Here is a 56,539-nt window from a genome sequence, read left to right on the forward strand (position 1 = left end):
TTGTTTTCAAGGGGTAAGGGCAGGCATTTGGATGGGAGCGATATTTCATGTGCAAAGATACTCTGCATCAGCTTTTAAAGAATTTTGCTTAGGAAAAACGTTTGACTGTTTTGCTTCTAATCTCTTTTTCCCAAACAGAGTAAATCACTTTAAAAAATTCATATTTCATTTCTTTTTAAATCAGGAAAGTGTTCATGTACGGACTGAGGAGGAAATCAACCTATTGATTTGAAAACTACGACCAAATTTTCATGGTCGGTAGGTGATGGCAAAGAGAGAGAGAGAAACCATGGTGCCCAGCAGAAGTCAGGGCAGTCCTGTTCACTGAAATGCTGCTGACTCCGAGCTGACAATCTCTTACACAAATTATACCACCTGCACCTGAATGATTAAAAAAAAATTGTTAAGTAGGTGTACATTCTACAAAGACTTGTTTTAGGTCAGTTTCACCTCCAGCTGCCAAACATGATACATAGGTTATATCAACCAGAAAAGCCGACTTCTAAAAATAAAACAATGTTGTCAGTCTCAAGATATTCAAAGACCAAGAAATGAACTTAAAACCAAAATTACGTCTGTGTGATTACACACGAGAGAAGGAGAAATGGTGGCATTGGCGGAGCGTGACAACGGCTCATACATTTGACACAGAAGTGAACAAATTCATGGAAACTTTCGTGAGGAAAGGCTTGGGTGGTCAAGGGCAGAGTTCACTTTAAAGTAGAAACTTCCTAGCATCCTCTGGGGGGGGGGGGGGGACGTTATCTTCCAACCCCAAACAGACCTGTGAGATAATTTTTGGACTGAAAAATTCACCGGGAATGTTTTTAATTCTCTCTATTCTCACTTTCCTTTCTTCATACAAATGGAGGGTGCAGCTTTCTGTCTAAAGGTGCTTTTTATTTTAATGAGAAACATTTTTAAAAGGAACAAATCTGGGGAGGTTTTGGTTTTCAGAATTAAGGTCACGGATTCCTCCCATTGGTACCAGAAATAAAAAACCCACCACTGAACCAGAACACAACTCACACCAGCGACTTGGCCATAAAAGACCCAGAAAATAAATTTTGAGGCTGGTGCATCAAGGAACCAAATGAATCCCTTAATCACGCCTGCCTGGGCCAGGTGCCAGGAGACAAAGCGACCAGAGTAAGCATCTGATTTTTAGAGGATCATGTTGGGGGGAAAAAAAAAGCCTGGCAGTGATTTTTTTTCTTTTTCTTTTTTTTAAATAAAGCTATAGACTCCATGGAAACAACAGGAATTCCTGGGCTTCAGTAATTTATTACTTGCTACTGTAGCTCAGTGTTCGAATTATTCAGGATCCAAATGGCTTAGTTTAAATTAGCACTGATGATTAAAGAAATACTAACTGAGTCAACGTCCTATCACTGATTCTGATACTTCGCTTTACAAAAGGACAATCTGCTTTGACATCTGAACTGGTCGCTCTCTAAGGCTGTTCAAACTCCACTGGCGGTTTTGGCACCCTACCCCCCCCCAAATGCAAACTCTCTAACTGGCGGGTGTGGTCCACTGCACACTGGGGCTCTGGAAGCCGGGGTGCTGGCAGGAGGGCACACCGTGTTACTGGTGAAGCAGTTGTGAGTTAAGAGTGAAAGCAACTGAGAAACCACAATATAGGCCAGAAGCTCAAAGGAAGCCTTTTGCCAAAAAGGATTCTAGAACAAGTCTTTGCTCACTCGTCACAAAAGAGGGCTCAAAGTTACAGGACTTTTGGGGGTAACAGTGTTCAAAATACATTGTTGAGAAATCTTTAAGTTCCTTGATACAAAGACATGTCTGGTATTTTACTAAAGAGACACCCCAGAGGGAAGAGGTTCCTGGAGCCTGACGCCTGTCAGGCGGGCATAAGGTAGGTGTCTTGAATTTAACATCTACTGGCTTATAGCAGCTTATCTCTATGTCCAGAGAACGAGACTACAAATTATGGCTCCTAAGATTCATACCCTAAAACTGACAGAGGCAGAAAGGCTTGTGAGACAGACACGGAAATGGCTCAAAGTCATTACAGTACTTCTTGCCGTGCGGATCCCTCCCTGGCTACACTGAGCACCGGGGAGGCGGCCGATGGGGACACCCCAAGGGGTCACTTCTGTCACTGCTCAGCCCTCCCTTCTCCTGTCTCGGGAAGAAAACCAAACTCACATGCAGGACCCCCAATTGCCCCTAGCCTTGTAAAACCATGGCTGACAAGCTGCTGCAGGGGGATACCCCCCAAATACACTTTTAGCCACTGACTACCGGAAAAAGGACCAAATGTGAGATTGCTTGGAAACAGGCCTCTTTCAGGATGCAGGGCCTAGAAGCTGCTGTGTGGGCTGTCCGTCCCACCGATACCAGCATGCGCCGGGGCGGAAGCACAGCGGGGGTGGGGGAGTAGGGGACCCGACCAGCGCTGCAGGCTCGAGGGGTTCCATCAGGCCCTGCTGCTGCCTGGAGCCCTGTGCTTCTCCCCCAGCACAGAGACAGGACTGGGAGGGCAGTGTGAGCACAGGGCAGGGATGACAAAGGAAGAGGGGACGAGCAGTCTACTTTAAATAGTGCGGCATTCGAACGACGGGGAAAAACCCAAAGCAAAATATTTTGATCTAGGGGATTCAACTTGAGGTGTTTTTCACTCCTAGGTTAGAACAGGACAAAGGAAAGATTCTTCTAGCCATTGTTCCGGAAGAATAATCTAGAATCTATTCTCTGTCCATGGTGGTAGGTGGAGTCCTGAAAAGACCTGTTCCCAAGGGCCTATTAAAAAGCCCGAAGAGTTAAAGTCTCTCTTGAGCTCCCTCAGTCTAGCTCAGGCCATGATGGGATATAAAACCTCTGTAAGGAGCCTTCAAGCAGGCGCTCCATCCATAAGGACAACTTGCTCAATTTCCCTTTGATGGGCCTGGGTCCAAGGCCACAGGAAGATTTCCCTCGAGATTCGCCCAGGTGGAGGGAAGAGTCAAAGTCGCTGCAGGACCCCATGGCCTCCTCCTCTTCCACTGCTTTCTGGGGCTTGAAGAGGCAGAAGTACTTCTTGTGGCCGTTCAGAGCCAGCACGTAGCCCGTGTAGTCGCGCTCCATGAAATGCTTGTCGTACTGGTTGGGGATCGGGGCTGCGTCCTGTGCAAACTCAAGCAAGTACTCCAGCCACTCTCTGTGTTTATCCAGACTCAGGAAGGAGAAGTGCAGGCAGCTGCTCCTGGTGGAAGGACACAGCACGTTGAGTGCACAGCCCGGCACCCCGAACCGCGGGGAACACGAACATCTTTTCAGATCTCAAATACTAGGAGGGACGCTGTGTGTCGGACGGAGCCCCAATCTGGGAAGAATGGAGGACTCCTGTGGGACGTGAGGGGGTCTGCGACGGCTGTCAGAGTCCGCTCCGGGCCCCGTGCTGGGTGCCACCGCATGACTCTCAGTGCCTGGCTTCAGGAAAACACACGAGAGCTAGAGGACAGAGTTCCCTGAAATGCTCAGGGAAGAAGGCAACCTCCTTTGTTCGGAAGCACCAGGACAGAAGTCGAGGGGAGAAGACCCCTCGCGATGGCTTAGGTTTCTGGGCTCAAAAGGTCACGGCTGACATCTCATTGCATGCATGAAGCCCCTCATGGTCAAAGAGGAAAGGACGACCGTGTCCTCGGTCCCCTCCTTCCCACAAGCGCTTACCCAGTGAACGTGTAGACCTCCAAAGCGAATTTCTGCAGGAGGCTGGTCTTGGTGGAATTGGACAGGATGAGGACCACGTTCATGTGGCCTGGCCTCAGGCGGACCAGGTTACTGGTGTAGGTTACATCCGTGAGCTCAGTTACCTCCACGAAGCCTTTTTTAGGAATCTTGCTGTGGAGAAATAGCAAGGAATTAAGACGGTCTCAGGACAGGGGAATGCCATTACTTTGAAAAGAAACAACAAGAAGAAAATGCTACGTTCCAACCAGACTAGGGATGCCATTTAATGTTCTGGAGCCTGACACGTCGGCAGGATGGGGACGGTCCCCGCTTGGTGGGGCTGGGCCTACAGAGGGCCGTTCAGATGCTGCGGTGCGGCTGGCGGAGAAGTGGCTTTAGGACAGGGCGAAGGGGAGCTGCATGGTTACGGTGACACAGGCTTCCCTGCTTCTGGGTCATCCAGCAACTCGGACCTGCTTTGCTTCCTGTCCCCATTATCATGTTTGAGACTGAGGGCCTGGAGGCACGGAGTAGCATCGAAGTAGGTCCTGTGTCTAAAGGCCTCGGGGGTTTCAGTAAACACTACCCAGCAGCTGACTCTTCCCTAAATTCCCATCTCACACACGAGGGGGGGACCCAGAGAGCCGACAGACACTAGGTACTCGAACACCGCGCTCTCGGACTGCGGCCTGTGGCTCTCCTGCCTGGCAGGGGTGGGTTTGGTGTCCTGTTCAGAGAAACCTGCTGTTTTCTTTGGTGAAGCTTGGCTCGGTCTTCCCGGCCTTCTCGTGGGCCTCCTCTTTGTCTGGAGGGTTGGATTCTCGTTCATCGTTTGAGTCACTAAAGTAAGAAAAAAGGAGTTTTAGGAAAGAAACAGTACACACACCCCCGAGGTTTGGGGCTCAGCCTTGAGAAATCGGGCTGGGAAGCCACGGAGCCATTTACCTGAAAGCCTGAACGATGACGGTGCCGAAGAGGATGAAGAGGGCAGAGAAGACCAGGGACAGGAGAGGCATCATTTCCCGCCTGAAACGGAGTTAACAAACTCTGGTCAGCCCCAGATGGGCTGCGGAGCTCTGCCCAGGAATGATACTGGGTTTCTTTTCCGTGGCTCAGGCAAAACCAAAAAAAAACCCCAAACCAAAAGGCTTTCATATCAATAAACACGTTATGGTTTCATACAAGTAAGGTTTTTTTTGGGGGGGGGGGGAGGGTGAGCATGGGGGTGGGGAAAACGAGATTTTCCCTCACCGTTTTAATTCAGATTGCTTATTCTAAGAGTCTGATTATCTTGTTTCAATAGAATAAGGTGTGTGCTTGGTAAGTTCCGCAGAAGGAAGTGACAGGATTTATGCTGTGAACGTGGAAGAACATTCTGATGTCAAGGGTGTTGACTAGAAAGTCTGTGGAAATGTTTCCCTTACTTTGATTATTATTATTTTCCCCGGCTGGAATAATTCAGCCGTGGCCCAGAGGGGTGGAGGAGGAAGAAAATGTTGACCTTTCACGACGTTCCCTAGGACGTGCTCTAAAATTTTATTCACTCACAAACACTCCTCAAAGGCCCGCCATTTTTCAGGAGCTGTGCCAGGTGCCAGGAATCACAAACATGAATGAGATGCGGTTCTGCCCTTCAGGAGCTCACGGTGTTATTGGGGATGGGAGTGGGAGAGCCCTTCCTTCTCTGGTTAACTCACTGACTGGCTTGTACAACTCTACACAGGCCTCCACGTGTGTTGGGCCCTGGGCTGGGCACCAGGGGTGCACCGATGTAGAGGACAGGCCCAGTGGTTAAGGGGCAATCAGCAAACACACACAAAAAACAAGAGGGGGCAATCAGCAAATACGTATCCCTCTGCTTGCTGCTCTCTGTCAAATGAATAAATGAAATCTTTATTTATCTTTTTTTTTTTTAAGATTTTATTTATTTAACAGACAGAGATCACAAGTAGGCAGAGGGAGACAGAGAGAGAGGGGGAAGCAGGCTCCCTGCTGAGCAGAGAGCCCGATGCGGGGCTTGATCCCAGGACTCTGGGATCATGACCTGAGCCAAAGGCAGAGGCTTTAGCCCACTGAGCCACCCAGGAGCCCCAAAATCTTTATTTATCTTTAAAAAGACTTTATTTTAGTTTGACAGAGAGAGAGCACACTATCAAGGGGAGTGGGAGCCAGATATGGGACTCAATCCCAGGACTCTGGGATCATGATGAGAGCCGAAGGCAGAGGCTTAATAACTGAGCCCCCCAGGTGCCCCGATAAATAAAATCTTAAAAAAAAAAAAAGATAAAGGGAACAGTCGTTGAAAACATGTAAAGATTCTTCCACTTGCCTGTATTGAGTATACACTGGAATCAAAGAAAGACAGATTCAAGAGAAAAACAGTGGTTCTGCTATCGATGGAGAAAAAGAACTTTCATCTAGCAATACTCCTACCAGTTGTTGTGAAATATGCTGTCCCAGCAGTCTGAGATGTAGTCAGAAGCAGAGTAGACCCACCGGAGGAGAAAGATCTAAGGACAGAGAAAATGTGGGATGGTAAGGACTGAGCCCCCGAGCCTGGGGCAGAGAGGTCCTCACCCAACACAGCATGCGGCCTGCCTCTGCTCTGGCTCTGGGAGCCCTGCCCGGTGCCCCCCCTCCTGGGCTACATGCTTACAGGCGCAAGCTCGTCCGTCAGGTCCGGGAGTACAGCTTCGGAGGACAGCAGAGCCGGGTCTCTGCGCAGCTGGTCGAGGTAGCCCAAGAGTGTGAACTTATCGCTCTCACTCCCTGTCCAGGGAGCCTCCAGCGTTTTATACACCACCCTTCCTCCCGTGGTGCGCCTCTCCAAGATAGACACCTAGGGGAAAAGGCCGGAAACCATTACAAGTCTTGAAGTTTGTTGGCTTTTTTTTTTTCTCAAGGAGGACAGTAGAAAGGATCCAGTGAAGGCAGCGATAAGCTTGAACAGGAATATGGCTGGGTATAAAGTACGTGCACGAGATTCATGTTCTTTCTGACAACGGACACCATGTTTATGGTGACCTTCCAAAGTTTCTGCTGAAAGTTAAAGCTCTTTCTTGTGAGTAGACTTTTTCCTGTAACTTCTGACTTAAAAGTGTAATAAGGAACTTTGAGTGTTTTAGAACGATTTTCCATTATTACCAAAACGATGACAAAGACAGGGAAGAATTTCCTGCTTCTGTAGAGTGATGACAAAGGAGGGAAGGGAAGACAGATCAATTAAAATGAAGTGAGAGAGGCACGAGGAGGGAGACTTTACTGCCTAAGGAAGCCTAAGGAAGATTTTACAAACTAGGTATTCTATTTTTTTTTTTTTTTCCCAAGTAGTGGACGTGGACCCCAACACAGGGCTTGAACTCAAGACCCCGAGATCAAGAGCTGGACACTTAACCAACTGAGATACCCAGGTGTCCCTTACAAACTAGGTATTCTAAGACTACACCTGTCATGGGGAAAAAAAAATTATTGAAAAGAACTGATTGCTCTTGAACCTTTACTCATAAGAAAGACGTTTTCTGGGAAGATCTAATGCTGAAAATCTAAGAGGTGAAATCACTAGGGTAAAAAAGACTGTTTCAAGAGTAGGCTTTCGAAACAGGTTCAGAGGTTTCTGGATTTCTTGCAATCTGTATTCAAAACTGTCAAAGAAGGGAGAAACAGAGGTCAGGTGCCACAAGTGTGTCAAGAGCTCGGACTACGAAGAGAATCCATGACTCACCGCTGATTTTCCTTGAAACATATCACTGTCTGGTAGTAAGGTGTTGGCAAACTCCTGCTGCCGATTGCTGTAGACGTGCACGAATCTCACTGTGTCTTGTGTGTTTGCCAAGGCAAAGGACAGGAAAGCCTCAAAGGGTTTACTCAGCTTGGTAGCCTCGGGGGTCAGTAAAACCACACAGTACCTGCACAACGACAGAAGAGAAGACTTTATAATCCATCTCCAAGGCTGAGGCTAGAACAAGAGAAGGTGAAGAAGAGGCTCGCTCGTTTTACAGAAGCGAATACATTTTACTAATGGAAGCTGTACGTCAGAAGTCTCTAATGAGAGACGGTTTCCAAGTCATCAGTGACCTGCTTCTCTTCTAGACTGGTGACAGCTTCCCCAAACCAAACGTTATCACACTTGGGAATTTCTTTTGTGGCAAAGGCCTCTGAATCCTTCCAGAAGCTGGCTGTTCAAGTGTCTCCACAACAGGCAGAGCTGGTCAGATCTGTCTTGGGCCATTAGCCGGATTGCACAGGAGCACGTCACCTCTCAGAGGTGAGCAAAGACCCGAACGGGCTGAGCCATATGGTGAGAAAGGGGTCAGGGTATTCCAGGCAGAGAGAACCTCAAGTGCAAAGACCCCTGGATGGGGAGAGACTGGACCCAGCACACAGTTCCAGGAAGACCACTGGCTGCTGTGTGGAGAACCGCCTGGACGGCACAAGAGGGGAAGAGAACGGAACGGAAGCAGAGCCTGGCTGGGAGGCTAGCATGGGGTCTCCAGAGGTGGCGGTGGTAAAAAAGGTGAGAAGTGAACGGATCTGGGATCGTTTCTGAAAGCCGCGTACACAATCTTTGAGTCCATGAAATTCTTCTTTCTATCGAATTCAAGTCTTTCTTCTCCCTTAGTCTTATAAAGGAATCAGAAATATCTGGAAACACAGGGAAGTTCTCCCATTTTAAACAATATTGGCATTGTATTTTCAAACACGATGACTAGAATGTTTTCCTTCCTTCCATACCTAGACACGTTGCATGATGAAAAAGTCCTACATTTAAAGCCACTAACTGATTAATCTGAAAGGGTTCTAATAAATATTTCCTTTGTGTTTCTAGACCTTTTAGATACTCTGTATGAATAAGTATGCCTCAGCCTTCCCACTCCCAGCTAATTCTCTCAACATTTCCTCAGTGTCCTTCACTTTCCGAAAGTTAGTGTTTTCCCAGCCCCCTACCCTAGGCCTCCCAAGGCGCACTCTGCATGGAACCTTCTATTGGAAACAGCGACATGTTCATATCCAGACTTCTTCAGAGGGACCCAGGCTCTCCCTGACAGCTGGCTAAAGTCTACTCACCCTTCTGGCCTTAGCTAAAGGGTTATGAATGAGGGAGATCTTCTCTGACGCCCCCTGGGGCCTGGCTGGCACCCTGGATACTTGTATACCCCACTACTAACATAAAGAGTTAAGTTCTGACATCACAGGTAGAGGTTTAACTGCCCAGTAGAGAAGTGTGACATGTCCCCTCTCCTGCGGCGAAAAGCAGAGGCAGAGCCTGGCATCCTTACTTCCTCTGTCGGTGAGACCGCTTCACGGGGCAGAGCTCATGGAAGAACTTCTGGCTGGTGAGCCTGGCTGCCAGCAGATACTTGTTTTGGGTGATGAAGTCGTCGATGACCTGTTTCTTCATACCTCGGGCCTGCAGAAAAACCAAGAAACAGTTGATTTTTATACCCTTTTAGCACTGCAAATGGGCTTTACTCAAAGCTTAAAAAAATGTGGCTGACCCATGATACTTTAACAGCGGTGTATGGTGACAGATAGTAGCCACACTCATGGTGAGCACAGCATACAGAGAAGGTGAATCACTCTCTTGTATACGTGAAACTAATGTCACACTGTATGTAAACTATACTCAAGGAAAAAAATTATTAAAAAAAAAAAAAAAGAACTGGAAAAAGAACTGACCCGGGTTAAATTATACATCAAACAAGACAGAGCTGTGTGAGTAAATAAACATTGGTGATCTATTTCAACAGTTCAGGGCTGGAAACAACAGAGCTATTTCAGGTCAAGGGAAAATCAAGTGCCCTTTCCAATGAAGTATTTTTGTATATGGTTATATGCTGGCAGATTTAAAGAGCCCCCCCTTTTTTTAATTTGACAGAGATCACAAGTAGGCAGAGAGGCAGGCAGAGAGAGAGAGGAGGAAGCAGGCTCCCCACTGAGCAGAGAGCCCAATGCGGGGCTCGATCCCAGGACCCTGAGATCATGACCTGAGCTGAAGGCAGAGGCTTTAACCCACTGAGTCACCCAGGCACCCCTTTTAAAAAGATTTTTAAATAGGCTCCACACTCAATGTCTGGACTCACAGCCCTGAGACTCAGAGTCACATACTCTACCAACTCAGCCAGCCACGTGCCCCTAACAGGTCATTCTGAATTCCAGGCAAACTGATTTTGCTTTAAGATGGAGAACAAACTGAACAATTAAAAATAAACTCCAAAGTGACAAAGTATAAAAGGCAGACTATAAAACTATATCATGGCCACTTTGTTATCACTAATTTTTGTGCATTTTGGAGGACTGAAATTATACATTCAGCAGGTTGTCTGACCACAACCTAGAAATCCATATAAAATGTCAACAAGAATATCTATCTCTACATGTTAAGGAACACACACAAATCACCTACTTATCTAAGAAGAGCCTACCAGATATTGGGAAAATACTCTGAATTTTTTAAATAAGTATTTATTTATTTGAGAGAGAGAGAGGGAGAGAAACAGAATGAGTGGGAGGGGCAGAAAGAGAGGGAGAGAGACTCTCAAGCAGATTCCCCACTGAGCGTGGAGCCCGATGCAGGCCTCAATCTCATGACCCTGAGATCATGAGCTGAGCCAAGACACTTAACCAACTGTGCCACCCAGATGCCCCGTGAATCTAAATGACTCAGGAAAGTACTGTTTATAAACCCTGGGGTGCAGATAAAGCCATACTTAGAGGGTAATGTTACAACGAATAAAACAGAAAAGAAATTAATGACCTAGATGCCCAATCAAGAAGTTAAAAAAAAAAAAAAAGAAAGGAACAGCAAAAAATATGAAAGGGAAAAGAAGGACATAATAAAGATAAAAACAGAGATCCACAGGGTGCCTGGATGGCTCAGTGGGTTAAAGCCTCTGCCTTCAGCTCGGGTCATGATCCCGGGGTCCTGGAACTGAGACCCGCATTAGGCTCTCTGCTCAGCAGGAAGCCTGCATCCTCCTCTCCCTCTGCCTGCCTCTCTGCCTACTTGGGATCTGTCAAATAAATAAATAAAATCTTAAAAAAAAAAAATAGAGATCCACAAAGCAAAACAAACATAGAAAAAGGAAAAGAAGTAAAGAATTAATAAAGCCAAAGCTGGTTCTTTGGAAGAGCTAATAAAATGGACAAACCTCTGGTAAAACCCATCACGCAAATGAGGAAGCACAAAAAACCACTACTAAGGGTGACAAGGAGGAATCACCAGCTATGTTGTAAAAGTTAAAAGAAAAAGTCACTTAAATTCAAAAATTTAGAGGAGATAGAAAATTTTCTAGAAAAATACAGCAGTATCTGAAAAAATAGAAAGCTTAAACAGTTGCGTAACCGTTAAAGAAGGTGAACCGGCGGCAGTCAGAGATCCTTCCTTAAACACCAACTCAAGGCCCAGATGGTGTCACAGATGGCTTTGATGAAACTTTCAAGAGGACAATCCAATCTTACATAAAGTCTTCCTGAGAATAGAAAAAGGGACAACGCTCCCACCTCACTTCAGGAAGCAAAGCCTCACACAGGCATCAGGAGAAAGAAAAGTCAGAAGTCAACCTCATTTCTGAACACAAAGGCAAAAATCCTCAACAAAATATTAGCAAACTGAACCCAGCAATACGTTGAAAGCATAATACAAATCGTGATCTTGTTGGACTTATCTTGATGAACTCAGGTTTAACTTTAGAAAATGAATTAATGTATTTAGCACATTTTAGAAGAGGAAAGAATAAAGAAAGAAGAAAAATCAGGATAATCTCAATGGCTGGAAATGGAAATGAAAAAATGGAAATGGAAAAATCCATCTGATAAGCACTAATACCGTTCAGGTCAGCAGTAAATAGAAGGGAACTTCCGTGACCTGATGAGGGTGGCTACAGAAAGCCTTCTGCAAGCACCATACTGGGGACATGGAGATCAAGAACAAGGATGCCCTCATCACTACATTTCCTTTTTTTTTAAGATTCTATTTGTTGGTTGGTTGGTTGATTGGTTGATTTATTTATTCGGGTGAGGGGAGAGAGAGAACGTGCATGCTCGCACATGATGGGGAAGGGGAGTAAAAGGAGAGGGAGAGAGAGAATCTCCAGCACACTCCCTGCCGAGCGTGGAGCCTGACGCGGGGCTGGATCCCAGGACCCTGGGATCATGACCTGAGCCAAAATCAAGAGTCAGAGGCTCAACCGACTGAGCTACCCAGGCCCTCCCTCCATCACTACATTTCTTTCTTCCTTTTCTTTCTTTCTTTCTCTCTCTCTTTCGTTTTTTCTTTCTTTCAAGATTTTACTTATTTGAGAGAGAGAATGAGAGAGAGCACAGAGGGAGAGGCAGAGGGAGGAGACTCCCCCTGAGCACACAGACCGAGTGGGGCTGGATCCCAGGCACCTGGGATGATGACTTGAGCCGAAGGCAGGCACTTTTTTTTTTTTTAAAGAGATTTTATTTATTTATTTGACATACAGAGATCACAAGCAGGCAGAGAGAGAGGAGAAAGCAGGCTTTCCGAGGAGCAGAGAGCTGGATGTGGGGCTCGATCCCAGGACCCTGGGATCATGACCTGAGCTGAAGGCAGAGGCTTTAACCCACTGAGCCACCCAGGCGCCCCCGAAGGCAGACACTTAACTGACTGAGCCACCCAGGCGCCCCTACTACCTTTCTATTCCATGTCGCACCAGAGGTCACCAATAAAGTAAGAGAAAGAAAGAAATAAGGGCTGAATAAAAAAGAAATAAAACTGCCATTAATCTCATATGATATGACTGTGTATTTAGCAAGCCCAAAAGATGGTACAGATAAATTATTTCAATCAGGAAGAGAGTTTAGCAAGGTTGTTAGACACAAAGTCAGTGTTTAAAAATCAGTTGTCTTGGGGTTCCTGGGTAGCTCAGTTGGTTGAGCATCTGACAATTGGTTTCAGCCCAGGCCATGATCTCAGGGTTGTAGGTTCCAGCCTGTAGGGCTCTGTGCTCAGCCACGAGTCTGCTGGTGATTTCCTCCCTCTCCCCCTGCTTCTCCCCCAACTCATAAGCACACTCTAAAAATTAATCTTTAAAAAATCAATTGTATGGGGCGCCTGGGTGGCTCAGTGGGTTAAGCCTCTGCTTTCAGCTCAGGTCACAGTCTCAGGGTCCTGGGATCAAGACCTGCATCGGGCTCTCTGCTCAGCAGGGAGCCTGCTTCCCTCTCTCTCTCTGCCTGCCTCTCTGCCTACTTGTGATCTCTGTCTGTCAGATAAAAAATAAAATGAAATAAATCCCTGTTACTGCCTCATCAAGGGCATTAAGCAGTAAGTTATAGGTTTTTTTTTTTTTTAAGATTGATTTATTTATTTGACAGAGATCACAAGTAGGCAGGGGGTGGGGGAAGCAGGCTCCCTGCTGAGCAGAGAGGCCGGTGCAGGGCTCAATCCTCGATCTCAGGACCCTGAGACCATGACCTGAGCTGAAAGCAGAGGCTTAACCCACTGAGCCACCCAGGCGTCCCTTTCTGTTTGTTTTTATGGTGAGTGCTTAGGAGTGAAAAACAGCTGCTTACTGGTGGTCTGGGTCCCATGCCTGGGTTTACGCACTGGGCTGTGACTTGGCTGGTGCACTGGACTGCGCACGGGGCCGCACATGGGGCCGTGCTCTGGCAGTTTCACCCACTATGGCTCTCGTACCATCAGCGTAAGTGTCAACACAGAGCAAAAGGACAAATTACGTCTTTATGTTATTATGAAGACTGTTCTGATCTCACAGACTTCTCACCCTCACCCCAGGGGCTGTGAACCTGTGCAAACTGCTGTCCTAGAGAAACCCAGATAGACTGAGATACACATGTTCATGGAAACATGGCTCCTAAAGCCCCCAAATGCCCATCCGGGGAAGAAAGAATCAAGAAATTAGCACGTGGCCATAAATCCTGCAGACGCAACACAACACATTCAGCAGCGCGCCACAAAACAAGGGGGACCGCCAGCGTCACCTACTATGTGACCTGCCATGGGGCGGCGCCGATTTCAGACCCACAGGAACAAACTGGAAAAGCATCCATTGTGCCAGTAATTTTTTTTTTTAGAGAGCATGAGAGCGAGCCTGTGTGTGTGCACAGGAGGACGGAGGCACAGAGGGCTACGAAGAATCTTCAACAGGCTCTACCCACAGCACCGAGATGGGTGCGGGGCTCGATCTCACAACCCTGAGATCATGACCTGAGGCGAAATCAAGAGTCGGATGCTTAACCGACTGAGCCCCCCAGGCGCCCCTGTGCCAGTAATTCTGTAAATGTATCTGAGTTACAACTTCCCCCAAGGGACCAATGAATCATTCTCAAGAGGAAAAGCTATTCCTGAAAAGCAATTTCCGAAGTCTTCATAGATAAATCCTGAATTGAGAAGTTCTTTTCCTTTCTTCATTGCCGGCATGTTTTCTTCCTGACTCTCTCAGCTCCTCGGCGGCCACGAGCAGGGCAACGCCTTTTTAACTGCCTGAGGTTGCCCAGAAATCTGTCCTTGGCCCCCTCCTCCCCTCACCGACTACCAATGCCTGGCAGATGGCTTGCCACTGGGGACTTCTGCCTCTCACCACTCACTGAGGAGCTACAGACCTCCCTCCCCAGCCCACTAAGACCTGGATCCCTACACCCCACTGTCCGGGGGACACCATCCCTCAGACTTCCTGTAGGCCGCTCACGTTCTGTACATCCACAGCTGAATCCATTACCTTCTTCTAAACCTGCCCTTCTCTCCTCACTGTGCCCTTACCCCATCTGGTTCTGCCTCACGCCAGGTCCTTCCCGGAGTCCCAGCCTCAAGGGCCCTTGCCCTATGTTCACATCGGAGTGAGTCACCCAGGCTGGTGAATGGAAATTGCCTTCAGGCCTCTCTCCTCCGATGGAGTCGTGAGGACAGAGACTAACTCTGGATGTCAGAGCTCCTCTGTATTCCCTCCACAACAGGCAGGCAACAAAATGTTTAAGGAGTGAATGAAATAAGCGATTTTTTAGAACTTCTCATTCTAGCTTCCTTTAAGAGAGGATGAGTCAGAGGCTTCCTACTGCTTTAAAAAAAAAATTATATATATATATATATATATATATATATATATATATATATATATATATATATATATATATATGTATGTATGTCTGGCTCAGTTGGTAGAGTATGCTGACTCCTGATCTGAGGGTAGCAGGTTCAAGCCCCATGTTTGGTGTAGAGATTATGTGGAAAAAAAATTTTAGGAAAAAAAAACAACCAAAAAAAAAAAAATTAAAAATAACATTAAAGAAATAAAGTAATACATGTCCACAAAAGGGATTTTTGAAAACCCAAGTATTAGGATAATATGTAATTTTGCCATCAAGAGATGCATTTATTTCCAGCTTTCTCCTACGGGCACGCACGCGCACGCACACGCACACACAGGTCACAAAATCGAGATCAGTGTTTAGGCGTGTCTAGAATTGACATCTACTGAGATCCTTCAGTCTGTGCTATGTCTACTTCAAGTTTCATTCTCTTACAGACCTCATCTAAGTGATTCTGTCTGCGTTATTAGTTCACTACTGTGGAACTCGGGTCTGAGATGACCAGGGAGAGGGTTCAGACCTGCTACAGACTTGTGCCTCAATTTTGTCTCCTGTTTGCCCCTTTCAACCTTATGTGATGAAAACTGTCCCCATCAGTAAGTGTTCTAGAACTGCCGTTTTTTGTTTTTTTTTTTTAAGATTTTTTATTTATCTGACAGACAGAGATCAAAAGTAGGCAGAGAGGCAGGCAGAGAGAGAGGAAGAAGCAGGCGCCCCACTGAGCAGAGAGCCCGATACGAGGCTCGATCCCAGGACCCCGGGATCATGACCTGAGCCGAAGGCAGAGGCTTTAACCCACTGAGCCACCCAGGCGCCCCTAGAACTGCCGTTTTAATGGCTCAACGGCTATATAGTAGTCCGTTTGGTGTATACCAGTAATTAGCCTACTGTTGGATACTTCTATTTTTCCCCCCAGTGAAACTGGTTACAAATGATAATGTCTCTATAATTTTGGCCTGAATTCCTTTTCCCTGAGGACAGATTCCTAAAAAGTAATCTCATCTCCCTTAGGTCTTTACGCAAGCCGCCTCTTAGTGAGGCCTTTCTCGGTCATTCTGCTTTAAAATATGGGAACTGCTCTCCCAACTCCCCACTCCCTTCTCCTGCTTTGTTTTTCCTCTCAGCGCTTCTCCCCTTACGACAGGCCACCATGGAGTAATGTTATGCCCATTTTCTGTCCTACCGCTAGAACAGGGGGTAGACCTTGGAACAAGGAATTGAGGTGACTTTGTTCAGGGCTTTGTCCCCAGCGCAGGGCAGTGTTTGGCCCATACGAGGTACTCAGGAGTACTCTTTTGGCGAATGAATCCAGGCAATTGGCCTATTATCACCTAATTGCTTTTCTGAAAACTTCTGAAGCTTCCTCCAGCTCCGCAAAAGGCTGCCTGTTCAACTATCTTCTCTTTGAAAATCTTTAACAACGTGATGGGAGAAGAAAATGTTAAACTGGCTTTTCTTAGTCAGATTTAATTTTTAAAAGTGATTATTAGTCACCTGAGTCTCTTCTCAGAATTTTATTCATATTCTCAGCCTACCCTGCTTGGGAAATTTTATTAAAATTTTTTAAAATTGAGGTGAAATTCACATAACATAAAATTAACTATTTAAAATATCACTCCGTGGCATTTTGTACATTCACAGTGTTGTGTAACAATCACCTCTCTCTAGTCCCAAACATTTCCATCACCCCAAAAGAAAACTCTATACCCATTAAGCAATCACTTTTGGGAAGTTTTGTGTTGATCTCTTTGATTAGAAGAAGCTCATGAGAAATTAAAGATAGTCTTTTTTAGATCGGTTGTAAGTATTTCCCTTAGCTTATTGTTTAACTTAAAATTTTTGAAGTATTGGGGTGCCTGGGTGGCTCAGTGGGTTAAGCCACTGCCTTCAGCTCAGGTCATGATCTCAGGGTCCTGGGATCGAGTCCCGCATCGGGCTCTCTGCTCAGCAGGGAGCCTGCTTCCTCCTCTCTCTCTGTCTGCCTCTCTGCCTGCTTGTGATCTCTCTCTGTCAAATAAATAAATAAAATCTTTAAAAAAAATTTTTTTGAAGTATTTACATATAAATTTTAAACTTACACACAAATTAAGATTTTCCAACAAGATTTTCAGCCCTTATCTTTTTTATTTTTAAAGATTTCATTTATTTATTTGACAGAGAGACAGCGACAGAGGGAACACAAGCAGGGGGCGTGGGAGGGGGAGAAGCAGGCTTCCCGCTGAGCAGGGAGCCCGATGTGGGGCTCCATTCCAGGACCCTGGGACCATGGCCCGAGCCCAAGGACAGAGACACCCAGGTGCCCTGAACCCTTCTTTACCTTAAGATCAGATATTCACTTTTATGTTCTCTGAGTTAGTTTACTATGGTTTTCTTTCATTCCTTTTTGTTGTTTTATATTTAATTTTTAAATTTATTTTTGTAATTTATTTTAGAATAAGATTACTGATTCTCTGACAGGATCATTTTAGAGATAAAAGGTGATGACTTTCTTATTTTATTGAAAAAAGTTTTTTAAAGATTTTATTTATTCCTTTGACAGAATGAAACGAAGCGAGAGAGGGAGCACAAGCAGGGGGAGCGGGAGAGGGAGAAGCAGACTCTCCACGGAGCAGGGAGCCCGACGCGGGGCTCGATCCCAGGACTCCAGAATCATGACCTGAGCCAAAGGCAGACGCTTAACGACGGAGCCACCCAGCCACCCCTAAAGATTTATTTTTAACTAATCTTTATACCTAATGTGGGTCTTGAACCTACAACCCCGAGACAGAGGAGAGTCACATGCTCTATGTCTAAGTCAACTGGGTGCCCCTCTTATTTATTTTACTTTTGTGGCAAAATATATAATAAGAATGGACCATTTTAACCCTTTCCAAGTCGTAATTCTGTGGCATTTAGTACATTCACACTGTTGCGCGGCTGTCACAGCCATCCACCTTCTGAATCTTTTTATCTTCCCAAGTGGAAACTGTCTTCATGAAACACTAACTCCCCTATCTTCTTCCCTCAGCCCGGGGCACCAACCCCGTCTTATTTTCTGCCCAGAGATTATTTTTTGAGTAAAACAGACCCAAATTGGATAAAAACCAAATTTGTTTTTAAATTTCATGCCTCTGAAGGAAGAAATGAAAAACGAATTTCTCCTTCTCACTGGCTCTGTTCAGTATTGCTGTTTATTTCTAAAGGCCCAAGACACAATGTGAGTGCGACCGCAAGCCAGGGCGACTCCCACGTACCTGGATAACGTCTGCAGGCTTGTTTATGTGTTCTTTAAAGATCAAGATGGTGGGGGCATAGACGTTGACATTGTACTGTCTTGTCATCTCTTCGGCCCCTCTCAGACCGACGTGTACATATCCAAATGACAAATAATCTTTGTATGCAAAAGCAGTCAACTGTTTGGGTGTAAGAGAGAGGAAGAAACTAAACTGGTGGCAGGATCACACAAACCAAGACAGACCCGATCACACCACGGGTGGAGACGATTCCTAACTTGTACAGCCCCACTCGGGCTGCTAGTGCCCTTGAAGGAATTCTAGAGCATTTCACGCCTGAAAACTGTACCCAGAAAGCTAAACACAGTGAATTTTTTTTTTTTCACCGATGGAGAAAAATATTCAGTTTCCTGAGATAGACACTGGGTTGGAGGAGGCATGGAGTGTTTGAGGAATTACCTCAATTATGGAAGACGGCGGGGAGGGTGCGAACAGTTAGGCGGGACACTTTGCTCTCCCATCTCATGTCACAGGGCTAACGGGGGCGGGGGGAGGAGCCAGAAGTGCTGTGGAGGGTCACCGTGGGCACAGGTTATACAACCTCTCAGAGCTTCGGTATCTTGGGTCTATAAAACAGGGATGCTGTCTATACCCCTGGGCTCTTCCGAAGATCCTGGGCTAGTATGTGTGTGGAACGCACTCGCACGGTAATGGCATCAGGACATGCTCAGTGCACGGTGGTTAAGGCAAATTTCTGGTCTTCACACATTTCTCTTTGGGTAAGCTCTTACTCACAAAAAGGAAAAGCAGCCCACAAGTCCTTCCACCAAAAAAAGGGCAAACCTTCCCCCAGCACCTAATATACCTTGTACAGCAGCGGTACGCCGGGCATCTGGTCAAACAGAAGCACGTGAGGCTTATTCTCTTGCTGCCAGCCAGAGAGGAATCGGACGTAATTTTTATTTGTAACCTTAAATGGAAGAGAGGAAGTTGGTTTCAGTAGTCAGTTCCCAACAAGTGCATTATATAGTCAAGAGGTAATGAAACAAAATCAATTAAGTGTAAGACCCTGTTTCATAAGAAATAAAAAATGCAGGGGCACCTGGGTGGCTCAGTGGGTTAAAGCCTCTGCCTCAGCTCAGGTTATAGTCTCAGGGTCCTAGGATCGAGCCCCGCATCGGGCTCTCTGCTCAGCGGGGAGCCTGCTTCCCCCCCACCTGCCTGCCTCTCTGTCTACTTGTGATCTCTATCAAATAAATAAATAAAATCTTTAAAAAAAAAGAAATAGAAAATGCAGACTACTATCTTTTTGTCTTTGTTTGACTAAAATGGTTTAAAAAGAATAGTTACTGATTTCATCTTTTCATGTTCCCAGTCCTACAGACTGAAATCAACAATCTTTTCTGGAATAATTACTGGGTATGTTATTAAAAAAATCAAGCTTCTGAATTATAGACATGTTTCTTAATCTGTTACAGACTGTCTTGATTCATCTGTTAACCTGTGGAAGAGAATGCCGTTGATTCCTCTTTTAAAACGACTTAAAAGAATAAGGGGACCCACTTAGTCTATACATTACACGATTTCATCTATTACCCCGTGAATTGGTACTGTTGTGCTTCCTTGTTTATGGCTGAAATAATCCTACTGAGAATATAAAAAACATGGATAAATAAAAATTTTTCCTAGTTAAAGGTTTATCTTTCCATTCCGCTTCCACAATGATCTCCAGTAAACCTCAATCTGGTCGTTTCACTCTCAGCTCAGCCCCCTCCAGTGGTGCCAGCACCTGCAAACGACGCCCGAGTTCCTGACCAGGGCGGCTGGGCTCTCAAGAGGCCCTGGCAGGGAGATGCCAGTAAACCCGCTCCTGCTCACTGGTGACTACCTCACACAGAGCTGTTTCACGTCCTGGACCTCTGTCTGCCTGCAACTCATTCCCTTTCTCTGCTTACCTGGCGAACTTTGTGCCGGGACTGTTTCTGCCAAGAAGCCTTTCCCAGCTCTCTTGGGCAGCCTCTCGGCAGATCAGATGGAAATAATCACCAACTAGACTGGGAGCTCCTTGAAGAGTCCTCAACATTAGAGTGACTGGCAGAGAACAGGTATTTCATAAATGTTTGAGGACCCATTCAGACAACCTGTGATGGTTCTGGGAGCCTCCAACAAGTATTTCTTCTGTGGATAATAATCCTGGCGGGACAGTCTATGCATAGTGCATGTGGAAATAAGATGGAATTGTTGGTATGTTCGCTCTCTCTGGTATAGTTAAAGGAATGAATTGCTAAAACAAACAAGAATTCTGTTCTAGCTCCTTTGATCCCTAATCTAAGATCCTGGAGGAAAAATGCTTCTTAACTATAAAGATAAACTAGTGTGTGCTCTTTGTGCCTGGTTTCTTTAGTGCAATTCTTGTTTGTGAAATTGACTCATCCTTGCCTTACGCTAAGTTCTGAAAAGTTGCAAAAATGTTTGACTTCGTGAAATCTTGTGTTTTCCACAGATGTGACTGTTAAATATACAGTCAAATGTAACCTAATTCGAATCCTTTCATAAGACAAATACCTTCAAATGAAAAAACACATGAGTCAGAAAGAAATCTTTCATCCCATGTTGTTGATCTAATTTTTGGTTTAGAAAATGAGAGTCGCTGTCACTTCAGCTCAGATCCCCACCACTGTCAAAGTGTGTCCAGTGGTTACTAACAGGAATGGAGTCTCTCTGTCTTTCGCCCTATTTCAATTTTCAGTCTCCTACAGATTTTGTTGACATGATTTCGGCTGAGTGATTAACACACGACCTTGCCCTCGGGTCTGAGATGACCACAGACAGAGGTCAGGGCTGCCAGCGGTCCCAGGCACCTGGTAAATCTACTGTTCCGCCAGGTACTTACTTTCTCCACCAAGTTCCCTGGAAGAAGATTCTCTACAAACTGTCGCAGGTTCTCGCGGACGACCGCGTTATGGAAGAAGGAGATTTTCCCATTTATGATTCCCAGGATGGAGGGAGTGCTGTGTGCTCCCAGGTGATGGGCCAGGCGTCTCTCGTACCCAGCATGGACCACGCCGATTCCTACACCTGCAAAGTGTGGAAGACCTACATGAGGCTTGTTTATGCCCCCGTGGTAGATGAAGGAATGCTGCTAAGTGATGTTTTTGGTGTGCAGTTGAAATCTTGACCTAGGAGGGGAGGATATCTTTCCCAATAGACCGATGAGCATTTTTTTTTTCATTGCTGATATTCTAAATCGGTTCAGTTGTATTACTGCAGAATAATCTGGCAATATTTAAGAGCTACAAATCTTTGTATCCTTCAGTCCTGTTATTTCAAATTTTTGGAGATTGTGAGAAAATACTTCAAAAGAAAAGAAAGCAGTCTGCTCACAGTGCTTCTATTCACAAGGAAAAAGACCTATAAACAATCCAAGGGTTCAACAACTTGGCAATGGTTGAAAAAATAACTATGATTTATCAAGAGAAGTCTTCTCACTCTTCAGATAAATTTTCCATTTTATATAAATTAATTTGTAGAGACAGATATTAGAAAGTATACATTCTCAAAAAGAGAAAGAAATTAAGTTAAAATCACTCAGAAGTCAAATCCCATATAATACTGTTAATAATCTGGTATCTATCTGTACCTTTTCTTACATAAACACGTGTGTGGACACACAACTTATATAAAAAACAAAACAGGGGCATCTGATACTCATTTCACTTAATGCTCGAGTAACTTCCTTGTTCCTTCCTCTAACCACGGTATCTGGCAAGCTAGGTCCTCTGCCAGACACCAAGGTATATGAAATATTCTTAGCCAGCAAAGGACGAGTCCTCTCTTGGATGCCCAACAGACTTCTCAAGCTTAACATTTCCCAAAGCGCACTCCGGCTCTCCTCCCCCAGGCCCATCCCACGCAGGCCTCCCCTGGTCACCCACAGGGCTCCTTCCCTCCTATCCCTTGCACGGAAGACCCGAGTCATCTTCTACCTCTCGCCGCTCACACCCCACGTCCAATCTGTCAGCAAGTGCTGTTGGCTTCGTTTCCAAAACGCGCCAGGAATCTGTTTGTCTCCACTTCCTTTAGGTTCTTCTCTGAGTCACCATCTCTCTTCCCTGGTTGTGCAACACCCACCCAAGGTTACTGTCTCTCCTGGTCTCCCCGTGGCCTGTTCTCAACATACTAAGCACACTGTCTCCTCTAACACATAAACACAGATCATGGCACGCCTCTGTCCAAACCCTGCAAAGACTTCCCGTTTCACTCAGAGTAAAGGCTGATCTACATGAAGGGCAACAGGCCCTTTATTATTTGGTCCCTGGTCCCTTCTGACCTCCCTTTCCTCCAGCTCCTCCTCACTTACACTGCTTCAGCACCCAGCATCCTTCTCTTCCGTAAACATGCTGCATGTTCCTGCCTCAGGGCCCTGGCACTGGCTGTTCCTTCCGCCTGCACTGCGTGCCTCCCCGGCATCTCTTGAACTGGGTCCCTCCTTTGCTAACTCCAAGCCCTTCTCCATGAGGCCCACCCGGCTACCATGTCTGAACCTCCCCCCACCACACACGGGATCGCCCTCAACCCGATCACTTTCCTTTTCCACAGCACTTCCCACCTTCTAACAACTCACACACTTTGCTTTTTTCTGTCACTTGCTTGTTGTCTGCCTGCCCCTGCTAGGACGTAAGGCAGGGAGCCTGGTTCGGTTCACGGATGTATCCCAAGCACCAGGCCAGAGCGTGGCACGCAGTGGGAGCTCACGGAAACCGCGCCATCAGTCTGTCTGAATACTGAAGTTGCTTTTGGCTTTCACTATTACAAGGAATATTTTAATGGGTATCCTTGTATACCTTTGTGTACAAATCTTTGTGCACATTATCTTTGTGCACATGTGTGACTTCCTAATTAAATTCCAAACATGGGGGTGCCTGGGTGGCTCAGTGGGTTAAAGCCTCTGCCTTCGGCTCAGGTCATGAGCTCAGGGTCGTGAGATTGAGCTCCGTATCGGGATCCACGCTCAGTGAGGCGTCTGCGTGAGGTTCTCTCTCCCTCCCTCTTCCCCTGTTCACACTCACACTCTCTATCTCTCTAAAATAAATAAATGAATCTTTACAAAAAAATCAATGAGAGAGGCGCCTGGGTGGCTCAGTGGGTTAAGCCTCTGCCTTCGGCTCAGGTCATGATCTCAGGGTCCTGGGATCAAGCCCCGAATCGGACTCTCTGCTCAGCAGGGAGCCTGCTTCCCCTTCTTTCTCTGCCTGCCTCTCTGCCTACTTGTGATCTCTCTCTCTCTGTAAAATAAATAAATAAAATCTTAAAAAAAAAAAAAAATCAATGAGAAGTCATGGTGAATAAGCTGCAGGGTTCTTCAAACTGGGTTGCCCTAAAATGGTATTTGATTTTTTTAAGACTTGCAACCTCCTTGACACCCTGGTCGCTGTCTGCACCCCTCCCAGTGAGCACACAGAGCACTGCGATGATTCACCTGTGTCTCCCACCTGAGTCTGCTGGTGCAAGGGCCACATTTTACTGATTTCTGAAGCCGTGCAGGCATGGTGGTTAACCGTGACCCCTAGAGTCATGCTCTTGGGTCTGTATCCCAGCACGCCTACTTGTGGATAGTGTGGCCTTGATTAGTTCCTTAACCTTCCTGGGCCTCGGTTTGCTCATCTGGAAAACAGGGATAGTAAGAGTCCCTCCTGCACTGAGTTGCTCTGGGGATATAGACAATCCTCACGATGCACCTAGCACAATGCCAAACAACTGAAGCTCAATGAAAACTACGTAAGTTCTACATTAACGGCCAACACTGTACTTGGTCCCTCAGGAAGAGAGTGTGCAATGAGAACATGCATTCTTTCTCATCCTCCGCTCACTCCGGCAGCACTCCATTGCTCTGTAATTGCAAATGTGATTCTGTACTCGCAAAAGCCAAGTGTGCATTCTCTGGGGACAGATTTTCTCTTCAGCTAGACAGTAAATGCCTCGAGATGGAAGGCAGCACTGACTACTCTGGTCCTCCTCCCCAGGATGGTTGTCCAGACACGTGGGCTATGTCTGCAGACTAGCCTTTACCACGCTGTGTGGCCGTGGATTCCCCCTAACTAGCTGCCACGTTTCCCCCGGGGTAGAACTGTTCTATTTCATCCATCCATGGCAATCCAGGCACTTTACGTTGTTCTGGGAGAAGGTCCGAGCTTCCCCAGACCCCTCAGCTGATCTTTAAGATGGTCTGTTCTTCTCTCTCTCTCTCTTTTTTTTTTTTTTGAAAGATCTTATTTTAAAGTCCTCTCTACAAAAAACATGGGACTCCAACTCATATCCTGGAGATCAAGAGTCACCCACTCTACCGACTGGGCCCATCAGGTGCCCTAGTCTGCTCTTCCTATTAACTCAGAATAGGAATATTTTTGGCAGGGGATGGCTCAGTTGGCGAAGCATTGGACTCCCGGTTTTGGCTCAGGTCATGATCTCAGGGTCATGAGAATGAGCCCCGCGTTGGGCTCTGGGCTCAGCGTGGAGTCTGCTTGAGATTCTCTCTCTCCCTCTGCCCCTTCCCCTGCTCACTCTCTCAAATAAATAAATCTTTAAATAAATAAATAAATAAATAAATAAATAAATAAATAAATAAATAAATATTTTGGGCAGTATTTGTCTGAAAGGGTAGTGCTGCCTCACTGGGACAGGGAAACGGCCACAGGGGCCGTAAGGATCTCACCGCGCCGGCACCCAGCTGTAACCAAGTGGACTTTGGCTGTTGGGAATCTTCACTAATTCAAATGTTTCAAGGAGGAAAGTGGTTTATAAACCAAATTTATCTAATACATTTGGTCAAAACCAGCCTTCCAGGGAACTTTGGGGATGGAGCGGGGGAATGGACTGAACCCTCCGTAAATGTCACTTTTGTGAATCTAAATTCAGCTTCTTCCATCCTTGTCACTTGACCTGACCTACTACAATCAAACAGCACGACGACCCAAAAGAATAGCAAGATCTTCCATCATCGAAGATTTAAGGTCATTAAAAGACGGTACAGGTACAGCATGGCACACGATGCGCGGACTTACAGTCAGACTACTGGGGCTCAAAGCCCAGATTTGCCGAACACCAACTGTGGGACCCTGACAAAGTCCCCGAATGCGCTATATGTCTGTACAAGAGGGATGGCAATAGCACCGGCCTTAAACGGCTCTTGTTTCTCAGGAGTAGATACTTGTAATTGTGCTTGGTGTACATCAAATTCTCCGTAAATGTGAGCTAACATTATTTTCATGTCATCATGCACAGACCCACCGGAGTTACTATTTAGCACCATTTCTCAAATCCAGCTCTTCCTGCATTGTCTGCCGTCCACTGGCTCAAGTCAGAATGCGGCGTCCTTCCTGACCCCTCTCTCCCTTTTTCTTCATTTCTCACACTCAGATGGTCTCCAGGAGCCAGGTCCTTCGACTCCCACGACCCTGCCTCTGCAATACATTACACTTGTCCACCTCTCTATTGCCTCTGCTCCTACTCTAGGCCAGCGGTTGCTGTCCTGCCAGGGCCGGTGACCTCCCTGGCTCCTCTTCCGACCTTCTTCAATCCATCCTTCAAGCGGCTCTATCAGCTTCCTAAACCATGGATGTGATTAAATCATGCCGCCGTGACATAATTTTTCTTGGCTTATTACATACTGTAAAATAAAGTCCAGCTTCTCGAGCCTGGACTTTAAGGCTCCTTACTCCCTGGTCTCAGCGAGCTCTTCCTGCTTCCTCCCCCTCAGCTACACCCGAGTCGTATCCTGCAACTGCCTTTCCCGTGGACACTGTTTCTTTGGCTGCCCTGTTCCCTCTGCTTCCCATCCTGCTTCGAAGTACCTTGTGCGACTTCACTAAGCGTAAGTCAGAAGTCGGTGCCTGCTGGACAGTGAGTTGAAGAAAGCAGACTCATGTATTTGAAAATGATTTAAAAAAATTTATAAAATAGGTGTTTAAAAAAATTTTACTTTGGTAAACCAGAAAGCCTAGTTTGTCAGCCATTCCCTAAGCTTACTTTATATTTGTGTTTAACATATATTAGAAATTAATAGATTTCTTCTCATTTAATCTTTGTTATCAAATCTGGTTTGATATTATTACATTATTATATCCGTTTTAGAGATGAGGAAATGTGTGTCAAGTAATTTGTCCAAGGACACAAAGACAGTAAATGACAGAGCTCGGACATGAACACAGCCGGGGGCCTGCTGGAGCAGGACCTATGCTGACGCTGGTCTGTGTGGATCCGAAGCCCACAGATGGGACACAGGTAACCCCTGTGCTTTGCTCTCTCACACTGTTCACCAGGCACGTTTAAAATAGAACGCTGGGGACGCCCGGGTGGCTCAGTGGGTTAAGCCTCCGCCTTCAGCTCAGGTTATGATCTCAGGGTCCTGGGATCGAGTCCTACATCAGGCTCTCTGCTCAGCGGGGAGCCTGCTTCCCCCCTCTCTCTCTATGGCTGCCTCTCTGCCTACTTGTGATCTCCGTCTGTCAAATAAATGAATAAAATCTTAGGAAAAAAAAAAAAAAGAACATTGGCTCTGACCTGAGTTTGGTGTAGGCACACTGCCGTCCTAACTTACGCACTGGTTTAACGTTTCTGTTCTGCTCCTGGGTCTGAATGTTGGCGCCTAGACGAACAAGGTTAAAGAGGTTTCAGTATACCACCTAGTGTGGCATAAAACGCCATTACGCTGTTCAACCCAGGGGCTTCCGGCTCATCTCAGCCTCTTGTTCTCTCATTACGCACCAGCAGCAGCATCTGCTGACTACCCCCCACGTGCGTGACACTGTGCTAAACTTATTTCCTCATCTTCTTCCAAGAACCTCTTTACTCAATCTCATGAAAGCATTTTGGCAAACTGGAGTGCTTCTGAACCACAGGCTGAAAATTTGTTTTAGGATAAACGAACTGATGGTTTTCATGGGTACATTCTCTCCAGAGACATCCGGGCCCTTGGTCCCTATGATTGAGTTTGGCCTTTCTTAGCTACTCAAGAAGAGGTCTCCTAATGCCTGTAACCAACACACACACACACACACACACACACACACACACACACACACTCTTCCATAATTCCAACTTTTAAGAGTCGTTAAAATAAATACCTGGCCTGGATCGCTGGCATTTTCCTGGCACAAGCGGTAACTATGAACACAGGAAGGGCTAATCTGTGGTCCGGACTGGTAACGCATGACCATTACTGTCATGGATGGAACTGTGACTCTTTGCCCAAATCCATCTGTTGAAGTCCTAACCCCCAGTACTGTGTTTATGTGACTGTATTTAGAGATAGGGCCTTTAAGGAAGTAATTAAGTTAAAATGAGTTAGTCAGCTTGGGCCCTGATCCAGTATGATTGGTGTCTTTGTAAGAAGAGATGAGGACACAGAAAGAGAGAGAGAGACCGGAAACGTGCACAGAGAGACATGAGCACATGGGCAGGCAGGAAGAAGGTGGCCACCCACAAGCCATGGAGAGAGGCCTCAGAAAAAACCAAGCCTGCCAACACCTGGATCTTGGACTTCTAAGCTTGAGAACTGTGAGAAAATACATTTCTGTTGGTTCGTGGTATTTTGTTATGACAGCTCTAGCAACTCCGAGCATCAATGAGGGCTGCTTTGTTCAACCAATAATTTTTAAACTTCTCCTATATATTAGGCTCCCCCAACTAGATATTAGGAAACTGTACAGAGGCTTCAAGGCTAGGTCAAGGCTTCAAATTAGTAGTGCAAAATGAGAATGGCGGACACATTTCTTTCTCTGAAAATGTGTCCTTGGAAAAACCCCCAGTCATGTGAACTTCTGAAGAGAAATCTCATGTTCCTTTTTCCCAGGAGCCCATACAATTCAAGATATGTTACCTTCTTCTGTACAGACACCTTCCAGCCAATAAAATGATCTTACCCAATCCTTCCAATTCTTGAACTACCTCTTTCCAAACAGGCTCGATGTGGATACAGCTGAAGCACCAGTCTGAGGTGATCTTGATGAGGTAAGGTTTCCTAAAGCTGTCTGGAACCACTTCATTCACGTAGTGCGAGAAGTGCAATAAATACTTCTCGTCGATGGAGTCCCGCCGCTCAGAATTAAAAGGGAAATGAAAAAAGGATTCATCGAAGTAAAAATTCTCATGGAAATGGCGGAAGCGATACTCTCGCTGTTGTTGCTGCTTCTGGTAGCCCTGGTTCTCTCCGGCATCTCCATAGTGATCATAGTTGGACCTCTTTTCTTCATTGGAAAGAATCTATAAGGAAAGGAAAAAAAAAAAAAAAGGAAATCTATGAAATGGAAAAATTTTCACCCAAAGGACTGTCCTGTGAGCAGCACGGAAGACACGGGAAGAAAAGAAACGTAAAGCTATAGCACGGTTAGACTTTCCGAGAGCAGTCGCCAACATACCAGGAAACTTTTCTCTCAGTAGAAACATCCAGTTATTTCAAGACCAAAAGACTTCAGTCCTTGTGTTCGTCTTGGCTTTAGAGATTTTGTGTTATCACAGTACTCGGCACGTCAGTAAAGCAAATAAAACTTAACATAATGTTGGCCATAAAAAAATGGGACTAGGTCATGCCACTTAAGTTGGAGTAACTCAAACCAGGACAGGACAAGCTGCCAACACCAAAATGTTGCCACAGCACCGAGGGCAGGGTTTGGCACGTGAGCTTTGTTTTACTTAGAAACAACTCCGAAGTCTAAAATTCGAGAAGCTGTTTCAGGATGAGGTTCTATTCTATGAGCCAAGCGCTGTATCTCAAAGAGTATCACCCGACACAAATCAAGGGAGCCGCGGACTTCTCTTTTGTGCACATTCCAGACCAAGCTACTTAAGCGGATGTGTTGGAAAATTGTTGAAAATCTTGTGTTTCCATGTACTTGTAAGCTTGTGCCACTTTAATAAATACGGGCCCATCAGTCTTTCTTTAATATAAACTCTAGTACATATGCTGCTGAGATGAGCATGTGATAAAAAAGTTTCGGGGCGCCTGGGTTGCTCAGTGGGTTAAAGCCTCTGCCTTCCGCTCAGGGCATGATCTCAGGGTCCTGGGACTGAGCCCTGCATCTGGCTCTCTGCTCAGCAGGGAGCCTGCTTCCTCCTCTCTCTGCCTGCTGCTCTGCCTACTTGTGATCTCTGTCTGTCAAATAAATAAAACCTAAAAAAAAAAAAAAAAGTTTCGACAAAGGAAGTAGAGACCTACATTGAGGAATTCTGAGAATTCTGCAATTCCAATTAAAGCCTTTAAAATAGGCCACTTTTTTTTTTTTTAAGAGCTGAAAAAGTATTCAGGCACCGATTTCAACATATTGGATGTGTCTAAATAGGCTTTCTTTACCATCATCTAGAAACTAGGTCAAGGACACTGGGGGTGTGTGCCCTCTCGGAGAGGTCGTTACAAAACTGGCCAGTTAAAGAGTATTTTATCAAAGCTAATGGATGCATCACAAGTTTGACACGATACCTCATAAGCCTTGCTAATTTGGATGAACTTGTCTTCTGCTCCAGGATTTTTGTTTTTGTCAGGATGCCTGAAACAAAAACGGGCAGGCAGTGAGCGTGGATTCAGTGTTTTACATACAATTAACATCCTGTACACACAGTTCACTACATCAGAGGCGAATGCAAGGCCATTTTGTTAGGACAGTTTCTTAAAAATAAATGGTAGAAGCAATCAGTTGCTTCCCATGACCATCATGATTAAGTGAAACTTTGAAACCGGCTCTTTCTACCCAAAAGGCTTCAGCAGGGCACAATTTCAAAGCGCCAGGGAGTTCGGCAGCGTCCCACGGAGGAAAGGTGTGCTGTGGGCATGTCTTTACCTGGTTCCTACACACTGCTGAAGCTGGCTCTAGGCTAATGTCACTGAGCCCTAAGAGCTGACTTCTCTTCCTAGGATGGGGGCAGTTCATCCCAACGTTAGAATGTCGTCTAGGAAGGGATTTCTTCTGACCAGTCAGGGAGACATAGGAAACAGCTTTTCTGACACACCGTGAACTCGCTTAGTGACAACCATGTTCCAAATAACATTTGGCTCCTGATGTTCAAATGAGAGTGTTTCAGTTTCATTATTGCCCTGCTTGTCCCTTTTTGCCTAAGGTGGCCTTTTGCCTATAAATGGATAATCATTTCCAGGCCCCATGTTTTAAGAGGTGAGAAAAATCTGCAGTTTATGCAAAGTGATTTAAATTTCTGTTAGAGGGGCGCCTGGGTGGCTCAGTGGTTTGGGCTGCTGCCTTCGGCTCGGGCATGATCTCAGGGTCCTGGGATCGAGCCCCGCATCGGGCTCCCTGCTCCGCAGGAAGCCTGCTTCCCTCTCTCTCTCTCTCTCTCTCTCTCTGCCTGCCTTTCTGCCTACTTGTGATCTCTGTCTGTCAAATAAATAAATAAAATCTTTAAATTTCTGTTAGAAATAATGTTTGCTATTTTCCATAGCCGGCAATCAACTGTATCCATTTGCAGTCATTGATTATTCTGTTATTCTGTAATATACTCGTGTTTATGCCAATTTCAGTTTTAGAGATTTTTAAAGTCCTGAAACTAGGGGCTAGGTTTTACTTCCTTAGGATCCCCCAAGACCTAAGTCAGCGTTTTATACCAACTGATTTTTCAATGTTCTTTTTGTTAAGAGACTTTAATACAGAGTGTATTCTTTATGTAATCACTCTGGCTAACTTTTAGTAAATTTCCTCTAGCAAAGGTTCAGGAAAGAGAAACCATCCACCGGGAAGCAAATGACTACTAAAAACAGCACCAAGTACATTGGAATAAAGAAAACTTATAACTTGATCAACTTATTCTGGCAGGAACATATTTGAATGAATTAAACCACATATTCTGATTTCTCTAAAAATAAACTGCAAATGGCTGGCTGTTGAATTTAGAGATCATTCCTCTCTTAACTATCTAGTTCTTATTATGGATATTAGTGGGAGAAAAAGGTCAGCTGGGTATAATGAAAATAGTATGACTTAAAGAAACAAGATGGTGGTTCCAAAGCATGTTTCTGGATGATAAAAAAAAAATGTTTTAGATATTCAGACTTAGGCTGAAGGCTGAAAAGAGAAAAATGATGCAATCACACAAACGAAGATTGAACATACAGAATGTGGTAGGGGAAGAAGGACTGGAAGGGGCTTTTGAGGCGACCGAACCAAGGAGAGGGCTGTGAGGGCGGCTGGGTTAGAATCACAGATCCTGACGCAGACAAAACCAAGGCCAGAGAACAGGGAGGAAACCACAAGACAGTTTCAGGTTATAAGGAATATTTTCCTAATTGCAGGACACTACCACAAGGTGGCAAACATGTAGGGAAGGATAAATCCGGCTCTAGCAAAGAACTGCCCAATACTATTTTCAGTATGTAGGAAACATGTCACCAACCGCAATATGATACCCGTTCCTTAAACCTGGGAGTGAACAAAATACTGTAGTTGGTATCTACTGGCTTTAGAAAAAGTAATACAGAAAAGTCGTAGACAAATCGTTTTACTGTTCCAGTGACTGACCATGTTAATACTCATTTGCTTCCGATCAAACTTTAGGACGCCTTTTTCCTGGGGTGTGAGGGGCCAGTGTAGATGATAAGAGGGAAAGCATCTATGTGAAAACTTAATTATTAGGAGAGAAGCATAGTTCTTCTGAGAGGAAAAAGTGACTTGAAATGATTTCACCAAGGAAGGGGAAATGGTTCATTTCAGTGCCCATGAAGCCGTCATGAAATGAAACCAATGGTTATAGGGATAAAACGTGCCGTTGCCAAAACAGCAACAAGGAGTAACACAGTGAAAATACAAAGGTGAAGTAAAATTCTAGACTTTCCCTGGATGATACTCCCTATACTTCTGAGGTGACGAATGACTCCTAGAGAGAATGTAATTAAGGAAGAGAAGCATATGACTCCTTTAATTAATAGCGTAACACCCTTTTCAGCTCTGGAAGACAGAAAAGTCAAAGTTGTACATTTTAATAAATCCCACATACTCAAGCGATCATTTCTGCTTTTAAAATGTTGCCAAAGGCCCGTACCCTGTCCAAAAGAATGTGGCTACCTTTCGAACTTATTGCAGATTTAGGTATTTTGCTTTAAATATAAAGAGGCGAGAGTCTGAAACAATGTGGAAAGCAATTTTGTTGTAAAGAGAATCCCTGGAAAGAGGCCACACATAATCAGACTGTGTTTTTAGTACTGAATTCTGGATTCTCTGTGATTGGAGTTTGGTTTAAAATATTTACGTATTCAAAACACTGTATTTTAAACTACATTTTACCTTTATCGCAACCCGTTTAAAACTAAGCTCCTTCTTTCACTGAAGAATAATGGTGTCAGGCAGAGGCACACACAGAATGCAATGTCATCTGCACGTGGCCGCTTTGCTCCCGCATAACTTCCTGCCCGCCCCAACACTAACCCACTCACTCTTCCGTCTACTCAGATGGGTAAGGGATTAAAAAGTAGAAAAAGCAATCAAAAAGTAAAAAAAAGCAATTAAAAAGTAAAAAAACCTATTGATGCAGAAGAAGATCAAGCTATAGGGCCCAGAGGTAATAAAGCCTAGATTTACCCCCAGGTAAGAGGGACAGCATACCTCTCTCATAGGGTAATTATAAGGTATAAATAAGATAAATAACATAGAACCGGGAGCCTAGCATGCAGTAGGTACGCGATGATCGTTCCCATCCCAAACCTGCTTTTATATCTGTGACTGGCGCCCCCAGCTTCTAGTCACCTGTGCCCTTCCCAACCTCTCCCCTCCTGCTGTTCCCCTCCAGCTACACAATCCAGATGCTTCTACTCCTTTGGCACGTCCAAAGCATTGGTGGAAAAAACTGCTGACATCTGTCTGTAGGTTTTAAATTTATTGCTATCCTGCTAATTCACATATACTCTTTAGCAAATACAAAAACTATCTAGGCAAAATGATGATTTTTCTACATTTCTACAAAATGATGATTTTTAAGAGTAACGTATTCAGTTCCTGAACATTGTAAAACTGAGGGCGAAAAGCTCAGTTTCTTGAAAGCTTAAAATAAATAGTTTAGACAACAGGATTGGAGGATGTTCCCTTCAGCAATGACACTTACAAAGAGTTACTTTGTGAATAACACAGCGTCGGGATGGTCACCTGACCTATGGTTGATTACATATATATTTTAAAACTAAAGCTCCCTTTTACATTAACATTCAATATGCTAGCAGCATTTAGGGTAATCTTTTACACCAAAGAATTTTTAAAAAGGGGTTTCTCAGCAACACAAGCTTTGGATCTCATCACTAAAAATTACAGAATAACATGAGCATTAGTTCTCCCCAGTAAAATATTTTAGACAGATGTATATTTACTGAACATAGAAACAGAGACAAATAAAAGCTAACCATAATTTAGGCTTCATTCCCCTGCTAAAACTGCTTAGTTTATATTAAACTGCTATTTCTTTGTTTCACCTACCATTCCCGGGCGAGCTTCTTATAAGCCTTTTTAATATCAGCCTGACTGGCTGTTCGGCTGACCCCTAGGACTCTGTATGGGTCAAAATCCAACGCAGACAGAATTTGCAGGATCAGAACCAGAACTATCAAGAACTGCCAGGAAATGCTCAACTTTTTCACTTCCATTTCTCTTCCTTTCCAGAGCTGAAATGATTGAAGAGGCAATAAGTTTCAGTGGTAGAAACCTGGACAGTCTTACTTTTTTAGGTAAAAGGATAAGATATATAGATGAAAAACAAAACAAACAAAAGCTCTTCGGCAGGAAAAGTGTCAATCTGTTTGACCAGGGCTTTTAAAATCAACCATCTTGCTGCTATTTTTGAATATACCACACATAAGAACTATTATAGATGAAAAGATGAGCAGTAAGAATTAACAGCAACTTTCCAGACTCCTTGGGTTAGAAAAGCTTTAGAAATGACTGGAAATGAATGAGATGAAGAAATGATAAGCCCATGTGGGAAAACATACATAGGAAAATCAAGGCAACTACATCTCAAACACACTGTTTCACTTAGTCTGACAATAATACTTTAAATTTAAAAAATAAGCGGCTTAGGAACACTTCGCTGAGTACATGCTATATAAATTCATGAGACTGTAAGATCTGCCAGGTGCAAAACTATGAAACTCAATAGCTGTGACATTCTTGGGGTTAAATAAGTACAAGTAGGAAAGAGAAATACTCTTAAAAAAAAAAAAAAGATGGTTATGACATTGTGTACCCCGAATCTATTCTTTCTCACCACACCCACTGGACCAAAAAAACAAAAACAAAAACAAAAACAAAAAACCAAACCAGGGCGGATACTCTTTAAGTATATAAGGATACTTAAGTATCTTTATATCCTTTAAGGATACTCTTTAAGTATAAGCAATACAGTTGTCATAAATAGAGGCCAAAGATGAGGAAAAGCTGGTGAGAAAAAATTTAGTTTTCCATGTGAAGGGAGGTTAATGGCAAAAGCTGTAGACCAGGCAGGGTCTTCAAATGTTAAAGATCCATGTCTGGGGAGCGCCGTAACTGAATTCACTGTGGGTTCAGAAAGAATCCTGGTTGGTTAATGAACAAGGTAGTGCTGTGTTGCACGGACATTTACAGTCCAGAAGTATGATCTTTGTCCTATCATACCTTGAGTTTTCAAGGGTCATATTTATCTTGACTTCTCATGAATTACTCAAGTTTTATGGTTCACGTGTCTAATGTGACACCTGACTTAAGGAAGGCAAAGCTGTTAACAGCGGTGCATTTTGACAAGCGGAAGTCTCAGTAGTGCCTGGGAGTGCTCACAAAATTGACCCATTTGATGGCCAATTTTTAGGACTGCATGCGTAACTGAGCAAAAATCCTAAACCAAATCAGTCTCTTTCTTCTTAAGGTAACCTATAACCGATTCTGTCCTATAAAACCCCGCACAGAGCGCTGAAACTCGGGAAGGTGAGGTAGCTATTGGTTAAGCACACAGGCTCTGGAACAGACTCATATTGGGATCTGTCCTCCACCACTTTATGACCTTGGGCAATTTACTTAAACTTGCAAAGCCTCAGTGTCACTAATAAATGGAGGTGAATTAGTACCACCTTGAAAGGATCAACAAGGGAGTTAAATGTATGTAAAGGATTTACTGAACATAGGATCAACAGTCAGAAAGTGATACTTAGTATTTTTCCTATCACGCAGTGCAATCGCTGCCTTATTCCACCGTGTCAGTCGCCTCCAGTGAGCAGCCCCAGAGGCGGGGGGCTGTGAAGTTCTTTGGCTGGCAGTCTCGAGCTCGACTGTGCCCGCCTCGGGGCAGGAAACCACCTGCCCAACAGGTAGGCTACCGCCCGAGGCAGTATCCCCCGGTCCAGGTAGCGGCTCCAGGAGGCACGCTCCAGGTCTGAGCTCCCGCCGGAGGTCGCAACCCTCCAGGAGACGGCCGCCTCCCCCGCCGCCCACCGAGAGCCCTGGGCAGGGCCCTGTCGGCTCCCAGTTTCCCCCGGGCCCGGGGGAACCGGGAACGAGGAGGAACTGACGGGAGATCCCCGAGCCTGCCCGGCCCCGCCGCGTCCGCGGCTCCGCGCGTCACGCCGGGAAGGAGTTACCGGGAAAGGGCACCGGCCCAACCGGCTGCGGCGTCGGTGCTCCAGTTAGTCCGCCGGGCCGGGAGCCTCCGGTCCGCACCAGCGCTGGCCGGGACCTGGGGAGGGGAGGGGGGCGGGAACGAGCGGGAGGGGTCACGTGACACTTAAAGGCTCGGCTCACCGAAGGCGCGGACTGAACGGGTCGACGACTTCTACTTTGCGAATCTGTTTTGACCCTTGCTACCCGCCGTCTGCGCGTGGACCTGGCGCGGTTGCCATAGGAACGAGGCGCGCTCTTTGGCTGGATCCAAAGGGATGATCGTGACCAAAGAGGCCAAAACGTGCCTCCTAGAGAGGCGAAGTCGCGATGCATGATGGGATGCCCCCAAAGACCTCCCCGATTCAGGGAGGAGTTTCCTCTTCTACCAGGAGATGGCCCTCGTCTGGCAACAGTTGCCAGGGTGGGGAAGCAATCGCTGGTCCCTGTTCTCTTTAACCCTATTCATAGAATCCTAGAGCGTCAGAGTTGGTCGGGACCTTGGGGAGCCCTTCTAGTCCGACTCCTCCTTATACTTGATGGGGAGACTGAGGCCCAGAGAGAGGCAGGGACTTGCCCAACGCCTAGAACCCAAAGTTACCTACCAAAGCGAGCTCCGCCTTAGAATGTGCCAGGGACTGGCCTCAGCACGGGAAAGGGATGTGTGTGTGTGGCGGGGAGGGAGAGGGGAACTCACAGGTGAATTAGGTACACTTTCATTGAGCCAATGATATAGGTTCCTGGGGGATATAAAGATAGAGATTTCATATCCCCCGCCCCGTTTCTGTTACTTAAAAACATTTTTCTTTGCGTTTATCACAATACACTGTATTTTTTATTTCTTTATATTATCTTTTTCTATTTCTTATATTTGTTCATATTGTCATCGTCTGTCTCCTCCCACTGGAATGTAAGCTTCTAAGGGTAGGGCCTTTTACTGTGTTCACCTAGATCTTCTCGGTGCCTGCGTAGACCTCAGCACAGGCAGGATCTTCACAAATATTTGTGGAATAAACGAATGAATGGGGCTGGGGTTTCGAGACTCAGAGAATGGATTCTAAGGTGGACTTGAGTCGGGTTCAGGTCTAAATTTTGACTGCCTTGTGCCTCTTACTACCTCTGGGATCTTGAACGGAGACCACTTCCCTGAGCCCCGTCTGTAAGATGGGTGAAAGGAACACTTTTTGGTATATTCCTTTGGTAGGACTGTAGTCAAGGGAGATAATGCAACGTCAAGTGACTACCACAGTGGTTGAGACTTAGCAAATGCTCAATAAACAGGAGCAATTATTTTTCAAATGTGGACGTGAGCTGTACAAACTGCGAGTTCAGAGAGTAGATTTCTGCCAGTTTTGGATGTTTTATCTTTCTTTCTTTTTTTTTTCTTTGTAGGCGGTACTAGGGTGGGAGGGAGGGCAGAGGGGGAATTTAAGACCTTGGCTGGATGAGACAGGCGAGTTTGGAACAGTAAACGACGACATCTGGGCACGGGCCTGGGGCAGGAAAATTAGTTTTATCAAGGGTGGGGAGGGGGCCAGAGAACACCGTACCCGCGAGGGGCTTGAATGGGGCGGGACAGACCGTGGCTCCAGGTATGGGTGTCCCACTTACCAGCAGTGTGACCGCCTCCAGAGTTTTTGTAAAAGCCTTCTGGCTGGGGGTGGGCAGCGCAGACTACAGAAGGGCTCTGGGGGGCGGGGCAGAGAAGCAGGGTACGCCCTCGGGGGCGGGGCGGCGGCACGGGGGTGTGTCCTGTGGGCGGGGCGCGGAGGCTGGGGCGGAGGTGGTGCGGTGGCGGGGCCTGGGGGCGGGACCCACGGGGCCCAGGGGGAATGCGGGGGCGGGGCTCAACGCGGGGGCCGGTCCCAAGGCGGGTCCTGGGTGGTGGGCGGAGCGCAGCGGCCGAGGCCCGGAAGCGGACCGAGGCCGCCCGGGTTCCCGCTGTCTGGCTGCCATGGACGAGGCCGACCGGCAGATCCTGCGGCGGTGCCGGGTGCAGCTGGTCAACGAGCTGCAGGTGGCCCCGCTCTGGGACGTTCTGCTGACCCGCCAGCTCTTCACGCCCGCCATGATCGAGGACATTCAGGTGCGCCCAGTTTCCCGCTCCGCGCGCAGACTTCACGTCCCAGCTGGGGTCAGGGGTCCGCGCGGAGAGGGTTGCTGAAGCCTCAGGATGACTTTAAGGCCGAGCTCCCGCTCTTTCCTTGCGATCTGTGCCCCCAGTACCCATCCTCTTTGGGGAATCATCCTGTGGGAACCCCCTTTTACCTCGCGGCGTTGAGCCCACTGATTCGTCCAGCGGAACCGTGCCATCCCAAACGCCTTTTCCAGGGTTGGAGAGAGTGATTCCCCGCCCCGCCCCGCCAGCAGGCCCTGTTGGCTGCAGCAGCACTGTGTTTATGCCCGGGAAGGAGGCCTGTGTTGTTCCTTTTAGCGTGGAGGTTCAGGGCACCCATCTGGAGGGGATGGGTCACACTCCCTGGGACTGTGTCCCTGGCTAAGCCACTGATCGTCTTTGAACATTAATTTCCTGGACTCTGAACTGGGTTACAACGGTAGTAGCGTGCGAACCAAATGAGCTAATGGATGTGGAACTCTAAGGGCAGGTGCAGAGCCAGGGCCTACCTGCCTGTGCCCTGCCCACTTTGGCCATCCTCTCCTGTGCTAAGTTTATGTTTCCTAAGGGGTTTTGGAGGTGATGGGCCTGATGCAGGGAATGGAGAAAATAAATATGCGAGGTTCTTTTTAAAAGCAGGGGATGTCCAGGAGGTATTTCCTACTGGGAGGTGTGATTGGCTTTCCGGAGGCCCCTGCCCTGGGGGCTGCTTGCAGACCGAGTGTCTGTTTCCTCCATCATCCAGGAGCTTGACCTGACCTAGTGAGGAAGTCTTTAATAGGATAAGGTCATATGAAAAATTATCAGTGAATAATAATAAATTTAAAGAAGTCTAATGGGCATCTGCTCTGTGGCCTGTACTAAAGAGTGGAAATGGTTGAAGGCCATCTCTGTGCCTTCAGATACAAATGCAAATGCCCAGAGAGGCCCAATGGGTGGACATTGTGGTGGGCAGCCCCCCAGCTCCGGTTCAGTATGGTCATTCCAGAATGCTGGCCCTGTGTTGCCAGGTGGTTTTTTTTTGTTTTTTGTTTTTGTTTTTTAAAGATTTTATTTATTTATTTGACAGCCAGAGATCACAAGTAGGCAGAGAGGCAGGCAGAGAGAGAGAGGAGGAAGCAGGCTCCCCGCTGAGCAGAGAGCCTGATGCGGGGCTCGATCCCAGGACCCTGGGATCATGACCTGAGCTGAAGGCAGAGGCTTTAACCCACTGAGCCATCCAGGCGCCCCTGTTGCCAGGTTTTTAAAGAAAAGCTGAAAATTCTGATTTTGATGTTAAATTCCCTGATTTTAAATGTTAGTGACAAATTCAGCTTTTTATTTTATTTTTTTACTTATTTTTAAAAGATTTTATTTATTTGACAGAGAGAGAAATCACAAGTAGGCAGAGAAGCAGGCAGAGAGAGAGGGAAGCAGACTCCCTGCTGAGCAGAGAGCCTGATGCAGGCCTCGATCCCAGGACCCTGAGATCATGACCTGAGCCGAAGGCAGAGGCTTAACCCACTGAGCCACCCAGGCGCCCTAAATTCAGATTTTTAAAAGAACATCACATGAATGACAAGGCCACCATTTTGCCACACCTGGTTTGGCTGAGCCACATGGATCTAGGTCCTCATCCTGGCTTTGTTACATATTAGCAAGTTGCAGTGCCTTTCTGGGACTCAGTTTCCCTCATCCTTAAAGTGGGGATAATTGTAATTTTACCCCTTAAGGTTGTTGAGGGGGACTAGATGAAATGATGCATTTAACGCAGCATCTGTCTTACTGTGAGTGTTCTGTAAATGTTGAGAGAAAGGCCCGTAGCTATCTGTTTTGTTAGTGAGGATTATCTTTTCAGTGACATTACCGGTCTGTGCTGTTCAGTATAGTAGCCGTTAGCCACTATGTGGCTATTTAAGTGTAAGTCTGAAGTAATTAATACTAAATAGAATAGAAAATTCTGTTCCTCAGTTGTTGGACCCCAGTGCTCAGGAGCCATGTTGGTTAATGCCGGCCATCTTGGTCAGCACAGGTGAAGAATATTTCCATCATCATAGAAAGTTCCCTTGGACAGTGCTGCTGTAGGACATTGGAGCCCAGGGTGGGTCTCATTCCTGTAGATCCTGAGGAACTTGGCCAGAGCTGGGTCTCAAAGGACAATGAGCAGACAAGCTTGTTCCTTCTTTTCCGTGTCAGTGACCAGCCCCCGCATCCTGACACCCATTAACCTCAACCCTTCCTGTACCTTACGATCCACCTGGTGAGTGCCCACATCCTGTGCTTTCTCCTTCTTGATTTTTCTGGTCTGTCCACTCACTTCCCCATTCCTGCAGCACCATCTTTGCCACTACCTGACCTGGCTGTGGCTCATTCCCTTCAGTTGTCCACCCTGCCCCTGGGGTAATTTTTCTAAAAGGCAGATCTGACTCTGTCACTTTCTTTCTCTCTCTCTCTTTTTTAAAAAATATTTTATTTATTTATTTCTTTGACAGAGAGAGTGAGATCACAAGTAGGCAGAGAGGCAGGCAGAGAGAGAGGGGAAAGCAGGCTCCCTGCGAGCAGAGAGCCCAGTGCGGGCTCGATCCCAGGACCCTGAGATCATGACCTGAGCCGAAGGCAGAGGCTCAACCCACTGAGCCACCAGTGGCTCCTCACAGCTTTCTTGGTGTGCGCACACAAAGGCCTCACCCCACACCACTGTCTCCCATTCCAACTTACATTTCTCATTTCTCTGAATTCACTCTTCACTTCCTAATGTTCTCTGGGGTCTCAGCAAAGCTTTACATCCCCTGCTGGAGGCCTCCCTGGCTTTTCAAGTCTGAGTTGGATTCCCCTGGACCCTCCTAGGCTCATGTGCTTTCCTACCTCCTGACACTTCTCTCTTTGCTGTGTCACCGTTGTTTCTTTCTTTTTTTTTTTTTTTTAAAGATTTTATTTATTTATCGGGGGGAGGGGAGAGAGCGAGCACAGATAGACAGAATGGCAGGCAGAGGCAGAGGGAGAAGCAGGCTCCCTGCTGAGCAAGGAGCCCGATGTGGGACTCGATCCCAGGACGCTGGGATCATGACCTGAGCCGAAGGCAGCTGCTTAACCAACTGAGCCACCCAGGCGTCCCAAACCGTTGTTTCATGTGTTTGCAACCCCCGCTAGATGACTGCTTCTTGAGGATTGATACTGGCCACTGCTATATTTTCAGCACTTAGCACAGTGTTGGACTCATCAGAGATGCCTCCAAAATACTGAATGAATAGATAAGCAAAGGCTGGCATGTGGCACACACTCAGTGTAACTGCATGCAGAAGTTTTGTGCACGTGCCAGGTTGTTTAGACTTATGCTAGATGGGAAATGGGGGTGGGGGACAAAGTGAGAGTCACAGGACATTATGTGGATAATAGTGCCATTCTTTCTTTCCAAACAGCATGCAGGCTCAGGGTCTCGGAGCGATCAGGCCAGGCAGCTCGTCATAGATCTAGAGACCCGAGGGAGTCAGGCCCTTCCTTTGTTCATCTCCTGCTTAGAGGACACAGACCAGAACAAACTGGCTTCAGTCCTGAGAGTGCTTCGGCAAGCGGAAAAGCAGAATCCAGAGGTCATCAGACCCCAGGACCCCATGCCTGTCGTGGTTAGAGTATTGGGCCTCACACCAGAGGATCTCAGAGGGAAGCAAGGTCCATCAAAGGCGACTCCTGGAAAACTCGCTCCAGTGGTGCTGGGGCCTGAGCAGCTCTGGCCAGGCAAGCTCAGGCCAGAGGTTCTCAGACCAGAGATGCCCAGGCCAGTGGACAGTGGCTCTGGACGATTCAGTGATGTATGTGAGTACCAAGAGAGTGGTTGGTGGGTAGTTGGACCTATGAGGTTAGTGACCTTGGATATCCCGATCTCTACCCAGGTGTGGGAAGTTCTCAGCCATTATTTTTCTAAATAAGCTTGCTGCCCCTTTCTCCCTCTCTTCCTTCTTCTGGGACCCCGATACTGCATAGACGTTTCTTTTCAAGATAACCCATAGTTCATGTAGGCTTTCTTCATCTTCTTTGTTCTTTTCTCTTTGTTCTCTGCTGACAATTTCAAAAGACTTGTCTTCTACATCGCAGATTCTTTCTTCTGCAGGATCGAGTCTGATATTGATGCTCTGTTGCATTTTTAATTTGATTCATGGCATCCTTCAGCTCTAGAATTTCTGTTCGGTTCTTTTTTTTTTTTTTTTTTAAGATTATTTATTTATTTATTTGACAGAGAGAAATCACAAGTAGATGGAGAGGCAGGCAGAGAGAGAGAGAGAGGGAAGCAGGCTCCCTGCCAAGCAGAGAGCCCGATGCGGGACTCGATCCCAGGACCCTGAGATCATGACCTGAGCCGAAGGCAGCGGCTTAACCCACTGAGCCACCCAGGTGCCCCTGTTTGGTTCTTTTTTTATGATTTCTATCTCTTTTGTTCATGTGTTATTTTCCTGATGATGTTGAATTGTCTTTGTGTGTACTCTTGTAGCTTACTGAGCTTCCTCAAGACTGTGATTTTGAATTCTTTGTCAGGCACATTGTAGGTTTCTATTCTCAAGGGTCAGTTTCTGGAAAATTATTGTACTCCTTTGGTGGTGTCCTATTTCCTTGATTTCTCATGTTTCTTGAAGTCATGTGTTGGCTTTGCATTTGAAGGAGGAATCATTTGAAGGAGTCGCAGCCTCCGGGCAACCTGGTTGAAGACGGGTCCTCCCCTGTGTCTCCTGGACTTTAGCTTCCTGTCCAGACAGCAGGAAGGGGATCCCCTCCTCGGGTCACTGTGAGGAGTGAATGAGCCGTGCCCGAGCCCAGCACCTTATTGCCAGGAACTGTGGCTCTTGTGATTGTCAGGGCGGTCCTTATGGCAGTGTTGGCCACGGGATCAGGGGAAGTGCTCTGCCCAGGTGGACGTGAATGCTTTTCTGGCATGGCTTTAAAACTCTTGAGAGAATAGTTCCCAGCGAGGGGCCCCAGCCCTCTGTGAGCAATGAATGACACAACTGGGGGATCACGCGAATAGGCTCCAGTACCTCTCACCTTGCACAGCAACTCAGAGATGGCCACCAAGTTCTTTGTTTAAGAAGAAGAAAAATCTGGGGCGCCTGGGTGGCTCAGTAGGTTAAAGCCTCTGCCTTCAGCTCAGGTCATAATCCCAGGATCCTGGGATCGAGCCCCGCATCAGGCTCTCTGGTCAGCAGGGAGCCTGCTTCCTCCTCTCCCTGCCTGCCTCTCTGCCTACTTGTGATCTCTGTCTGTCAAATAAATAAATAAAATCTTAGAAAAAAAGAAGAAGAAGAAGAAGAAGAAAAACCCTACTACCTTACAGGCTGGTGGTCAGTGCTCTTCTTGCTAATCAAAATGAAAACTCATTTGACACTGAAGGAAAAATCATCACCTTTACTCATATATTCATTCTGCAAATACTTGCTGAGGACTTTCTGGGTGCTGGGCTCCATGGGTTCTACAGAAGGAAGTGTCCACTCTCCTAGAGCTTTCCTTATGCCTTTCTGTTTTAGAATCTCATGTGAATGGAATCACGTCATGTGTACTCGTCTGGCTCCTTTCCTTGGCATAACAACACAGCGTTGTACGTGTCTGTACCTTGTTCCTTTTAGGCTGTGGAGCATTCCCATGTATGACTTTTTTCCTAAATTGTTTATCCATCAACTTGTTGAGGAACATTTGGATTGTTTCTAGTTCTGGGCATTAAGACTATAGGGCTTTAGGGGCGCCTGGGTGGCTCACTTGGTTAAACATCTGCCTTCATGATTCCAGAGTCCTGGGATCAAATCTTGCATTGGGCTCTCTCCTCAGTGGGGAGCCTGCGTCTCCCTCTCCCTCTGCTTGCCTCTCTGCCTACTTGTGATCCCTTTCTCTCTCTCTGTCAAATAAATAAAATCTTAAAAAAAAAAAAGTAATGCTTCAGTGGGGTTGCCTGGGTGGCTCCGTCGGTTAAGCATCTTACTTCAGCTTCGGTCATGATCTTGTGGTTCTGGGATCGAGCCCTGCATTGGGCTCTGCACTCGGCGGGGAGTCTGCTCCTCCCTTTCCCTCTCCCACTGTTCCTCCTCCCCGCTGTGCACGCATGCCCTCTCTCTCTCCAATAAATAAATAGCATCTTTAAGGAAAAAAAGGAATGAGGCTTCAGTGATCATCCACAGCCCAGTTGTTTTCTGCTCACGCACTCATTTCTCTTGTGACCTGGGAATGGAATTGCTGGTCAGAGGGTAGGTGTGTGTTCAACCTCCCTGGACACTTCTGAGCTGTTCTGCAAGGTGGCCGTGCCCCTGGCCGTGCCCCACTAGCACTGCCTGATGTTCCCCCAATTCTTGCTCTTTTATACTCAGAGACCCTTGCCCCACCCCTGTTGGGCCGCCATTCATGTCTTCTCTCCCTCTCCAGGTGCTCCGGAGATTTCGAAGCAAAATGCTGATTTGGTGAGTCTTCTTGTGACCTGGGGCCAGCTGCCTTGGCTTTGGGCTCTTCTGCTCTACACATCCCAGGTCCTTCCCTCTGCAGCTGTCCCGGGAGCCCAGGGAAGCAAGCTCAGCTGGCAGGAGGGTCCCAGGCCCTCTGCAGCTTCCCGACGCTGGCACAGCTCTTCCCGGAGCCGACTGTCCAAGCCTCCCTGCTCTCCCCTTGACTGTGAAGTCGGGGGCTCAGACCGCTCGTGAGGCGGCTCTCAGAATCGGCTGTGCGACCGAGTCACTCTCACTCACAGCACTTGTTGTGTGAGTCCTGCGTGCCGGTCCTGGGCTCCATGCCGCCATCCTGGGAGTGGACCCCTTGTGTTTCTAGTCCTTGTGCTAGACTGTCAGCCTAGCAGAGGCCACGTACACAAAGAAATAACCTCAGTCTAAATGGTGTTAAGGACTGTGACAAAAAGGACGGGCTGCCGTGAGGGAGGATTCCTGGGGCCCCGGGGAGCCTGGCTGGGAAGTGGTGTCCGTCCTGAGGGCTGGCCGGGCCACGGGTCTGTCTGCTGCAGGAGCCACCCACACGGTTCTCGGGGGCTCCCCTGGATGGACAGTCTGTCCGATCCTTTTAGGGAGAATGCCTCTGGGTGTTGGATTTCTTAGCTGAGTGCTGCTGTGGGAACTGTCTTCTCTCCCAGGTTCGCTCTCGTGTGCCCTCCCACACACGCTCACGCCTGTCTGGGTTGCAGTCTGTGTGCTTTTGCCCCAGAATGCCCGGTGTAGATGCTGCTGCCCTGTCAGAGGGCGGGCAGACCCCTCTCCCGTCCCCTCCCTCCAGAATACATGAAAACCAGGGGCTCGCCTTCTCTCCTGACGGGGGCAGCGAGTGCCCTGCTGATACTGGTCCCTGTGCTTGGGCAGGCCTACGCCCTGAACGCTGACCCCTGCGGCCACTGCCTGATCATCAACAACGTGAACTTCTGCCTGGAGTCGAGGCTCACGGCCCGCACCGGCTCCAACATCGACTGTGAGAAGCTGCGTCAACGCTTCCACTTGCTGCATTTCATGGTGGAGGTGAAGTGCGACCTGACGGCCAAGGTAGGGTCGAGGTCCACAGGGAGAGGTGGGGTAGGGTGGGGCAGGGTCCCGAGACCCACCCGATGAAGCCCAGCGACTCCCCGAGATGAGCCCTGAAGACTGGAGCACCCAGCAGGGGCAGCGTGGCTCCGGGGGGTCCCAGGTTGGGTCGCAGCCTCGGGGCGACCTGGTTGAAGACGGGTCCTCTCTTGTGTCTCCTGGACTTTAGCTTCCTTGTCCAGACAGCAGGAAGGGGATCCCCTCCTCGGGTCACTGTGAGGAGTGAATGAGCTGTGCCCGAGCCCAGCACCTTATCGCCAGGAACGGTGGCTCTTGTCACTGTCAGGGCGGTCCTTACGGCAGTGTTGGCCACGGGAGCAGGGGAAGTGCTCTGCCCAGGTGGGCCCGGCATGGGGACCCGATCCGTCCGTGCTCTGCCTTATCTGCCACCTTCTCTCATAGCAAATGGTCCAGGCTTTGGTGGAGCTGGCGCGGCGGGACCACAGCGCCCTGGACTGCTGCGTGGTGGTCGTCCTCTCCCACGGCTGTCAGGTAGAGGTGCTGGCTCCTTGGGCAGTGGCCCCCGAGTTGCTGAGCTGAGAGGCCATGACAGAGCCCCGGTCTTTCCTGGGTCCCGGCTTTGTGGGAAGAGCTACGGGGCCCTGTCTTTCCCCCGTTGGCTTCCTGGGAGCCATCTGGCCCTCTGAGGAGTTGAAATCTTGTCTGGGAGGGCGCTGTGTTCCTGGGAGAAGCCATCTGGGAGAGAGGGGGAAGGAGGTTCTGCTCACCAGAGCTCCCACCCTGGATTTCGTTCAGGGCTGGGCATAGCACACAGGAGCTCCCAGCTCCTCCCTCCGTCCTGCTCGCCGTGGTCCCAGGTCCTTTGCTGGGTGTCCGGACGCTGGGATCCACTCTGGGCTTGGCCATTAATGTGCTGGGTCGTTGTGGCCCGGCCCCTCTCCGTGCCTGGGCCTCAGGTCCCTCACTCATCTTTTCATGTGAGGGTTGGACAGATCAGAAAGGAGGCCTGTAGTCCCGCAGGGGGTTGCATTGTGTTTTCAAAATTGGGAACTTTGTCATAGAGAGAGGAAAACCACAGTGGTCTGGCCTTACTAGGCCACATCCTCACAGAGCGAAACTCCGGCCTGTAGCTGGGCAGGGACTGCCCCCTTTTCATTCGTGGTGTGACCCCCAGACCAACAGCACGGTCTTCACCAGGAACTCACGAGAAATTAGACTCTCAGGCCTGGCCCAGACCTCTTCATGGAGAGCCTGCACTTTGACAGGACCCCACATGCAGAAAGTCTGAGAAGAACAGAACAGTGGTTCTCAGTGCTCAGCTGCATCAGAGGCTCCTGAAAGACCATATTGCTGGTCCACACCACCAACGTTTTGAGTTTGGTCTGGGGGAGCCCAGGACTCAGGAAGCCTTATGGGTTCCTGGGTGATGCTGATGCCACTGGTCCAGGGACCACAGTTTGAGGAACACCGATCTAGAAGAAGCTGGCTGCACTCTCCAGTTAGGTGGTTTTAGGCACGTGAGTCAGAGACCTCCGGAAGGTAGATTGGCTGGACCCATCCAGAACCAACCTCTGTCTGAGTCAGACTTGTGCCCCTGGCTGGGACCTTCTAAACGCTTGGCCCCACAAAGCCACTGGAGAGTGTGTTGGATTCTTACCCCGGCTCTTTGGTTTTGTAACCAGGATTCTTGGTCTCCTAGGCCAGCCACCTCCAGTTCCCAGGGGCTGTTTATGGCACGGACGGATGTCCTGTGGCCATCGAGAGAATTGTGAACATCTTCAATGGAGCCGGCTGCCCCAGCTTGGGAGGGAAGCCCAAGCTCTTCTTCATCCAGGCCTGCGGTGGGGGTAAGCAGGTCCTCAGTCTCCCCGCGGATGACTCCCGGGGGAGGAGCCGCCCCCGCTTCCTCCCTCCAGCCCCTCCCGATGCCCAAGGGGTCCGACCGGGCAGTCAGAGGGTCCCAGACATGGCCCCTGTGGGCAGAGGGTCCCAGACATGGCCCCTTTGCCCGAACGGCAGCACCTGCCTTTGTCTCAACGAGGCCTCCGCTTTGTCTGGCCTGTGGAAGTTAGAGCCTCTGGGCTCCTTCAGCTCTAGTAGCTTCAACTCCAGAGATTTGGCAATGACAAAGCAGGGGAGAGAAAAAAACCTCTTTCATTTTCCTTATCATTCCTTCAACCTGCCTCAACTAGACCCTCTTTCTACTGTCCCAGAGAAAGGGAGGCCAGAGCCAAATTACTAGAATTCCCAAGGGCCCAGGTATTGGAGATTTCAGTAATATTATGTGTGTGTGTGTATATATATATATATATATATATATACACATATGTATGTGTATATATTTATATAAACATATATACAAACATATGTATATGTATATATATATATATATATATATTTTTTTTTTTTCTTTTTTAAGAAAGAGAGCACATGAACAGGGGGTGGGCAGGGGCGGAGGGAGAGGGAGACAAGGAAACTCCCCGCTGAGTGGGGAGCTGGACGTGGGGCTCGATCCCAGGGCCCTGAGAGCACAACCTGAGCCGAAACCTAGAGATGGACGCTTGCTTAGCTCGCTGAGCCCCCGGGCGCCCCAGCAGCATATTCTTCTGAATGTGTTCATCTGTCCCATATTGTTCCACGTTGGTGGGGTCAGGTGAGGGGGCGTGGGTTGTCTAGGAGAGTAGGCTCTGGTCACATGACATCTGATAAGTGTTTATTGAGTAAAAATTACTGGGAGCTGTGATACCCGGCTGTGCATTAGGTGCTAGGGAGACAGTGGCTCTGGCCCCTGGAATTTATAATCTGACTGGAATTGCATCAGGTCACGGTCGTGACCCATGCTCGTAACTTGACCATGAGTGACTCGGAACGCCAGGTTCCGTCTTGGTGGTTCCTTGCTTCCTACACAATCATGGGCTGGTTCATCTCTAGAAGCCTTGGCAAGTGGGGATAAGAACAGAACCTCCTAGCGTCGCTATGAAATATCTTGCATATTACAGCACTTAACACGGTGCCTGGTTCATTCTTGTAGCTGCAGACCGGGACTCTCCCGTCCCCCTGGCCCCAGAGGACCCCGTGTCGCCTAGGAGTCCCCTGCCCCCCGTCCCCAGCACAGTTACCTCAGAGTTATGGTAAGAGGAAGGTGGAAAGGCTGCTGCTCTTGGGGTTGTAGAAATCTGCTCCCACTCATCGTTTTTATTATGGTCCCCAAGGTAGTCGGCCAATGTTCTTGCTCTGAAGCAAATGATTCTTCCTTCTTTTTTTTAAAGATTTTTTTTTTAAAGATTTTATTTATTTATTTGACAGACAGAGATCACAGGTAGGCAGAGAGGCAGGCAGAGAGAGAGGAAGGGAAGGAGGCTCCCCGCTGAGCAGAGAGCCTGACACGGGGCTCGATCCCAGGACCCCGGGATCAGGACCCGAGCCGAAGGCAGAGGCTTTAACCCACTGAGCCACCCAGGCGCCCCTGGTTCTTCCTTCTTGTGCGAAGAGAGGGAAAGGTGAGGTGGGCAAGGGAACCATGGTCAAGGCTGAGCTGGGACACAGCTTGCTGGGAAGGTCACAGGTAGCTCGTCTCCCGGCTCGTTGCCTCCTCATTGTCCCCTCTCAGCAACAGGGTCACTCTCCGGACTCCTTAGCTGGCCCACGAGGTCTGCAGCCTCTGTTCTGCCCTCACAGCACTTTGTCCTTGTACTGAGATGGCCTCGCCCCCCGGTCAGCTCTTCTGGGGGCAGGACCAGGCCTGTCTGCCCCTCAGCCAGGTCCCCCCAGCCTGGCATAAAGCCCACAGCATGGTTGCATCTTCTGTGGATCCTGATTATTTGATTTTGAAATAGCAAATTTTTGAGCAAAATTTTAAATAATATTGATTCCCTTCACTAAAAACAACCCCATCCCAAAAACAAAAGAAAATCCAACTCCGTGGAAACAGCAAGGTTTCAGAGCTGGAATGCGTGATTGCGAGGCTGCCTTTGGAACTGCGGTGCCCGCTCTGCCCCAGGCGGCCGTGGACCTTGTGTGCAACGCGGTGGCCACATGGGGGCGGTAGGGAGACCAAGAACAGAAACGCTGACCTGCCCACAATTTGGGTCCTTGGCCCTCCGAGTGTCCTCTTGTTTACAGGTGTTTGAACATCTGCCCTGGATTTTGGTGAATCTTGGGTTGCTTTTGCAAAATTCACTGTTGTTACAATTTCAAAGAGTTTTAAAATCCTTTGACAAGTCCCGTGTCTCTTCCATCAGAGGTGGCGCATGCCCCAAGACAGAGGCACACGCCTCGAAGTTGGTGGCGCTGGTGTGGCCTTTCGTGAGGGGGTAGCGTGATACAGCGTGACCGGGCCCCATGCACTTGGCCGGAGCCAAGCGGCGACTGCCTGGCCAAGCTGTTCGTTTTGGCACCGCCCCTCTTCAGACTTCAGGGCTCATGCTGAGAAGGCAGAAGGGAGCAGTGTGCTGTGGGTTGTGGATTTTCCGTGCGGAGGGTTCAGCTCCTCCTCCCGCTGTGTTTATTCCTTTTTTTTTTTTTTTTTGAGATTTTATTTATTTGTTTGACAGAGATCACAAGCAGGCAGAGAGGCAGGCAGAGGGAGAGGGAGAAGCAGGTTCCCCGCTGAGCAGAGAGCCCAATGCGGGGCTCGATCCCAGGACCCTGAGACCATGACCTGAGCCGAAGGCAGAGGCTTTAACCCACTGAGCCAGCCAGGTGCCCCTGTGTATTTATTCTTAGGGGGAAGTGAGGGGAGTGAGTTTGCCTTAACTCTGACTCCTCCTCTGTCTCTCTCTTGTATTCCCCATTCAGATCCCACTGTGTCTTCTCCACTTTCCCCAGGCAGTCCCTCTGCCCCCCTCTGTCTCCTTTGGCCATTCCCACAGCTTCCCCCGCTGCAATGTCCCTGACCCCCGCCACCCCCATCTCAGGTCCCAGCCCCAGTTCCACTTCACAACGTTCCCAGACACCCAGGGCACATTCCAGGATCTCGGCCAAGGAAACAACCAGAAGCTGGGGACCAGCCCAGCTCTCACAGGTCTCAGAAGCCCTGGCTTTGCAGACTTGGGGGTCTCCATGGCAGAGGCAACATGTGTAGAGCAGAATCCTGGCCCCTGAAGGTCGGTTGTGAGAACAAAGACAAATTACCAGGTTTCTGAGTCAGATGTATGGGGCAAGAGGTCAGTAGATGTTGGGGCTATAACACGGGGTTGCCAGAACCATCTTTGTCCCATCTCTGCCTCCTGCAGATGGGACCCCCGCTTCCCTGGGTGAACTGGGACTTCCTTCCCTCTTTGCTGTTTCCCTTCACAGATCCAGCCACACAAACCCACCTGCTGTCCTGCCCAGGGTCTGCCTGTCCCACTGCTTCCCCAACCAGGACCGTTCCCTCTCCCATCGGAGCCTGGGTCACAGTCACCTGCCCCAGAAACCATTCCCTAAGGGACCCTCTGGGCCACTCTGCCATCTGTCTGCTTTTGCAGCTGCTTTCTCTCTGGCATAGCCCACTGTGCCCCGCAGGGATTCCCTGGAGCTTATCCCGGGAGACCTCCCGCGTGTCACCACCCCGATGGCTCTGCTCTGGATTCGTTTGTGGCCGGAGTCCTGCCCTCACTGCTCTGGTTTCCAGGTCTGCCACAGCTTTGGGGGGAATGCAGATTTTGAAACTGAGAAGAGAGAAAACGTGAGTGCAGCAGTCGTCCAGGATCTCGTGAGCCTGACACAGCGGTCTCCTTTCTGCCTCTTGCCCATGGATGGTGGCCCGTGGGCACAGTCTGCTTCTTCTCATCGTGCATTAGCCCATGAGCATTTCTTCACATCGTCACAGTCCTCATCACCGCTAGTTCAGATGGCTCTGTAATGTGCCGTTTTAGTGATCTGTGGTCACTAATCCATTCCCCTAATGCCGGCCGTTGAGGGGATATCCAATTTTTGGCTCCCGTGACCACAAATGTCTTTGCATAGAGGGTCTTGACATCACTTGGATTCTTTCCTGGGGAAAGTACAGGGTCAGAGGGTGGAAACAGTTTCCCAGATCCCGTGACCTAGGGTTTGCTGCCTTTTCTGATTCCCTGCAAGGATCTGAGATAGCTTCGCAAGCACAAGTATTATAGTAGAACAAAATAACGAGGGTCGAAGCGGAGGCTCAAAGACTGGAGAAGAGTAAACCCATCCAGCAGACGCGTGATGGACAGGAGATGAGAGATGTCTGGAAGGAAATACGCCAATTGTTAACAGAGGCCGCCCCCCCCTCCGGCCCTGAGAACAAGACCGAATAGTGCCACTTGTTTTTTAATGACATAAAGCCAATCATTTTAACCATTTCAGAGTATGCAGTACAGTGAGTATACAGTGAGTTCTTGAGCACCCATCCCCAACCACATTCTAGAACTTTCTCATCGCCCTGAGTAGAAGCTACATACCCATCAGCACTCAGCTCCCATGCCCGCCTCCTCTCAGCCGCTGGCAGCGACTTGCCTGCTTGCTTTGCTGTGGGTTTGCCCGTTCTGGGCCTTTCCCATACACGGAACCAGCTGGCCTTTGGCATCTGCTTCTTGTGCTGGGCCAGTTTCCAGTGCCCGTCCATGGTGCACCAGCGGCCAGCACTTCGTTCTTTTCCAAGCCAGAATGAAATCCCCCTGGATGTGTGCAGCCCATTCTGTTTGTCTGTTCGCCTGTTGTGGACACAGCTTTTCTCCACTGTTCGCCTGTTGTGAATAATGTGGTTGCTGTGCAAGGTTTTGTTGGAACACCGTTTTCAGTTCTCTTGGGTATAACTCTTGTAACTTGTTTTTACAGCTTTTTAAAAAAAATATCTGCGCCCTGCCCTCCCCCCCCCACCCCTGCATTTTACCTAATGAATGTGTACAACGTTTGTCATAGTAGAAAGTAAAGGTTCAGGGGCCCCCGGGTGGCCCAGTTGGTTAAGCATCTGACTCTCGGTTTTGGCTCAGGTCGTGATCTCAGGGTCGAGAGGTGAAGCCCCGCATCAGGCTCCACGCTCAGTGGGGAGTCTGCTCTAGATTCTCTCCAGTTCCCTCTGCCCATCCCCTGCTCGCCCCCACCTGTTAAATTAAAAGAAAGGCAAAGCTTCGGTTTCTGTTTCTTGTTGAAGTTTGCTCAGCCCTGGAACCCTGGCTGCAGAGGGAATCTGGTGGTCTCGGGCTGGGGCAGGCCGGCTGTCACCAGGAAGGGAGGAGCAGGAACTTTGGCCTGTGGATGTCAGTGATGAGTGGTGTGTCTGTCTTTGGTTCCTGCAGAGCAGAAAGACCATGGGTTTGAGGTGGCCTCCACTTCCCCTGAAGACAGGACCCCAGGCAGTGACCCCGAGTCAGACGCTGTCCCGTTCCAGGAAGGCCCAGGCCCCTGTGACCAGCCGGACGCCGTGTCTAGTTTGCCCACACCCAGTGACATCTTTGTGTCCTACTCCACCTTCCCAGGTGAGTGCGTCAGGAGAGCTCCTCCTCCCAGCCGGCGGGTCCCCTGCTCTGCTCTCCAAGCTGCTGCGCTATGAAGGAAAGACGTGGGTGTGGGTCTTGGCTCTCCCTCTTGCTGAGGGACCCTAAGCAAGTTCCTTGGCCTCTCTGAGCCTCAGCTCGGTGGATGCAGGCGAGGTGCTGAGGAGGCAGAATTTAAGGGGGCACCTGCTCTTGGATTTGTAGGCCTCACTTGTCTCTCTTGTCTTGGCCCTGTCTCGGCCTTCTCATCTTTAAAATGGGGATAGCAGTCGCCCTCCAAGGGGCGTCCTGGGGATTCTCGAGGTGGGTAGTGCCTCGCTGAGATGGTGACTGGCACGTAGCAGGTGGGAACACGTTAGTCTCAGCCCTTGGGTGAGTCACGTGACTTCTCCGAGCCTCCTCCTTGCCGGGAAAGCAGGAATCACGACCAGAGTCCCAAGGTGGCGATGAGGGTGAGGTTAGGTCCTGACCCGGACAGCGGGCACAGACGTGGGCCGCTCCCGCGGGCCGTGTGAATGGGCCCAAGTCCAGAGGCGGCTCCAGCCTGCACATGGCGGGGGGGGAGGGTAGGGCTCCCCAGTAAAGCTCAGCCCGTGTGCTTCTGCAGGCTTTGTTTCCTGGAGAGATACCAAGAGCGGCTCCTGGTACGTGGAGACCTTGGATGGTGTTTTTGAGCAGTGGGCTCACTCTGAAGATTTGCAGACCCTCCTGCTCAGGGTGAGTGCGGCCTCCCTCGGGGGGAGGAGAGGGAAGGCTGCTGGGAGGGGCGTGCGTCGTCCTCGGGGGCAGGCGGGAGGGTCCAGCAGGGCCCCGGGCCCACACCAGAGGGTCCTCGTGCACCTTGGCTTGCCGGGAGAGTTGGTGCTTCTGCTTCTCTGGATTGCAAGGTGTTACTGTTACAGTGACGTTGGCCCGTTCAGAGGGCTGCCTTCCTGGCTGCTCTGAGGTCGCAGGCTGACTCTGGGATCCCTGCTGGCAGGGCCAGTCCTCAGGGTGGGGCAGGATGGAGCAGCGGCCAGAGCATGGCGTTCCTGAAGGCGGTCATGGGGCCTGCACCCTTCGCCCCACCATGTACTCTTTCAGGCTTGATGCTCGAGAATTATGATTTCCTCAGTATATGCCCTTCTCAGGGCAGGGGGCCCGGTGAGAGAGCAGGAAACATGGCCGCATGGGTCCCCAGCCTCTCTCCATGGAAGTCTGCTCAGAGCAGCTAGCTGCCTCCTCCATGGGTCTCAGAGCTCACGTGGGCCTCTCCCACTTGCTCAGCTGTTTTGTGTCATGAGAAGGGTCTAGAAGGGCTGGGACCATGCCTTCCTCCTGGGGAGGCTCTGGCTCTGTGCTTTGCAGAGCAGAGCCGAGGACAAAGGAAAAGCAAGTGAAGGACTTGAGGGGGCCCCGTGTGCCGTGGCTCTGGCCCGGTGACCTCAGAGGCAGTGGGGGGCTGTGTGGGGTTGGCCTGGGAGTCCATCAGGGCCTGATCCCTTCTCTGAACTCGTCCTTAAGCGAACCCCTCAATCTGATTGGAACTATGTGAATTTTTGAAGTTTGAAATTTTGAATTTTGAGTTTTCTAAACTTACACTGGAGATATTTTTCTTTAAACACCCTCCCTCCCAACTTGAGGAGACTGCAGGTTTTTTAAGTAGTTCTTAATCTTTTATGTATAGACGTATGTATTTATTGAAGTGTCGTTGACACACGTAGCAATGTTCTGTGAGCTTCAGGTGAACAACACAGGAGCTGGCCATTCTGTACGTCACGCCATGCTTACCATGATAAGTGTAGTCGCCCTCTGTCATCGTACAAAGTTATTACAATATTATCGACATATTCTCTATGCCGTACTTTTTATGCCCAGAAGTTTCTACCTCTTAATCCCCTTCGCCTATTTTGCCCACCCCCCCACTGCCTGGCCCTGGAACATGGTTTACAACAGCTGAGATACGGAAGCAGCCCAAGCGTCCATCCACAGATGCGTGGATAAAGAAGATGAGGTATAGATACACATCGGAATATTACTCAGCCGTAAAAAAGGATGAACGCTCTCCGTTTGTGACAGCGTGGATGGAGCTAGAGGGTATCAGGCCCCCAATATGAAATAAGTTAGAGAAAGACAAACACAGTATGGTTTCACTCATGTATAGAATCTAAAAGACAAAACCAACAGACAGAAACAGACTCCTAGACACAGAGTACAAGCTGGCACTGAGACGGGGCTGGGTCAGTGGCCATTCCGCACTCCCGGCCGACTTCTTTCCATCGAGAGTGCTCACAGACCTCCCGTGCTCATGTCTTCACAGGTCGCTAATGCTGTTTCGCAGAAAGGGATTTACAAACAGATTCCCGGTTGTTTCAATTTCCTCCGGAAAAAACTCTTTTTTAAAGTGTGATGAGGGCCAGGGCCCCTCCCCTGTTCACCTTGCTTTACTGTTCACTCCAAAACCTTCCTGCCCACGGAGGAGGAAGTGGCCTGGGCCCACGGCAGCTGAGGCCCCGTCTGTCCTACAGCCGTGGCTGTCATTCTTTAAAGGAGTTTGTGGCCTGTTGTGGGTCTACTCTTTCCTCACTGGCGGCCAACGGGCTCTTAGCAGCTTCCACGTTGGAGACGAATGACGGGAGACAGAGGAGGAGGAGCGGAAGACGGCCAAGGACATCACGGGGTTCTTCTCAGCGGCCCTTTCTCCAGCCAGTGGCTGGGGCCTGTCATTCCACTGTCGTCACTAGAGGACGGCTTCTCAGCCTCAGTACTGTTGACATTTGGGGCCAGATAATCCTCTATTGTGGGGCCATCCTGGGCGCCGGAGGGAGTTTAGTTGTGTCCCTGGTCTCTGCCCACAGACGCCTGTACGCCTCTCCCTGAGTCATGACAACCAAAAATGTCTTCAGACATTGCCAGGTGTCCCCTGGTGGGACCCCGCTTGAGAACCACTGATTTGTAGGAAATTCTGGCTACAAACAAACGAGCATCTGTCTTAGCTCAGCAAGTTTGGGGCTACTGGAGTCTGGACAGCTGGAGTCTGTGAATCCTAAATGAAGTTCTAAGTTACCAATTTTTCTTATGTTCCAGTATTCTTAAAAAAATTTTTTAGATGAATATGGACACTTTTTTTTTTTTTTGGCCTATTGCCCCCCTCATTTTGTTCCAACTGTTTGTTTTTCCTTATAAAGGAGTTTTTTGCCTTTTTATTTCTATTTTTTTTTTTTTAAAGATTTATTTGAGTGAGAGAGAGAGAGGGGGGAAGGGTAGACGGAGAGAAAGTCCCCAACAGACTCCACCCTGAGTGCGGAGCCTAACTCCAGGCTCAATCCTGTGACCCTCAGATCACGAGCCGAAACCAGGAGTCAGATTCTCAACTGACTGTGCCACCCAGGTGCCCCAGATTTTGGCTTTTTAAAAAAACGTCTCCCGGGGCGCCTGGGTGGCTCAGTGGATTAAGCTTCCACCTTCGGCTCAGGTCATGATCTCAGGGTCCTGGGATCGAGCCCCGCATCGGGCTCTCTGCTCAGCAGGGACCCTGCTCCCCAGCCCCCACACCGCCTGCCTGTCTGCCTACTTGTGATCTCTCTCTCTCTGTCATATAAATAAATAAATAAAATCTTAAAAAATAAAAAAGTCTCCCCATCTCTTACTTTATTTGAACCCCACCCCATCTCAGGAAGGTACCTGGGCTGGGAGCTGAGTCCTCGGGGCAGTGAGGTCACAGGTCAGGCCCCATCCCTGAGGTCTTGCCAGCTCTCCAGACCGTGGCCAGTTCGTAGTCTCAGGGCATGGGTGTGAGTCTTGTTTGCTGAAACTCACCAAGATAGGGATTCATGGAGTTGCCATCTCATTATTATTTTCCTCCTGTGATCCTTCCAAGTCTCACTAGTCGCTGGGACTTGTGGTGGTTTCGTTATTTGCAGTCACCTGTGGGCCACGTCCAAATAGATAACCT

At 48.2% G+C, this 56,539-nt stretch overlaps 2 protein-coding genes across 8 annotated transcripts; one reads left to right on the top strand and one right to left on the bottom strand.

Annotated features, from left to right (window-relative positions):
* Positions 1-1,215: 1,215 nt before the first annotated feature.
* Positions 1,216-35,856, bottom strand: DNAJC16 (DnaJ heat shock protein family (Hsp40) member C16). Of its 3 annotated transcripts, none has more exons than XM_032361685.1 (15): positions 35,702-35,856; positions 33,413-33,597; positions 29,428-29,494; positions 27,875-28,214; positions 20,848-21,032; positions 18,820-18,924; positions 17,976-18,134; positions 8,949-9,079; positions 7,394-7,577; positions 6,329-6,511; positions 6,106-6,182; positions 4,618-4,698; positions 4,414-4,512; positions 3,673-3,843; positions 1,216-3,205 (listed from the first exon to the last, which is right to left on the bottom strand). In XM_032361685.1, exons 2-15 carry the CDS (start codon positions 33,577-33,579, stop codon positions 2,806-2,808), a joined length of 2,349 nt encoding a protein of 782 aa, XP_032217576.1. In that variant the 5' UTR covers positions 33,580-33,597; positions 35,702-35,856; the 3' UTR covers positions 1,216-2,805. The 3 variants fall into 3 exon arrangements, with proteins under 3 accessions (XP_032217576.1, XP_032217575.1, XP_032217577.1); XM_032361684.1 differs by lacking the exon at positions 35,702-35,856 and adding an exon at positions 35,542-35,675; XM_032361686.1 differs by lacking the exons at positions 33,413-33,597; positions 35,702-35,856 and adding an exon at positions 35,542-35,667.
* A 1,550-nt stretch (positions 35,857-37,406) lies between these two features.
* CASP9 (caspase 9) lies at positions 37,407-56,000 on the top strand. Of its 5 annotated transcripts, XM_032361688.1 has the most exons (9): positions 37,412-37,643; positions 41,072-41,465; positions 44,052-44,086; positions 44,987-45,163; positions 45,605-45,694; positions 46,863-47,010; positions 52,408-52,587; positions 53,213-53,322; positions 54,905-55,092. In XM_032361688.1, exons 1-9 carry the CDS (start codon positions 37,512-37,514, stop codon positions 54,992-54,994), a joined length of 1,356 nt encoding a protein of 451 aa, XP_032217579.1. In that variant the 5' UTR covers positions 37,412-37,511; the 3' UTR covers positions 54,995-55,092. The 5 variants fall into 5 exon arrangements, with proteins under 5 accessions (XP_032217581.1, XP_032217582.1, XP_032217580.1 ...); XM_032361690.1 differs by lacking the exons at positions 53,213-53,322; positions 54,905-55,092 and adding an exon at positions 48,195-48,294 and having other exon boundaries at positions 37,407-37,643; positions 52,408-52,520; XM_032361691.1 differs by lacking the exons at positions 52,408-52,587; positions 53,213-53,322; positions 54,905-55,092 and adding exons at positions 48,195-48,294; positions 49,961-51,344 and having other exon boundaries at positions 37,407-37,643.
* Positions 56,001-56,539: the final 539 nt, after the last annotated feature.

This window comes from Mustela erminea, chromosome 10 (assembly GCF_009829155.1).
Source record: "Mustela erminea isolate mMusErm1 chromosome 10, mMusErm1.Pri, whole genome shotgun sequence".
Classification (NCBI taxonomy): Eukaryota; Metazoa; Chordata; class Mammalia; order Carnivora; family Mustelidae; genus Mustela; species Mustela erminea.

Bases quoted from the DNA above. Each gene is read 5' to 3' on its own strand.
- CASP9 (XM_032361687.1), top strand. From the start codon at position 37,512: ATGGACGAGGCCGACCGGCAGATCCTGCGGCGGTGCCGGGTGCAGCTG. The intron at 37,644-41,071 runs GTGCGCCCAGTT...CTTTCCAAACAG, and splicing joins CCATGATCGAGGACATTCAG to CATGCAGGCTCAGGGTCTCG. The intron at 44,087-44,986 runs GTGAGTCTTCTT...GTGCTTGGGCAG, and splicing joins CGAAGCAAAATGCTGATTTG to GCCTACGCCCTGAACGCTGA.
- DNAJC16 (XM_032361685.1), bottom strand. From the start codon at position 33,579: ATGGAAGTGAAAAAGTTGAGCATTTCCTGGCAGTTCTTGATAGTTCTG. The intron at 9,080-17,975 runs GTACGTGGGAGT...GTTTTTCTGCAG, and splicing joins AGCCTGCAGACGTTATCCAG to GCCCGAGGTATGAAGAAACA. The intron at 4,699-6,105 runs GTAGGAGTATTG...ACTCCGTTTCAG, and splicing joins AGCATATTTCACAACAACTG to GCGGGAAATGATGCCTCTCC.